The 72,089-nt window shown below is 34.5% G+C and overlaps 3 protein-coding genes and 1 long non-coding RNA gene across 7 annotated transcripts; 1 reads left to right on the forward strand and 3 right to left on the reverse strand.

Annotated features, from left to right (window-relative positions):
- Positions 1-903: 903 nt before the first annotated feature.
- LOC149933866 (uncharacterized) lies at positions 904-22,686 on the reverse strand. Its single transcript, XR_016472380.1, has 3 exons — positions 21,658-22,686; positions 21,072-21,178; positions 904-1,147 (listed from the first exon to the last, which is right to left on the reverse strand). It is a non-coding gene; the product is annotated as an uncharacterized LOC149933866 (long non-coding RNA).
- Positions 22,687-23,239: 553 nt separating this feature from the next.
- On the reverse strand, positions 23,240-42,010 carry LOC149933867 (uncharacterized). 2 transcript variants are annotated; one of them, XM_090154716.1, is made up of 8 exons: positions 41,907-42,010; positions 39,384-39,499; positions 38,186-38,395; positions 35,058-35,240; positions 34,068-34,211; positions 32,388-32,543; positions 31,470-31,673; positions 23,240-23,323 (listed from the first exon to the last, which is right to left on the reverse strand). In XM_090154716.1, the coding sequence occupies exons 2-7, from the start codon at positions 39,484-39,486 to the stop codon at positions 31,471-31,473; spliced, it is 999 nt and encodes a 332-aa protein (XP_090010842.1). In that variant the 5' UTR covers positions 39,487-39,499; positions 41,907-42,010; the 3' UTR covers positions 23,240-23,323; position 31,470. The 2 variants fall into 2 exon arrangements, with proteins under 2 accessions (XP_090010842.1, XP_090010843.1); XM_090154717.1 differs by lacking the exon at positions 41,907-42,010 and adding an exon at positions 41,388-41,404.
- On the reverse strand, positions 25,966-30,104 carry LOC149933868 (uncharacterized). The gene has a single exon (XM_090154718.1). The coding sequence runs from the start codon at positions 29,900-29,902 to the stop codon at positions 29,306-29,308; it is 597 nt and encodes a 198-aa protein (XP_090010844.1). The 5' UTR covers positions 29,903-30,104; the 3' UTR covers positions 25,966-29,305.
- Positions 42,011-44,510: 2,500 nt separating the features above from the next.
- On the forward strand, positions 44,511-56,667 carry LOC149933869 (uncharacterized). 3 transcript variants are annotated; one of them, XR_016472305.1, is made up of 4 exons: positions 44,511-44,636; positions 51,022-51,107; positions 51,191-51,446; positions 51,531-51,654. XR_016472305.1 is itself a non-coding variant. In XM_090154261.1 (3 exons), exons 2-3 carry the CDS (start codon positions 52,492-52,494, stop codon positions 56,642-56,644), a joined length of 339 nt encoding a protein of 112 aa, XP_090010387.1. In that variant the 5' UTR covers positions 44,511-44,636; positions 52,351-52,491; the 3' UTR covers positions 56,645-56,667. The 3 variants fall into 3 exon arrangements, 2 of the variants coding, with proteins under 2 accessions (XP_090010387.1, XP_090010389.1); XM_090154261.1 differs by lacking the exons at positions 51,022-51,107; positions 51,191-51,446; positions 51,531-51,654 and adding exons at positions 52,351-52,625; positions 56,440-56,667; XM_090154263.1 differs by lacking the exons at positions 44,511-44,636; positions 51,022-51,107; positions 51,191-51,446 and adding exons at positions 52,351-52,625; positions 56,440-56,667 and having other exon boundaries at positions 51,654-51,674.
- The last annotated feature ends 15,422 nt before the right edge of the window (positions 56,668-72,089 follow it).

The following is a 72,089-nucleotide window of genomic DNA, read 5'->3' on the forward strand; positions in this document are numbered from 1 at the left end:
TTTTTACCCGGTTTGATTGATAGTTTTCCACACGGTGGCGCTATATTATTACTTACTATCTGCATTGTAACGATGCGACCCGAGTTCAATTCCTGATCAAGAGCAGATTTTACATTAAAATACTAAAATATTTAATTAAATATAAGATTAATACAATTTATAAATATTTAATTAAATATAAGATTAATATAATTTGTAAATATTTAATTAAATATAAGATTAATATAATTTATAAATATTTAATTAAATATAAGATTAATATAATTTATAAATATTTAATTAAATATAAGATTAATATAATTTATAAATATTTAATTAAATATAAGATTAATATAATTTTTAAATATTTAATTAAATATAAGATAAATATAATTTATAAATATTTAATTAAATATAAGATTAATATATTTTATAAATATTTAATTAAATATAAGATTAATATAATTTATAAATATTTAATTAAATATAAGATTAATATAATTTATAAATATTTGATTAAATATAAGATTAATATAATTTAAATATTTAATTAAATATAAGATTAATATAATTTATAAATATTTAATTAAATATAAGATTATTATAATTTATAAATATTTGATTAAATATAAGATTAATACAATTTATAAATATTTAATTATATATCAGATTAATATAATTTATAAATATTTAATTAAATATCAGATTAATATAATTTATAAATATTTAATTAAATATCAGATTAATATAATTTATAAATATTTAATTAAATATCAGATTAATATAATTTATAAATATTTAATTAAATATCAGATTAATATAGTTTATAAATATTTAATTTAATATCAGATTAATATAATTTATAAATATTTAATTAAATATCAGATTAATATAATTTATAAATATTTAAAATGGTGTACCTAACGTTATAACTTCGTAAAGGACATTCGCCACTGCGGTTTTCGAAAAACACAGTATCTTAACAAGCGTCGGTGGCTTTGTGGTTAGAGTAAATCTCTTGCACGCAGCAGACCCGGGTTCGATTCCCGGCCGGCGCCAATAAATCGCAAATTGATACTAAGACGAATACCGTGAACAATTGGTGGAAATCCTGCCATTGGACGTTGAGAGGTCGCATAACACTCAGCACTCGGTCCGTCCAAAAAATCTATAAGAAGAAGTTGAAGAATTAATGCCCGTACAAAGACAACAAACACAACAAACACAACAGATTATTATTTACATGATAATAGCTAACCACGAAGCTTAAGGGTAAAGAAATGTATAAATCTTTGGCGATATCATTAACTAACCGACTTCGCCTTTACCCTTCCAGTCCGGCCCTGAGTGTAAATAAAGTTGTCTTAAATTTTTGCTTTAAATTTTAAACTTTCGATCTCCGAAGCGAGCTCAAATGGGTCTTAGTCGACTTGTATTTCAGTGCACATTTTCTGGCACATCGCTTTAGACAAGAAACATCCATTGTTGAAAGTGAGTGTCCACTCAAATCCAAATCTTCTCAATTGAGGTTAAGCTTTTCAAAACATCATTCAAGCTGTTAAAGTATTTGATCAATAGAGCTGGTTTGTTTTTTTCTTCCGATAGTAATTGTCATTCATCTGCAGCTTTTAAGACGGCACCTTCTTAACTTTCCCTTTTTTCGTTGGTTTAAATTCGGCCACCAAATTCATTTTCTGACAAGTTTCCTTAGATTGTAACTGTAAATTTTCGGTTTCATTTTCTCTAATAAAAGAATTGAATCTTTAAGTCCTATGACTAATTTGGAAGCCATGTTTATTGAAATTGGTAAACTCTGAACCGATACATTAACTCTGTCATTTAAACATGATTATTCGTCCCACTAACCTAATGTACAAATAAACTCGAAGTTAATTATTCTTTTAATAGTTCCAAAGAGTGAACAAGGGATTAATGTTGCTAGTTCGGTTTTAGTTAAGATCCGTGCTTGTACGCCTTTATATGTAGCAGCCAAATTTGAACCATTATCGTAGCACTGTCTGCTACAGTCTTCCAGTTCCAAACCATCCAACAATAATATTTCTTCAATGTAGTTGGCTAGAAGATGCTTCAAATGACATTTTGCTTATAAAATCTCCGAAAAAAGATGTATGGAAGAGGAAATCGACAATTCTTGTTTATTGTGAGCATAATTTTTAACATATTTTTTCAAGGGGCAAACTGGTATATGTCAGATTTTATTTATCTCTTTATCAAGACAAAAACATTGAATACATTTCATTTACCCAATTTTTGGCTCACATACTCTAAATAAAGTTGTAAATGATATTGTTACTAAAAGAAATGTTAAAAATGCCCCCAACTCCTTAGTATTTCTCAACATCAATAAAATGATTATCATTTCACTAAGAACCATATAACTTCCCTCCTATTATATAAATGGTTTATTTCATTACTGTCCCCGAAAGCATTTCATAATTTATCAGTTATAATCAATGCTTTTGGCCATTGTAATTAAACGAATACAAAATTCAAATGAATTGAATGTTATTTATTACAATTTTAAACGTTTTCCAATTTCAGAAAATTTTCTTAAAATATTTAAAAAAGAAAGACAAACATTTTAATTTATTTTCAAAATTGAAACGTCACAATTTGAAGAGCGCAAATCTTTCTAATTGCTTAATTTGTACAGGGTTGGCAAGCGATACTAGCAAGATATTTCGAACAAGCAGATTATTTGAAAATATAAAATATTTATCCTCAGTTTAATAAATATATAAATGGAATCAAAATTTAACGAAATCCAAATAGTAAATATACCTTTTTTTCAGCTTGCAGAAATAAATCCAACGTTAGTGGCTCAAAGTATTTCACGATCAATTTCGACTACCAGCTTCGCAATTACACCATATGCGCTTATTACACGTAGCAGTACAGATTCTGCCAAACAAATACAGCTACCTGACCGTCATGCCCTCAACTGCATCGTTGTTGATTTCCACGCGAAGGTAAAACCGAGAGATGTGACTCAATTTTTGCGTGTATTCCGTTTGCCTTCATTGTTAACGGAAAAAAATTAGTTGATTCGACCGTACAATAGAAGAATATGTTACAGAGTTTAACGAAACTGTTATTAACAATAACATTTAGTCGGATGCCAGTTGCATTGACTTTCAATAACCCAAGTAAGTACAGTCTCTACCCATGAGAAGTATTCGCGTAAGTATATAATAATATTTCAAAAAAGTATGTTATTTTCCAATCTTCTGCCTCTTAAATTTTTACAGCGCGTTGTGTTTAGATCTTTGGCGATTTTCAGAGTTATTCATTAGATCTGATACGCGCGCTTTGACACGTCGTCATGCTGGACACGTGCGGGTGATCGTTCCGAGTTGTAGGACCAATGAGTAAATACATGAATTAAACTAGTTTATTTTTGTAACTAGAACCGTTTACCTTTTATGTAAATTTCACATCCAATCACAAAACTTTTAGTACTGATGAGGATACACTAATGAAATTAAGATATCCTATTATAGAATAACGGTCATAGCTGTTAATAAACGCTCCTTCTATTGATATAATCGCTCTAAAGTCAACCGATATTCTTTGGTGATCAACACCTACATCTTCTATCGGTTTTCCAAATGTATTCACTGTTTCCTCTGAATTTTTACAATTTTTAAAAGGCGTTTCCATTAATTAAAAATATTGAAGATCAATAATGCTTTTCTTGTTACCTAGTATTTATCACTCTTGCTTTAAAAACATAATCCGTTATTTTATAGAAATTTGCATTCTTTTATAACCATAGGTACCCGAATTCAGGATTTTTAGAAAAGGTTTTTCTGAAATAAGTTTTCTCACATGGTTTAGAAAATCGAAAATTCCACGCGAATCTAATGTACGCTCGAAGAAACTTAAATGCTAAATTAAAATATAAAATATAAACTTTTATTCTTTTCCCATATTTAACATCTAAACAGGTTCAAAAACTATGTTATTCTTCACCATAAATAGTATTTTTTTAAGGGGTTGTTTTACACTGTTTGCAATGCTTCTGACCTTTAATTCCTTTATTACACCATTTATGGTATTAAACTATTCCCTTTAGGGTCCTTGACTATTCCTTTAAGGGTGCAAAATGACTCCCTCTAGTTTGTGTTATTACTCTGCCCCATTAAAAGGGTTATTCTACTTCCTTAAGGGTACTTAACTTCTCCATTTGGGTACTAAACCACTTCCTTAAGGGAGCTTAACCATACCCGATGTTAAGATACTCTATTTAATGTGTTATTTAACACCTTTTATAAATATCTTCAAGTTTTATATTTGGGAAAAGAAAAACCCCTTTGGTTGTATATATAAACCATAAAGAGTGTTTTTCCCCGATGATTTTAGACCCTTAATATTGCCTGTGAAAACCTTTTATTTGAAGAGGGTAGCAGTGATTGTTGGTGGTGTTTTTGTAAAATTCCTCTCAAGTTTCTTCTACAAATCTCTGCTAGAGAACATCTATTTATTGAGTATGAAAGGGCAAATGAATTTTAACTATAATCGTTTTCCGGGAAATTAAACATCACAATGTCAAAGGTTTTTTTTTAAATTTTATCTGTATATAGTTGCTTTTTTAAAAAAAAACCTTAGCTCTAGTCATCTTAACTATGTACAAAATAGACCTGCTGACTGACCATTTAGAAAAAAAAACCAATTCGTTGGTTATCTTCTAGCTGTAGCTACGACTCGAAAATAAACTTGCTTCCTCTGAACACCCATGATAGTCACAAATGTAGTTGGTACAAAATGACTTCCACGTAATAAATCTGACGGCTTTTCAACTTCATTTTGCGCGTGGAAATACCTTTTCATGTTATGGTTTAAAAAAGCTGGAAAATACGCCTGCTGACCCAAGACATGTAGCGGTAGTGTAGATCGAAATAAAGTCGTTTCTCATTTGCCCAATTTCCATTTTAAAAACCCACAAATGTTATTATTATTAAAATGTTAAAAATAAAGCGATGTCAATAAGATGATAATTATAAATTTTCATAGATTCGATTCAGGAGTATAAGACATCTATGGACTATTTTGAAGTGCTTCTTAATAGTAAACATCCACAATCCGTCATTAGGGTTAGTCATTCAGCGTCACATTACTCAGAGCCAAGTCATTTTGTTATCGACGTTTCCTTTACTGAAAACTTGTTAAAAAACCATATTATTGCAACGATAGCTAAATTAAGTTTAGGAGCAAGTATTACTGACTGTCAGGATCAAATATCAGTAAGTATTTATAAGATCTCAAACAACAGAAATTATAACGGAATTTAAAACTCTTTTCCTTTTATGGGAGAGAGAAAGTAAAACTTGCTATCATAAACTAATAATTCTATTTTAGTATTGCTCGCTTATATATACACAGTTTTAGTAAAAATGGGATTATATAATATAGGATTTATACGGGCTCATTGTCTCATCACCATTGTGGTCGCGTGTAGTGAACCATGCTGAAACGTAAGATTATTTCTTACACACAAATGAGCTCTAGCTAAGAAAACCTTTATTGTGAAGAGATCGGTTTCAACGGAATGTGTGACTTTCTAAAAGTCCCCGGAACTACTTTCAAAAGATATTTCAGGTTCCCACATTTAAAATTGAAATTTGTGAGTAATGATGAAAATATTGTAATATTTTAATCAGAAGCCAAACTAATTGAAACGGCAACAAAACACGAAATATATAATATTTCAGCAAATACACCAAAAGGTGTGTACATGTCGCAACTGATATATTATAAAGATCGTAAAAGTCCTCACTTATTTAAGAATCATTCTTACACACAAATATGCTCAAATTTAGAAAATCTTAATATCGTTTTTGGCGGAATGTGTGTTTTTTTAAATTCCCGGTGCAACATTTAAAAGGTTATTGAAGTCCCCACTTAAAAATTTTAAATTTGTGAGTATAGATGAAATTATTCTTTTAATTCTAAACCGAATTAAATTAAAACTACATTATTTCGGCAAACATACCAAATTGGTGTGTATGTGTCAGCACTGATCTTTTAAAAAAACTACGTTATAGGCCCCACTTACATAAGATAATTTCTTACACACATATGAGCTCTAGCTAAGAAAACCTTTATTGGAATGAGATCAGTGTTTAATTTGCGCATTTTTCACGCTAGGAGAGGTTATAATTTGTGGTAGGACGTCAATTCTTCGTGACTTCTATCATTGCTATTAGTAGTTATTACTACCAAACTCATGAAACATAATTATAAGTTATGCTTGTTATTTTCGGTGAAAGGGTGCGTAACTATTATGATAATTAAAACTTTCCTAGGTAAACTCAATTGGTATCAATGTCGTGCGTCTATTTTATAAAAGATACCCTTTTACAGGTTATGATATCAATTGGGATATTCCCGTTGAAAAGGCTTAAGTGTTTCGTATTAAACTTAAAATATGTTGAGTTATCATCAGAATCGTAAAATATTTAAATAACTCTTCATGGTTTTGTAAATGCTGCTTAATAAATGTGCTTAACACCTTGAGAAAGCGTCTTCTTGATAACTGTTAATTTTCTAAACAATTTTTATCGTTAAGCCTCCAAATGCTATGGGTTTATTATTTATATTTTTCATTGGTACCAGTGAAGTAATGCTGACAAAAGAAAATTTACCCTAAAAATAATTACTCGTTCAAAAAAAACCTAATCTAAGTCTGAAATAAAACCGTAGGTACTGTATTTAATACTGTGTTCTTACACAAAATTAAGATTGTCGAAATAAAAAAAGCATCGAATTCTTCATCCGAAATACTGAGTGGGTTCGTAGAATCAGCGACATCATTCGCAATTAACAACATTGTGTCAAATATTTCTCTGAATATGAAAGTAGAGTGGTGTTCCGATGACCGGCACAACTACGATATAGCTTTTGCTTTGGCCACGGACTGTCTCGGTAAGTTTATCAATTATAACAATACGATTTACTTGAATTAACGATCAAACTATTCGGTGGAGTGACTTTGTATCAGTAATATCGTACCAATTTTTTTTGGTGGAGGTGATGAGATACATTTAACAGGTGATGCGATTAGGTACTAAATTGTGTTTTAATCCAACGTTAAAGACGTGATCTATAGTTTTTCAGCTCGTCAATTTTGTTGATGCTTATTGATACTATACATCGATCGTAGTTTTTTTTTTAAATTTTGCCGAAGACATGTCGCTTAGCTGGTATTTGCAAATTTAAACTTGCATAAGGATAGCTGCATTTACAAAAAGGCCAAAATATGCCAACTGAACAGTTGAAAAAAATGTCCTCGGGTGTTCCAAAAAAAAAATGAAGTATTGTAAGTAAAACGTTTAACCATGACTTGGAGTATCAACCTTATGCCAAAAATTTATTAAATATGGTCGATGCAACGTTATTCCGAACACTCCAACGGATGTATAACATCTTAGTTAATAAACATGGATAGTTTCAACAGAATAACTTAAAAAAAACCAGAGAACACTAAATTTTGATCGTATCTTACGGGAAGACATGGGGTTTTCTTCAAACCATCACAAACGTTTTTCATATTTTAAGGTAAAATATGGAAATCTTTATTTATGAAGCGTAGATACAAGTAAGCCAAATTGAATTGTGATCAGTCCACCGATAGAAGCAGGACCCATGTGGATTGACTACCGTTTATGTTGTAATGAAGAAAGCATTTTAACAATAGCCATAGAATGAGATTTTACAAAATTAACGAATTTAATCGCCACTTAATAATTGAGAATGGTGGTCAAAGTGATAAGAAATAGCGACACGCAAAGCTAAGAATACAGTTAGAAATATTCATAGACTATGGATAGAATAATAAGCAGAGTAGATATTATTTGGAAAAACATAAGGATCATTTGCCTTTTAAAAAAGTTGCGCTATATTTTAAGAAACCATTTTTAAAACCTCTACGTTTTATTTCAGTAAACCATGCAGTAGCAGCTACTGAATTCAGATGTTGGAAAATAAATTTGTGCATTGATGAAAGTTTAACATGCAATGGATGGGATAACTGCGGGGATTATAGTGATGAAACACCTTGGAAATGTCAAAGTAAGTATTTTAAAGTAGTGTTGGTAAAATTAAAAGATAATGATGAATTTATTTTATTTAGTAGGGACTTTGCATCTAATCATTTAATTTAAATTTCAAGTGATTAAATTATTAATTATAAATTTCCAAGATTAAAATTCGAGGCCTTTTCCAACGGGGCTACTTTTTAGTAACTTATTTTGTGGGAACAGTTTTCTACTCGAGTTATGTAATGTTTTCGGTTAAGCGCTCTAAAGCCAGATGCACACAAAGCTCACAAGTGAGTTATGAGCGCACCACGCATTCATCGTTTGACAGTCCTTTTTAGGAGGTTTATTTTTGTGTTTCGCGTGATCATTTTCGTCTTTTTCTTGTCGCGTGTTTTTATTTACTCGCGTCGTGTGTTTTTATTTTTAAAACATTCCGTTAGTTAGTCTTAACTTGTACCTTCGCCTTGAAGGCCTTTAGGCCGAAGTACCGTGTATCGGTTTAACTTAATAAATAAATATAATTTAGTTTCCCCAGACGTTGTTGGTTTTATTACCCCTTCAATCGTGTTCATCGTTTTTACAACTTGGTTCGCGAAGCATATGGGAAATCAGGATTTTTTATAATTTCCCATCGCATTACGTCTCATGTGTTCGCGAGATTTGGCGGGTTAGCCCACAAAGAAAACCAAGACACTTTGAATTCGTTAAATTTCTGATTTAGACTTTAATTTTTAAGATTTGTAAATTAAAAATTATTTTCGAAAAATATAATATTTAAGTAATGGGAGCTTAGCCTCAGTGAGAAATTGTCCGTTCTTCAAAATCTGGGAAGCTTTTAAACAAGTTGTTAAACTATTTTCTCCATTCAAAAGGATCATATCTTTTTGGGAACCGTGTTGGACAATATTGTTTTACAAACATTATAGTGAATCAGAGGAAGGTGTTTGCTAATGGTGGATAAGTGAATGGTCAAATTGTCGTTCTTATATTATTTACTTGATTCATTTGTCAAAAATTATGGTTTAGAAAATCTACAATGTTTTGTATGAAGTGACGTAAAACTGACGTCTTACCCAAAACTTTATCCTATCTAACGAGTAAAACATTTCATGAGAAATATCACGCGCTCACTGTGACGATGAGATAAAAAAGTACTTCATATTCACTGAATCCGAAGACTCCATTAACGATGGTGCAGTCTATATTTCACACCTATGGGAAATTAGTGTAACCCACGTATATAATTAAACAATGTTATCAAAAAAGTTAACCAATTTTGATAGACATCCTTACTTACAATAACCCAGAATTCTAAAAGAAGCAACGCTTTATTCTACTCAAATGTAAAAATATTTGCTCTAATTTATCGCGTATAAAATATATTCCTTCTCTAATCTGGTTCAGTGGGCTTTTGTTATCATCTTTAACCTTCCTTTCACTACAGTTTGGAAACGAAATGGATTTAGTAAAATGAATCCATTTACATGTCCATCACTCCTTTATCGAACCCCAAACGAAGAAATTCTTAATAAAACAGCTAAAAACACGAATGTTTTCAAAATTCTGTCAACACAAACGTAAGAATGACTTTTGCAATTATTAAATGTTTTGATCATTTTAAATAAGTACATGAAAATTATACATAAAATAACTAGCCAATGCAAAAGTGTTTACACTACATCGTAAGGGGCAAATAAATGCCAATTCTCTTGACAAAAATTTAAACTAAATCTTTCTTACCATGATTCTAATTGTAAACACAGTTTTGCACTTACACTTACCAAAATTACATTGAACGCATTTCATCAACACTAAATCATTTGAAATATTTAATAGAATTTCTAACCGTATTAAAAGTTCATTACTTATTAATTGTTAAAATCTTTTTAACTGCCTTTGAAACGCGTATGCTCAAATTCAATATCTGGCTACCGTCGCAAAGGAACCGCGTCGCGGAAAGGGAACGAAAGACCTTCTTTTTAACAGGAAATGAATTTTAGAAACCTCGATTAGTTCTCACTTTGATAATCTCGGGCATTTTGCAACGTTCTTGGGAAAACTGCCCTAGTTCTGTGTAAAATCACTTATTTAAAAAAGAGCAATGGGGGTAAATTCTATTCGAGACAAGGCTTAACGTTTACTAGGAGCCGAGTCTACTTTGGCGCGTGGCGAGCGAAATACCCGCTATTAACCACACCCATTTTAATGATAATCATTACACTTACCATAATATTACTTAAACATTCCATCGGTTTACTTATAAATTTACCTAGTAATAAAGGTAACGGTAACCAGGAAGCCATACCGCACTAAATACATACAACGCTTTTGCAATCAGTTTGAAATGGTGTCAATAGCTCTTTATATAAAATACGAGAAGTCACGTGATGACGTTAGATTCATCGTGCAGTTTGAGTTAGAGAGCGCGCACATATTTTTGTTTTCGTTGAGCTCGCGCTGAAAAGCACGATACCCTCAACACGGAAATATTAGGAAGCGCGCGCTCCAAAAAATAACAATATTTATACATGTATGCGTATTTATTATTTTATAGAAAGAGCTATTGATAAGGGTCACATTTTCTCTACACAACGCGTGTTAAGAAAACATCGAAATAGGAGTATTCAACTTTGAACTGTGTCTATCGAACACGAGTTACCAAAAAATAGTTAAATAAGATAATATGTAAATTAGAAGGAAGCGAAACAAGGAGAGTCAGGCATGTGATTGCGACAGAATTCATTTGTTTTTACCCTGCTGGTTTTTTGGGATAAATTTAAGATTATAGGAAATAATCATTAATAATTATCATTGACTGTCATGCGTTTTACTGCACTAATTTAGTTGCAACGTTGTAAAGGGTTGTTTTCTCGTTACATGTTAGCTACTAACCGCAATGGCCACAGAATTTTTTAAGGAGTGGCCCGGTTAAAGGGCTGATTTACAAAGAATTAGTGTTTGATTGATACTTTATCAATAAATTTGTGGTGATGTGGTCATTGAAATATACATTTTATATATTTAATATCAAAACTTGTTTGTTTATAATAGTTTTTTCAAATTGTTTTTTTATAGAGTGGATTTTTTTGGGACCAACATTTGCATTGGCATTTATCTTGGCTGTCGGAGTCTGTGTTATTAACTGCAAAATCAATTCGAACCGGAAGAAAACGACAAAACTTTAAAATTTCAGCTAACATAATTTATAAGTATTATCTGTAATACCTTCAAATATAAAACTTTTCAATGATACCTTGTGCTATTGAAAAGGCTTCCATGAAAACAAAGTTTGTTTTTTACCATAGGGTTTGTTAAATTGCTTAACCTTTTTTGCATATCTTATGTATTTGAATGTAATAAGTGGCTGTATTTTCGTCATTCCATTTCGTTATATCTTTTATTACGCGTTTTTCACAGCGGATGTTCCTCATGCGCCCTTAGATAACGTTTATATATATATATATATATATATATATATAAGGAATAGAAAGGCTTTTTGAAGGTATCACAAAACAGTATAAATTTACACCAGCAAGTTATGATACAGTTGCGCGTACATATCCAACAATACAAAGTCCCGGAAAATATATATAGCAAAAAATAAATTCACGGATAAATTAATTTAAATTAAATTAAATTGAGATGTTGAGATTAGGAAGATTGCGGTTTTGTCATAATAATAAACCAAGTCGTTCTTAAACAAACCAAAAAAAAGTAAAGTTAAAATATTTAAAAAACTACAAATATACAGTGATATCCGTACGTACAAGGACAAATTCAAAGCACACCTTGGACTTTATCGAATATTATAGCTTTGTTATTTAGTTTTCGATTAGAAAATAAATCTACTTTGGAACCATAGTCGTTACAATTGTTCATGACACGAGTAAAAATTGTGCTGTTATGTTTTGACGGATAAAAAAGTCTTTGAGTTCTAGTAAATTTAAAATTGTAGTTTATTTATTTATTTATTTAAATATACAAGGACTACAAAGCCACAGTAGGCTTATATGTAATCCGACAGAGGGTAATACATAAGGGAACTAGAAATATTTTAACAATAAAAAAGAAAAAAAATAATAATAATTAAATTTAAATTAAAATTAAAATTAAAACGCTTGACCTGGCACTAAATGACTTTAGGGATTTCATAGAGAGTCGTCAGTAGAGAGCCACAGTGTAACTGCCTTTTGAAAGGCAATTTTGGACGACGATTGTAAAACTTAATTCCAGTCATTTATTACTCGACTTGTTATATGACGAAAACGCACTGAGTGTTTAATTAAGGGTTTAACTAATTTGGCTTGATGACCCCTTGTATGCGTGTTAGTTGATAAAACGAAGAAGTCATAAAATGTGTCATGGCACGGAATCTTTAGGGATTGTTGATACAGCTCGAAAACGTAAACCAAGTCGTTAATACGATGGCGTAATATTGGGTCTACAATTCCGAGGGAACGATTCCGATGAGTTGGTGAAGATTTATCTAGGCCACGAGTGAGCTTCGTGAAACGATTATGTGATTTAGTAAGTGAAGTTTTATCACCCGTTAAATAAGGAGTGCACACAACTGAAGCAAAGTCAATATTCGGTAGAATTAAAGAACAGTAAATAGTGCGCATAAACTTCTTCGAGCGAAAGTAAAAATTGCGACGAGTTAGTCCAGAGATCGAGTTGATACAGTTACTGACAGTTCGAGTATGTGAAGAGTAATGTAATCGGTTATCAGAAATTACTCCAAGGTCACGAACCTCAGTAGAACTTTTGATATTTAAACCATCAAGCGTGTAGGTATGACAAGGATTGTTACTCCCAAGGTGAAGAACTAAACTTTTTAACGGATTGAATTTCATGCCAAGATTTGACGCCCATATATGAAGGCTATCCAGGTCACTTTGCAAAGGAAGACAATCATAGCTGTCAACCAACGGATATCCCAATTTCGTATCATCAGATAACAAATAAGGCGTCGCGTGTGAAACAGCAGAAGGCAGATTGTTTATAATGACAGAAAACAAGAGTGGTCCTAGGACTGTTCCCTGGGGTACTCCGCTCAATGGACAATGGGTATCCGAAGATATTCCATTCCGAACCACCTTTTGAGAACGATTGGTCAGTAATTCCTTAATCCATTTGTGAGCCAACTCAGTTATACCAGCTGTTTGCAAAGCGGCAAGTAAACCTTTGTGAGGTATCGTATCGAAAGCCTTACTTAGGTCTAGGAATACGACGTCAACAGCTTTACCAGACTTCAGCCATTTGGTCCAATCATTGGTAGCAGCGAGAAGATTACTGGAACACGATTTTCCAGGAAGGAATCCATGTTGGCATTTAGAGAAAAACTCAGTGTCATTTAGGAAAGTCTCCAATTGCGGTTTCGCTATTCGTTCTGCGGTACGCGAAACTTGACTAGTTTGAGCAATTCCCCTAAAATTTCCCGGTTCAGTACGGCTACCAGATTTATGTATCGGAGTGAGGTTCGTAACTTTCCATGAGACTGGTATAGTTCCAGTACTGAAACTATGAGAGATGATAGGATGCAAAGGTTCAGTGAGTGAAGCCGCTAAAGATTTCAAAAGGAAAGGATGAAGACCGTCAGGCCCCGCCGCTTGGGTGACATTCAGCTGACAAAGAAGCGTGTATAAAGTAGTACGGTCACATTGTAAGACAGAGAGACGATCATCACTCGTGAAGGTCGCGACAGCAACAGTCGGCTGGTTGGATGAAACCTTGGCAAAATGTGAACCGAGAATTTGCACAATTTCGCTGAGATCAGTGGTTAACGCACCCTTAACTGTCTTCATTTCGCTAATCGTAAATTTCCTTTTTCGTAGTTTATTGACATAACCATAAAAAGCTTTAGGGTTCGAAGAAATTTGTTTAGATAGAGCATATTCTGTTTTCCGTTTCTGTTTTCTCAAAGCATTGGTAAGTCCATTTCTCGCGCGTTTGTAATTTTCATAAGCAGCAGTAACGGTATCAGTAATACCATGTCGTCGCTTAAGACGGACATAGGTAGTCCAATATTTAGATTTATAGGCACTGGATTTAGACAGTCTGATGTCAACACATGGAGCGCGAGGAAAATGTGAACGGCGAAATGGGACAAACAACGAAATTCTTTTATCCATAATAGCCATAAAGTTTGACCATAAGACATCAATATCACTTGACTGCAAAATTTCAGCCCATTGTACATTATTCAAAAAAACACGGAAGTCTTCAAAATCGCTTTTAAAAAAATCTCTACAAATCCGTCGAACAGGGAGATTTGAGCTCAGTGATACAGCAGTTTTGAACAGAATAACATTATGGTCACTTTTTCGGAGAGGTGGAAGGTGAAGAGTGTCGTACGCGAGATTCGGGTCAGTCATTAAAATTAAGTCAAGTATATTTCAAGCAGAATTCGTAGAAATCCGAGATGCAGTCGTTACAATTTGATGCAAATGTAGTGAAGAAAGTGTATCGATAAACGTGCGGGTTGGAGGGGTCGCACCAGGCAAAGGACTTAGTGTCAACCAGTCAATGTGAGGATAGCTTAGGTCACCGAGGATCAGTAAATTAAATCCTTTAGAGTCGCTGTAATTGGTCAGGGTTTTAATCAGCTCAAGAGTTTGAGTATGATTAACGTATGTTGGCGAGCGGTAAATGACGCAGACCAAAAATCGATGTGACGCAGTTGTGCATGATAAAGTAAGGTACTCCTAACCGAGAGTCGCAGACCAGAGATCAGTTACTGTAATGGGAAAAAGATCAAGCTTGTGACATTGAATGCGATTCGACACATAAAGAGCTACACCACCTCTGCGTAACGGTGGGCAACGATCACTGCGGTAAATAGTTGAGTTAAAAAGTGATCATTCGCAGTCCAAAACATCATTAGTTAGCCAGGTTTCAGTTAAAGCTACAAGTTCGATGTCATATTGGGAACAGATATTTTGAAGTTCAGTAAGTTTATAAGTGTTTAGTCCGCAAACATTGGTAAGAAGTGAAGAAATATAAACACGGCGACGAGGAACAAAAATTGGTGCGCAAGGGTTTAACTTTGGAGGAGAGATAATATTTTGTAAAACCAGAGACGATTGACAGATAGGTAAAACGAGATTAGGGGAATGTAGTAGTTTTTTGGGGAAGTATCATCAGTAGGTACGGTAGAAGACGAAGAGATACGGCGCTGTGGAAGTTCAGATCTTGCAAGAACCGTGCCATCACGAATGACCAAGTCTCTCTCGCCTTGAGAATAACGATAGCGAAGCTCCTCAACAGCTTCGGAATGCTTCATTTGTTGAAGTTTAGTGTGGTCAATAGAGCATGTCAAAGATATAGATGAATCTGATGCGCGGAAAGTCTTCATTCCAGATAGCAATTTGTATTTTAAATTCAGAGAGGGGAAAATCAATTTCACGAGGCGAGGAGTAGAGCGTTGGCGTCCTAAACGCGCAACTTGGACGTTAGTTAGCTCAGTGTGTAAAAAACCGAGATCCGATAGTAGTCCGCGAACGTTGGAAATATCAATATCCGGAGTTGAATTAGCCGAATAACGTTCTTCGAGGCGCTTGAGATTAGAGGTGAGCTCAGCAATAGCCTCATCTGTTTTTTTTATAGCAGAATGAACGTTGGAACAACCGGCATGAATTGAAGAAAATTCATTCTGTAGCTCCGTCTTAAGTTCATCAAAGTCCTTTTTAAAATCAAGTAATTCTTGACCTTGGACAGCGACATCAGCCGAAAGAATATCAATAAGGTCTTGATGGTCCGAAATTTGTACAGTATCACTTTCACGTTGGATAATCAAGGTACTGACTTTAGTTTCAAGGGCAACGAGGCGAGCTTCCATATTCTCACAGAGGGCAGCATGAGAACAGTTTAAAATATCACCAGGAAGAGGAGGTAAAATAGAAATGCGTTTTGAAATGTTCAAAGCAGCATCGGTTGATGACAAAATTGAATAGCTATTATTCAGTATCTCTGTCTCACAGTTTGTTGATGAGATCGGAGAATGCACATTAGATTTATCTTTCAACAGCGTTTTCTTCGGAACTGCACCACTTTCTGCATTAGGCCTACTTCTTAAGCGCGAACGTAACGAAGACTTCACAAGAGTTTTCGACATTTTAAAAAGTTCACGTGAGATAATAAAGTTTTCGCACGAGGCCGAAATAAAAAATGTTCAATAATAAAACGGGCCTAAAAATCTAAAAAAAAACGACTTTTAGGAACACAGAAAAACCGTCGGTAAACCAAAAATATGGGTCCAATCCGGAAACCGAAATTGAAAACGGGTAGAGAAAAACTTTAAAAACCGGAATATTACAAAAAATTAGGTTGCAGCTTCATTTATTTAGTTTATATTTTCTAGTATTTCTGGGGAAACAATTCTACCGTTAATTGCGCGATGAATGAATTTAATGACGTTGTTTATCAGACATGAAGTAATTGTATCTAGTTTTAGAACGTTCAAGATCTTATCATTATTAAAATTTTTAAAAGCCGAATTAAGATTTTTATAAAGTAATACAAATTTCTTCTGGGTGCTCTCTAAACTTGCTATACTAGAGGGACTAGCACTGGAGAAAAGAATAGAACCGTATAAAATTGTAGGGAGAACTAGAGATTTATATAAAGTTAAGAAACACAAAGAGGAATTTAATTGTCGGGAAATTCCATAGGCGGCGCCAAGTATTTTAACGGCTTTAATTTTTGATTGTTGTATATGGTTAGTGTATAATAATTTACTGTCAAAATTAAAACCAAGGTCTTTGACATTTTGTGCTCTGGTCAATTTAACTCCATATATATATATATATATATATATATATATATATATATATATATATATAGTAGGAATGAAGTGATGTTACTTGCACCAGTTTTTTACTTTCAATCTACAAATTAAGTGTTCCCCTGTCGACATTTATGATCTTATTGTGGTCAAACTATTTAAATAAATTTTTGAATAAACATTCTTAAGTAACTTTAACAAGTGGAAGCGCTTTTTTTGTTTAGTTACTGCCTCTTCCTTCTTCAAGTTGCCAGTAAAAACATTTCAAGGAATTCAGTCCCTTTCCAAATTCACGGTTAATCACAATAAAAGTTTATAATAAGTTTCTAAAAAAAAATATCCGTATTAGAAAAATTAAAATGACTGAAAACGTAAAATCGGTCGAAAAAGACTGATTATTCATAAATAAATGTGGTCAAGAAAAATAACCATTTAGTCAAATGAGGAAATAGTTTTTTTGCATAACAAAAACGTACCAAAGACTGATCTTTTATTCAAACAATACCAAAAAAATTACACAAACCAATTACAGGTGAGGTTCAATTATTTTTCCGTTTGCTGCAATGCATGTTTCTGCACGATGAAGCATGGCTCGAAACGAACACTATCATATCTAGGGCTCGGCGATCGGGTAACGGATATATACTAGTAAATGTACTCGTAGGTGATTAATGATTAAATACCACATTTTAGTTCAGATATATTTACCAATTTTATCCATGAAAGTGTAATCGGTTAAGAAAATTTCCTTTTTTATTTGCCACTATTGTTGTGTTGGAATTGTTCTTTTTATAAAATACGAGAGGTCACGTCATTACGTTAGATTCATCGTGCAGTGAAAGTTAGAGAGCGCGCGCATGTTTTTGTTTTTGTTTAGCTCGCGCGAAAACGCACGAGACGCTCTACACGGAAATATTAGGAAGCGCACGCTCCAAAAAATAACACCTTTTAAACATGTATGCATGCATATTATTTCATAGAAAGAGCTATTAAACAAATTGGAGAACTTTTACTGTTTCATTATCGGGCAAAACGAACCTCCTTCCTGACAAACCATAATCCGATAATTCGATCGTCTTTAGTCTGATGTTTTATGTAAAATATTAATTTCAATTCTTATTATTTTTTAAACAGATCTCAACAGACATAATCGGCTTGGCTACTTTTTATATATTTTTAAATTAGATAATTCACCGTTGGCGAGCTTGTAAAGTAAACACGTGCGAAGCAAACGTTTTAACCGTAATTATCTATTCGTTCAGACGAAATGTAACGGTTCACCACACTAACATTAAAATATTGTAAAACTAAAACGGTTTAACTATCGGATAAAACAAGCTCGCGGAGCAATGATCACGAAAGCGAAGACTTTTCGAATAGAGTGTACTGTATATGCCATAACTTCGGGTGTATTATGGATGAATTTTTGACAGATCATGAGAACAGCCCCCCCCGGCTCGGTATGCTATTGCCTAGGAGCAATTTAGAGGGGGGGGGCTTACATCGGCCCTTGTTTGGCTGGCGACCGGTGGTAATTTTCCTCGTTCGCCCACTGACAGTTGATATTTGTAGTTTATAAAGCTAAGAGCAACATTAGTAGCAGACGATGGCCCGCGTAGTCTAAGTGATAAAACAAGTTTGCCCAAAACGTCCAAATTTTTGAACTGCGCAATGGTGCCAAAAATAAGCAGTTGGTGGCTGGGGCTCTTTTGGTGTGGTTGGGGTTCGTGGTGCAACCGACCTTCGACTGGTTTTGCTAGACTTTGCTAGCGCGAAGGAGGGCAGAAAGAGGAAGTTCTTTAGTTCTTTAGTTCTTTAATTGCTCAACAAGAGGTCTAAGACCCATCACGTTAAGACAGTGGACAATACAAATTATACATATACAGAGAAAAAATATATACAGTTTGTATGTACAGGAAAACAGTACAATGTGAGGGAGATACAAGGGAAATAAAACAAAATAAAGGAGTTATATTACATTATTACATGTAAACGAGTTAAATATGAAGTTCTAGGAACTCAGTTAGCTCCTTGCGGAACTGTTTGGGGTTGGGAATGGACTTTAGGAAGTCCGGGAGAGAGTTCCAGTCACGGACCGAAGAGGGGAGGAAGGAGTGCCTGCGGACGGAGAGTCGAAAGCCAGGAAGAATGAGAGCCGCGGATTTCATCCCGCGCGGAGCACGACGCCAAGACGAGATGGCGGACGTAAGCGGGGCCAGGTCTCCGTTGGAGCGGTGAATAACACTGTTTACTACTGCGAGGCGTTTGACGCGGCGACGGTCCGAGAGGGAATCCCATTTAAAGTTTTTCAAGACTCGCGTCATGCTTGTACTCCAAGAGAAACCGATGTTGGCAACAAAACGGAGGGCTTTACGTTGGATGGTTTCAATGGCATGCATACCGCTGGCGGTGTTGGGGGACCAGACTGGGGAACAATACTGCAGAATGGGGAGGACATAGGTTTTTATAGCGAGGGTTTTTGTCTGGAAGGAGCAATGTGAGACGTGTCGGCGCACAAAACCTAGGGCACGGGCGGCTTTGGAAGTGACGGTCAAGATATGGGGATTCCAATCAAGGGTACAGGATAGCGTTACCCCGAGGTATTTTTGGGAGGTGACGGACGTAAGTTCGACATCCCCCAAAGTGTAGTGGGGAGAGTGAGCTGGTTGCCCTGAGCGGTGAAGGGAGAGGACTGAGCATTTGGAGGCATTTAGAGGTAGCCTGTTCGAGTCACTCCAAGACAGAATACGATTGAGATCCTCTTGTAGGGTAATAACATCGGAGGGGGCGAAAATGGTTCTTGAGAGCGCAACATCGTTGGCGAAGATATACAGTCGGGAGATAACATGGTCCCCTATGTCGTTTATGAAAATGACGAATAAAAGGGGGCCAAGAACTGAGCCCTGTGGAACACCAGAGGCCGCAGGAAGCCAGTCGGACGCAGCCCCTGGAATAACAACACGGAAACGCCGGTTTTGAAGGTAGGCAGCCAGCCAAAGCAAGGTCTGGCCCCTAATGCCATAGGAGTGGAGCTTGGCTTTTAAGAGTTCGTGAGACACAGAGTCAAATGCTTTACGGAAATCGAGCAAGATAATGTCAACACGTCCAGTGCGTTCCAGCCCGTCGAACCAATCTTCAACGCAGCAAAGTAGTTGGGTTTCCGTACTAAAGCCGCTGCGAAACCCATGTTGGTAAGGCTGCAGAACATCATGGGCTTGAAGGTGGGAGGTTATGTCCGAAGCCACGATATGTTCATCAGCCTTGAGCACCAGGGAAAGTAGTGCAATCGGGCGGTATTAAGACGGATTTGATTTGTCACCGCCCTTTGGAACGGGAGTCACATTAGCTGTACTCCAATCAGCCGGAATACTCCCAGAATCGTACGAGAGTTGGAAAAGCCGCGTTAGGGGAGCAGCCAGGGCCACGGCACAGTTCTTCAAGACAGCAGCTGGAATTCCGTCAGGGCCCGCAGCCTTAAAAGACCTGCCTCTCTGCAGCAGACGTTGTACGCCTTGCTCCGTGAAGATGATCGGAGGCATTACAGGACATCGCGGCGGCAGAAGGGAGACAGTTTCAAATGTGTGAACAGGAAAAGTGCGTTGAAATGTTTCGGCCAGTAGTTTGGCTTTAGACTCTGCGCAGGTGATAGCACCCTCCGGGCCATTAAGATCAGGGATACCAGAGTGCTTGGCTTTTTGGGAAACAAGCTGGTAAAACTGTCGCCTGTTGTTAGTGAGATCTGATGCCACTCGGTCCATGTGATGGGTACGTGCAGCACGAAGAGCGAATTTGACAATGGAGCGGTGATGGGAGAATTTCTGCTGGTTACAAGCGGAAGGGTATTTTCGAGCCCTATTATAGCGACGCTTCGTGATGCGAATGAGTCGGCGGAGAGACTGACCTACCCAAGGCAGGTTATGCCGTGAGGATAGTTTCTTCAAAGGGACGCGAGAGAGTACAGCAGAGTGAAGGGCCGCCTTGATAATGGCCCAAGCGTCATGAACCGAGGTGGCTTGAGTTACAGTCACTTGTGATAAGGTCGCCGAGATGGCAGGGTAGTCGGCCTTGTTCAAGTTGGGAACGCTACGTGGTGGCTTGCGGGGAGGTGGGCTCACTTTCCTGACATTAAACAAAAGGAAGTCGTGATCCGCGATACCGGGGAGATGGTCGACGCGGTCTATGAGATCGGGATCCGATACCAGTACCAGGTATGGATTTAATTATTATTATATTTCATGGATATCTCTTACCTTTTATATTAATGAAAGGATCCAAACTGGTACCACTCCAACAACAATGAATTTATACCAACCACTTTGATTTCAAGTTGCTAAAATCAGTACAACAATACTTAAATCTGAAAACCATATTTAAGGGGTTATTTAAGAACAATTTTATAATTTTACTGTTCTTATTAAGCTGATATAATAGAAATTTCGTAAGGTATAGTTTGGAAAATTTTAGTTAGGTATTGTCTCTTTAAGGGGAAAACAAAAAGTAAACTCTTTACTATATATCATGGCTAATTTTATCAGAGTTAAATAATGTGATCTTTAAAATTTATATCCCTTTATTGGTGGAAAAAAGTTTTATTTTCGGTTTTTTAGATTGTGATTAAAAATAAGTCACAAAAACTTGTTTAAGATCAAAAAGGGATAAAAATAAAATAAAATGGCATTGTAAGTAAATTAATTATTTTTCAGATGTATGATTTTTTTGAGGTAAGACTTTCCGGAGGGTTAGGTCATCCCTTTCGGTTAACGCAAACCAATAGCTCACAAACGCGCGAAGGAAAATAAAGATATCGGTAAGAACGTGGCCGTTAAGCTTACTGACCGGCGCTGTCCCCGTTGTGTTCTCGGAAGACATGTTCCTAAAAAGCAAACACCCATGCGGTGCAGACAACCAAGATTCCCCACACCAAAATCGCAAACTCTTTGTCTGATAGTACCTCAAGTGACCGCGATGAAGTTCGGCATATCTCGGTTAGTTCTTAAGAATTCAGTTTTTGGTTAAGCGAGCTGCCGTTGCCCTCCCTTGGTAGCCATCTACACGACGATTCTTTTCGGATAGAGCTTTCTATAGGTTTTAGAGCCTGCAACTATGTACTTCACAATTGAAATTGTGAAATTGAAAAACAAATCTTCAAAGGCAATGTAATATTTGTTAGTGCGAGAAAAATATTACCAATTCCTCAAACTTAATCTAAATATACAATTAGTTAAACGATCATTTGTGAGCATGTTCAAAAAAGCAAGAGTAAAAACTTTTCGAACATTCACGTATGCTAGTTTTGTAACTATTATAACTTACCTTATAAACAAAAATCAATGATTTTTTATCTTTGCCTACTCTGTTATGGTTTTCAAAGCGTTGAGTTTTAGGATTATAGGTACTTCAGTTTATCGTAACTATATAACTTTCCTTATAAACATAAATTAAGGATGTTTTCACTTTGACTTGTTTGTGATGGTTTTCAAAGCGTTGAGTTTTCGGATTATAGGTACTTTAGTTTATCGTAACTAGTGAAAGATGAGGGTGTTCTTACCTGATCCAGGAATAGGCGGCAGTACCATTCATCGTTAAGCCTTTCCTTTTTGCATTTTAACCCTATTCATATTAATTATTATTCGAATTCAAACAATATTTCGGAAACTAGTGCCAAAAAAGACGGGTCTTTATCACAGATATTCACGAAGATATTTCGAATGTCCCAATCAGAATTTTCAAAAAAAACTCCGTTTAGTGATTTTGGTTTACAGCCCGCGAAATGTGGTGTTTATGTCTATTAATAAAAAATATCAGCTTTTAAAATTGATATTAAGAGTTATTAAGTTGAAGTTTTCTCGTAGGAGATATATTAGTTTAGCAAGTTAACTCATTTGAATAAAATTAGAATATGAAGGTGATGCAATTTTTTATTACGGGGTTATTGAAGCTTTACTTCTTTTAACTAAATTTATCTTAGCAACGCCATTCAAGTATACAGAAAATCTTACACTCATAATTTGAAAAAAAAATGGACCGTATGTGTTCTTCGATGGTAATCGTAATTAGCCCCGAAAAAGCTCAACTTAATATCAAGCATTGAATTTCACTGGGTCAAGGAAACAATTTCAAAGTTGTTTGATTTAGTAACATAATTTAACTTTAAAGGAATTAGCAGTTCTACTACAATACTTACCAAATTTCGTTAAATCTGTTCGAAAATTAATTCAAATAAGAATTTTCTAAGCTAGTTTGTGGTAAAGCCTGTAGCTCTCATTCTTATAAAATGAATAACTTAATTTTATGTAGATGTTAACGGTTTACTTATCTTTAGAAAGTGTTTATTCCCCCGGGCTAGAACCGAAACTATTTAGACTTTTATCTAAGCCTAGTTTTTAAATTTAATTAGCTTTTAAAATAAAACAGTCTATAATGCTAATACTTCATTTATTTATTCTTATTGTATCTTCTTTTTGCAGTCCATCTGCCTTCTCGAGCTGTGTGTAGATAAAACCTTTGAAATGAAAATTAGGATTGAATTAATTGCGTTTTTTGTACGATGCTTTCGAGTCTCTGTAGCAAATGAACTTAGTTTTTGGGGTACCAAAATAGATTTCACGAAACTGTTGACAAATCTTTTTCTTGGCCTAAAATTTATGTAGGAGTTTCCCTCACTTGAAAAGGCTATTTTTAAATTAAAGCAAATGTGGTCCACACTTGGCAAAAAGGTAAGAAATATGGACATAAGCAACAGCGTGTAAATAAGACATTTTGTGGCGGAATTGTTCGGGGCGAATTTAAGTTCATCAGCGCTGCTCACAAATAACGCCCTCACTCGGAAGACAGAGTAACAAATAAAAAGCTAACCAATAAAATTACATTACAATCACTCCTGCCTCCTCATTGACAACAGGGTCATAGATTAATCATTTTTAAATTTCATTCAAAGTTAAAGTGATTTTTTCTTACATCTCGACAACTAATCATAATTTTAAAACCAATAGAAACAGAAGTTCTAAATAACATTAAAATAATTGATAAATTAGATTTCCCTACAGAAAAACGTTATATATATATATATATATATATATATATATATATATATATATATATATATATAGCAACCTCCAAATAACATCAAATGTTGCGTTACAACATATTTCAGATTTAATGGTCCAATTGCGCAGTTCTCATTTGCGAAGTTCCTATAAGTGCACATGCAATTTCGCGGTTATCCATTTGCACCAGTTTCACGTGCGCGGTTTCCCATTTAGGGGGCTCCTCATGACTTAAATAATAGAGATGGCACTAACACTGCCGAAACTAGTCGACTGTTTTTACCTCGCCGAGGGGACAAAGTTTCCACCAATTGTTCACGGTATTCGTCTTAGTATCAATTTGCGATTTCTTGGCGCCGGCCGGCAATCGAACCCGGGTGTGCCTCGTGCAAGAGATTTACTCTAACCACTCAGCCACCAACGCTTGTTAAGTTACGGTGTTTTTCTAAAAAACAGCTTTGGCGAATGTCATTTACAGTTATAACGTTAGGTACTATAATTTATTCTACATCATTTTAAATATTTATAAATTATATTAATCTTATATTTAATGAAATATTTATAAATTATATTAATCTTATATTTAATGAAATATTTATAAATTATATTAATCTTATATTTAATGAAATATTTATAAATTATATTAATCTTATATTTAATGAAATATTAATAAATTATATTAATCTTATAATTAATTAAATATTTATAAATTATATTAATCTTATATTTAATTAAATATTTATAAATTATATTAATATTATATTTAATTAAATATCTGAGCATTTTACTTTATTTGATCGTGTTCAGGAATTGAACACGGGTCGCATCGTTACAATGCCGATAGTTTACCGCCGAGCCATTGACTTCCTTTAGAAATGTAAAAAGTAAAGAAACCATTATGATAAGGCGGGTTTTTTACCTTTTAATAACGCTTAGAAAAAGGATAATTATTCAAAACTCCCGTGGAAACTATATAAAAGTAATAATATAGCGCCACCGTATGGAGAACTATCAATCAAACCGGGTAAAAATATAATCTCTTAAATTTTTCGAACTTTAGTCAAATCTTGACGGGTCTAAAAAACATCAAATAATCGTATATAAAGCCGTTGCCGTGAATATGGAAGATTAGTCTTTCTTAGTTCTTGGCGGTCAGACGAACTACAACAGGACGGGGTCCTGGTGTGGGTCAAAAGTTATGAGGTAACTTTGCGGTTTTAATTAGTATGTTCGGTCTTTGGTCATTGAAAGAGTAAAATTGTGTTTCGCGTTTGAACGTGAGAGGATGGACTTAAGTGTATGAACAGTGCGTGTTTAAGACTGAAAGTGTTAAAGTAATTGTGAACTAACTCAAGTCAGCTGTAAGATAAAATTGATTGTTTTTTTGAATTGGAATAACCTAATTATACCCTTGAAATTATCAACTCAACCTGTGAGGCTATTTAAGTAGATTGGAAGATATTAGTAGCGAACAGCTCTCAGCTGTTAATTAAGAAAAGAGTTTATAGTAAGGTAGTTTGAATTTAGTTAAAATTACTCGGTATAATTTATGATATTTACGTAAGTGTGTTTTGGTTTATTTTTCAATCACGATGAACTAAGACAAATCTAGCATTGGACACTTGAGTACCAGTTCTGCACAATTACGTAGGAGGGATATATATTGTTGGGTTATTGATGAAAGTTGAATCTAGAACGTTACATAGACTGTTCTGAATAAAAATAAACATTTATAATTTTGCATAATTCTGGTTGACATTTTATTTCTAATCACTCGCCCACAACATTACAGTTCTGGCAATCCCAAATCAACTAAATTTGCGATATAACGGCGACGGGAAATTATTCTCGTAAATTTATCGCGCGACCTTAGGGAATATTATTTTAACAAAATTTCGATAAACTACCGTTTAATTAAAATCGGCCCGATTCCGTTAAAATATATACCAAAAAGCGAATGGTCGTTATAATACCCTCTGTAGCTATTTCTTTCATTAAAATTTGCTTTGTATTATATTCCACTGAAAAACTTGTACTGGAAAAAGGGTTTCATTCAATTGTGCATTGTTATAGAACGTCTAACTCACTGCTGTAACTACTTAACTTATGATATTCTGAATAAATTAAAATTGGTCGTTTCGTCTCAATTATTTTAATTATAATTAAATTTTATACCGGGCGGGATAGAACTGGGATAACATTTTTAACAAATAACTCTAAATTGCGGAGATATATCTTTGAGGGTTATCTCGTGAAAATAATAACACTTGGGACAATTCTTCCGAGGAGAGGTATATATTGGCTTGCCAACTTGTTATAATAATAATAATAATAATAATAATTCTTTATTTGTTCTCCGTGCGAGGTATACAGTTCTTCATATCCACGGCCAAGTCACAGATGACTTTTAGGCCACAACCACAGACAGGCGGATGTTTAATATATTTTACATATCATAGATAAATAAGTAAAAATATGAGTAATTGTAAAAAGAAAAAAAAAACAAAAAAAAAACAATGACAATAAAAACATATACAGTACTGATCATTATGGCAATGTATATTTGCACTAATTGTTATGGGATACCATACGTTTGATTATTTACTCGTTCTTTTGCCAGTTTCTTAAATTTAGTTACTGTTTTAGTCTCCATAGTTATACATTCATTGAATAGTTTTACTCCTTTATAAAAAATTGAATTTAGTTTTTTGGAAGTTTTTACTTGTGGTACTGTTAATAAATTTTTGCGTCTAACATACGTTTTGTTAACATTATTTAAAGGAAAATTGTTATGATTATAAATTGTTATCGATTTGAATATGTGTAAATTTTAAATTAGAAAATAGCGGTTTTGATGGCGTTATATAATCTTTACGAGCTATTGTTCTTACAATTCTTTTTTGTAATAAAAAAATACGCTTTAAATTAGTTTGAGTTGTGTTACCCCATATGGTGATACAATAGGCAATACGCGAATAGATAAGAGCATAATACAGTTGTTTACAAATATTGTCCGTTAATATGGTACGATTTTTTGCTATTGTATATATACTGTGGGAGATTTCATTGGCTAATTTAGCAACATGGTTATTCCAATTTAATTGACTATCAAAGTGTAGACCTAAATATTTATAGTTAGTTACTTTTTCTAGGTTTATATTATTTATCGTTAAATTAACGTTATTTTGTATATTCTTATTTTTATTTACAAATATCATGTACACTGTTTTATCTATATTTAGTTCTAAGTCATTATTTGAGAGCCATATATAGATGTCTTTTAATTTTAAGTTTAAGGAGCTAATTATTGCGTCTAAGTTCGGTCCACCCATTAACCCCAGTGTATCGTCTGCGTATAAGTAAAAGTCTTCTTCCATAGATTCAGTCTACATATCATTAATATACAAGTTAAAAAGGATTGGTGATAATACTGAGCCTTGCGGGACTCCACATTTAATTTGAGTTTCACTGGATAGTTCGTTATTAGCTTTTGTTTGAGTTTTACGTTCAGTTAAGTAGGACGCGATCCAATTGTGACTGGAGCCCCGAATTCCCAGTAAATATAATTTATGCAGTAGTCTTTTGTGGTTCACATAATCAAAGGCTTTTTTTAGGTCCAAAAAAACTCCTACAACGTAGTTACTTTGATCTAGGTTGTTTATGATTTTTTATACACAGTATTTAATGCCAATTCTGTGTTACTGTTTGCTCTAAAACCGTATTGTTTGTCTGTTAGGATTTTATATTTATTACAAAAGTTAATTAGTCGAGTATAAAAGAGGATGTCAAAAATTTTCGCAAGAATTGAAAGTAAGGAAATTGGCCTATAGTTGTTTGGTAACTTCCTATCTCCACGTTTATATATAGGGACTATTATGGTTTTTTTTAAAGCTTTGGGATAAATACCTGTAGTGAAGGACCGATTGATTAGATACAGTAAAGGTTGTTTGATATATTGAACTGATAAGTTTACAATTTTTGGTGAAATTTCATCTAAACCGGGAGAGGAGTCGGTTTTTAAGTTTAAAATTACTTCTTCTAATTCTTTATCAGTTACTTCTGATAGGTAAAACGAGTTTTTTAACCTTTTTACATTAGCGAAAGTTTTATCGTTGTTTTGTATGTTTTGATTGTTTGGTGGACGGGAGTTAAAAAAGTTATTAAGATTTTCGGGGCTAACAGCAATATTGCTTTGGACTTTTTTTGTTTTACCTATTAAATTATTTACAGTTTTCCAAATGGTTTTTAAATTATTTTTCACTGGATTTAATTTATTTCTATAGTAGTTATTTCTTGCGTTTCTTATACAGTTATTACAGTAGTTTCGAGCCGATCTATAGTTGTTAAGATTGTCTTCGTTAGGGTAGATGCTGTATTTTTTCTTTAATTTATTTTTGGTTTTTATTAAATTTATTAAATCGGGAGTGATCCACTGGCAGGAGATTTTATATTTTTTTATTTTGCGGTATGGAAAATTCTCATTATATATTTTTAAGAAATTATCAAGAAATAGATCAAACGCAAGATTTATTTCGCTGGTTTGATATATTTTTCCCATTTTAATAATTGAATTTTTTCTAAAAAATTGTTTATATTTTTATTACTAAAATCTCTACCCTCTTTCGTAGGTTTTTCTATAATTATATTGTTGATTTTGATAGTAATCGGGTAATGATCAGCGATAGCCCATTCTTTTTGAATAACAATATTTAAGTTTAGGTTCGTATAGCAATGATCTATTAGAGTTTGCGACTCTGAAGTTACTCGCGTTGGACTTTTTACAAGTTGAGATAATCCTAAACTAGAGTGTAAGTCTAATAGAAGGTCTGTATTACAATTTTTATTTAAAAGGTTAATGTTATAATCACCAATTATAATTTTTTCCGGTTTACGTGCCCTAAATTATGTAAGATATTGCTATATTCTTCAAAGAATGGCCTAAAGCTAGGGCCTGTTCTATAGATTATGCATATAGAAATATTTCCGATATTTATACCATATGATTCGATATGTTCATTATTTACACTAACGTTTTCTATTACTTCGAAATTTAAATGTCTTTTGACATAAAAACCAACTCCTCCCCCACGTCCAACATCTCGTCCCCTACCGGTATAAACATAGTTCTCAAGATAATCACCATATTCATGATTATACCAAGTTTCATTTAGCGCGAATATATCAATTTCTTCTGGGATATGTATTTGACAGTTACCAACTAGTTTTAGAAAATTAGCGGAGGCACTTTTGACGTTACAATAAACTATATTTAACATAAAGCTTTTTAAATTCACTATATTACATTGTTATTATTTTTCTTTTACAACCTTTTCCTGTTGAAAGTCATACTTGAATATCTCGTTCCCTATTATAATTTTTGTAGCACCCAATATTTTAGTTTTTTCTGGCAGTTTCGATTTGGCAAATAACCTTAGGTGTTATCTAGCTGTTTCTTGTTCCGGTGTATAATCATGGGTTAAATATATATTACTTCCCTTGAGTTTAGAACTTTTTGAGAGTAGTTTTAATTTAAAATCATAACTTTCCGCTTTGTATACCACCGATCTAGTTTTATTTTGGTTAAAGGGGCCTTTCCTATATACTTGACTTTGCACTATGGTTGATTCAATCTCCAATTTACTATAGAGAAGGTTACCTATTTTTTCTACTAGGTCTGCTCTAGTTTCGGTCTCGTTATCTTGTAAGCCTTTTATTATAAGGTTATTACGCCTTAGTGTAACATCTATGTTTTCTAATCTTAATCTTTGTTTTTCGAGTTTTTCTTCATTATAAGTAAGTCTAGTGCTGGTTCTGGCTTCTAGAAGACCCATATCATATTTAACAGTCTTTATGTCTTCTATTATGTCATCAAATTTGTTTTCAATGTTATTTAGTTTTGCGGCTGTGTTATCTATTCTAGTATTTATTTCACTTAGCGTTTTAGCTTGGTCTTTTTGCGATTCTTGCACTTTCTTTATTTCTGCTATTATTGTATCAAGACCCGTCGTCGACTGCTGACGAGTTTCCGTAGGCATGTTTACTTAATAGTTATTATAAGCCCAGGCAGAGTTACATTAAAGAACGTATCAAAATATAAGGTAGTAAAAAAAAAAGTATCTCACCTATAAAAAACAGATATTAGAGAGAGTAACGTGACGGTTGCCTCATGCTCTGCCTGGGTTATGAAGTTCATTCGCCGGTTACAGATGATTTTATAGTCTCGGTTGGTTTTTTACTTCTAATAGTATTGTATGAATATCTTAGTTACGCAATATTTCGTATCTCTTTTTAATAATCTTATAATCTGTTATCGTAAGGATAGGTTAAGTTAGAAAAGACCACCTATGGACCGTGAGAAGGATGATAAAATACGCGAAAAAGTAGATAAGTCCATAATTAAAAGGGATAATTTAACTAAATCCTAAACAAATTTGAAGAAATTAAAAAACTCACTAGTAACTCGTACCGATAGGTCTTCGAGCGAATCTCGGATCTAATAGATCCGAGATTCGCTCGAAGACCTATTGGTACGAGTTATTAGTAAGTTTTTTTAATTTCTTCAAATTTGTTTATTATTTAGTTATATTATCTACTTTTTCGCGTATTTTATCATCTAGCGTAAGGATAGAACAAGTAAAACTGTTTGAAATATATAAATCCTTTTTTTCCTCGGAAAAAGGTATTTCGTGGCGTTTTTTTGGCAAAACGTTGTATAGCATCCAGCTGGACTGCTTTTGTATGTTTTATGTTCGGTCGTACTGTAATGGTTTTCTACGGCAAAATATTGCTCTAGGGTATATATGTTTATTTGAACAGCAACTTGTAATTTCTTGGCCGTCTGGAACCAATACTTAGCGTACGATACCTTTTTGATGAGGTTAGTTTAGGTTAGTTAGCTGGCGCGAGCTTAGGCTTGGTAAGGTAAGATGACTGCTGCAGGCCTATAAGCTAGGCAGATAACATTTTTTCATTTTAGCCGAACGGCCGAGAAACTACGATTCGCTCTTACACTAGAAATATATTACCAAGATAGTAATTTGAACAGAGAAAATCATGGAAATCATTGCTATTTACAGGACCTTAATCCTACGCTACCAGTGCAGGTGGATGCTAAACGAGGTTATTGAAAAATAACAAACAAATAACCCAATTTTCAAGAAACATTTGCTTAATAAACAATATTTAGGTCATGAGAAGCCGCGCAAATTAAATCCTGCCATAATGGGAAAAAATTGAACTAATGGTTATCTGCGGAAACGGAGAACTGCGCAAATGTTAAACTGCGCTATTGAGGAAATTCTCTGCCGTGCAAATGGCCACTGCGCAAATAGGAAAAGCCCCAATGAGAAAATGCGCCAATGGGAAACTCGGAAATGATAACTACGCATACGGAACCAAATAATTTCAGAAACCGCTGTCATCAACCCAGGAACATTTAACGTGTTTTATAGTTAACCACTTTTAAGCGCTCGAGACTGCCCCTATCAACTTTCACTTTTCATTTGCGTGCTCTGAGCTTGCTCAAATTAATACCAATCTGCCGATTTCGACCGATCAACAGATCGAAAGCGCTTACAAAGCAGCGTTTTGCCTGAAACTTACCCTAACGTTGAAGGCATATGGGAAATTTTTTGCCATATTCCCATTTATTTTTTCCTGTGCACATGCGTTTGGATCCATAATAATTTTTTTCGATGTATTCGTCGTCATTACAATGGTAACGGCATACTATGTCATTTCCCCTTAGTGGAACAAAGCATGTTCTATACGGGTCACGTTTATACAACTCAGCGCATGGCATTGGCTCTGCAAAAGTGAAATCATTGAGTAAACATTTTAAAATCCGGAGCACATTTTGTCTTAAACTCAATGTTAATAACAGAATCGTGTTTCGACGAAGAAGATGGAAAAAGTTTTTCCCCGCTCCAGAAAACGATTCAGGGACCTTCTGTCGATAAACAATCTACCATTGTCAAGCACAGATAAAAATATAATAGTAGAAATCGTAAACGGGCTTTACAAACAAGTGCCAAGCCCTAAATCGGTTTGTTTTCAATGGAAGTTTGGACTACTGACAGAAAAAAAACATAAGTATGGCCCTGAACGTTTTATTTTAATGATATGTAACGAACATTTCTAAAAGTGGTGAGCGTTATTATATGATTGCTAAATCACCTAATAAAATCTGATGACAAAGATTTATCTGGTATCGCTACATAGCATTCCAAAGACCGAGGTATGGATGTTCGATCCTATCATTTAAACCGAAGCCCGTGCAGAGAATAGGATGCTTTATTTAAGGTATTAACTTCTGAAAAATAAATTTAACAATCTAAGTTTACTAACTAATGTTGTTGACGTTAAGGTTCCTATGGCCAATTAACCAGAAGAAAAACGAAACTGTGTCGAGACCGAGTGAGAAATCACGCCGACGGGATGACCACACGAAACAAAACTCAAAACTCTTTCCAGTTGGCAGACAAACAGACAACCACAGGCAACACATGAAAATATACATACTTATTTCCTTGCATGTACAAGAAACGCCTCTAGAAGTTCTTATACAAGTTCTGGTCTCGTGGTACCGGCCTTTGCCGTTTTCGTCTCCTGGGAAACAATCTGGTTTTTGTTCTCTGCACTGCAATTTTTCCACGACGCTGCAGTTTCCCTTTGTCTCTGTGCAATGTAAAAAATAAGCAGATTTTTTTAAATAACAATTACCATATCACGTAATTGTTGATGTGGAATAAAAATCAATTTTTAGCACTGTTTTAAAAAATAGTGTGAACATTAAAATGAAAAGGATTAAATACATTATTAAGGATGACCTGATTCCAGTTCAGAGGCGCACCCAGGGGACCCACCCCAGGTAGAAGAAGAAAATAAGTATGAACGAAGCCTTAATAAAAATAATTTGCCTATAATTCCAAACTAAAGCAGTCGAAAATATAGTGGTTAAGCCAGCTCTGAAAAAGGGTAGGAAAAACTTGTATAACGTGTAGACGACCCTTTTTGTATACAGTTAGTACGTGCTTCAATCCTACACGCTCTCTAAACATATCTAATAACATATTCTGGTTAATACATGTTTAGTCTGTTCTTATATCTCCAATGCATTATGAGTTCTATTAATCAACATGTTTCAGAAAGCCTCTATTCCGGGGAACTTGATTAATTGCTAGACATCTATTTACACCCGCTCTAATGAGAGGTTAGCACACGATTGTCGTCGAGGTTGAGCGATCCCTAACCAATTTTTAAAACTAAATTTCGTGCTTTATAATTAAAAAATATGGCAAAAAACATTCGCAAAGTAATTTAAACTCTTTCACAAGAAAACAGAAAATTGACAGAATTGCAACTACCGAAGATATCAGAGTCGACGATGCAGATTTAGACTCAGTTTCTACAGGTGAAGGTGGAACTGAAACATAGTTATCGAATATTCCAGACGAAAGTGCAGGTGAAACAAGACCATCAGATCTGTCAATCCTTAGTTATTAACAAATCTCGTGACATCGCAAATTTAAAAGAATAAATATTAAATTATTTTGATAAAATCTAGATTGTAAAAACCATATGGAAACCAGATTACAATTTAAAATTTCCCGTTACTATTTCTGCGGTCATAAACCGAGTTTCCAGTATATATGGTTAGGAAACTTTGCATGGCTTGTGAACTCTCAAATTGGAAACAAAGCAAACTGAAAATATTGTGTTTTAACACCTGATTATGCGGGAAAAAGGAAATCAGAAGATCCCGGACAATTAGTAACACAAAGCTATAATAACTGGAAAGAAGCCATTGGGAATTCAATATTTACGAAAACACAAAATATAACACTTCCGCTGATCTATCTTACGGAAATCTCCGCAATATTAGAAATGGAAAACGTACTTCAATAGATATGCAAATTGATACTGTGTCAGTAGACCATAAGCTCCACTTAATAGAAAACGAATAGAGCTGATTACTAAAAATAGTTCTATGTGGGGGTAGAAATATACCTTTAACTAGACATCGCGATTATGGAGAATTTTCATTGGAACAAGAACCAATCAACAATAAAAGCAATTTGCTCTTTTACGAATGCGATTGAGCATCTTGGCAAGAAATCTCTCGATTATGTCGCGATGGTCGTCCTTGTCCTTTCTTACCTGAAAAAATATATTGGACCTCAAGGAAGAATTTCTACGAACCTATATTTTTGCAGACGCACTTGGGTGTCCCCGGGTTGCGTGGAATATAACAACCAGGAGCCTCGGTCTCTTTCTCACATTTCATCTCGGAATTCCAACATCGTCTTTCGTCCTCAACCGTACAAGTTTCCGTTCGGTGTGTTACTGTTAAATAATTTGTTTGTTATCTATTCTTTTTGTTTTTTATTCGGGTTTTTTAAGCCACTTAATAAATAGTTATAACCATGCAATAAATGTAAAGCCTTTATAATATTGTATAAAAGAATTATTAATAATTAAATTAAATTATTTCTTCAACGTAACGTCAACGACATAACTTGTTTAAACGTTGCTCAATAAAAATATTTCAGATACTAAGAAAAATAGAATCGTATCGAGTATATCTAGCGACTTCAAGAAATTTATTAACGACGCTCACTTTTAAAAATATTTTATTTAAGCCTTATCAATTTTAACGCGTGTCTGTCTCACGGTTAATTTTTTTTGACGCGCTTTAAGATCCTTTCAAAAAGGTTTGTGAGATGTCATGGAAGCGATCGCCATTGATTTATATCGCAAAATCGTTTTTCGTTGCTGCTTGCTATAATTGCGTCGATTAATCCATCTCAATAAATTTAATTTAAAGGGCTGCCATACGTTTTGTTGCGCCAATTTAGTTTCCTTATTTCCGGAAAGTTAGAGCCGTGGAAACGGGGCGCTTTCATTTTGTGTGTTAAAAAAAATCATTCGTGCTCATGGGTTCGAACTTGGCTACACTGTCCTAGTTTGATGAACAATTATTTTTATGAGAATGAAATTTCAACGACGAATAGCGTTATTTTGTTGTACTGCAATTTATCATTGCGTTGTTTAGCTTGCTTCTTCTACGAAGTAAGTTAGTTAATAATGGCCCTTACGAATAACGGTTAGCTATCAAAGGTAAGGTTACGTGCTACTTTCGTACAACAGTTCTTTCAAAGAATTCTTTACAAAAAACCGACGACCACTTACGTTTGCATTGAGGCCAAGGTGCGTCCATTTGAAAGTGGCCTGTGAATTTTTTACACAACACGGGAGTTTTACCGAACAAAGTATAGCCCGGGTAGCATTTGGTAAAACAACCTTGTACAGTGCAAACTGTAGCTCCATTTGCTGGTTTATCTAACGCGTAACAGGCTGTCGGGCTCTGCAATTCTGTACACAAATAAAGCGATATAAAAATTGTATTTATTAATGTGCTGTTAGTTTTACAACTGTATATTAGGAAAATTATTATTTTGAGGTATAAGAAAGTCAATCGTTTTGATTTGAGAATGAGAAGGCAAATAACATTCAGTACTTACGTCTACACACGTTAAAATTTTTTACAAAAATGCACTTTACTTAAAATAATATAAAATTAAAATGAAAATTAACTTCTAAGACAAATCTAGAATGGGAACTCTACCTTTGGTCAGGAATTTTTAACAAAAACCAAGGTGAGGCAATTTTAACCTCAGTTCAAGATATATTTCAGCGCAATCCGTGAAGCACCGGATAAAATGACTGCAGCTAGAACAAGTCGGCCCAGGCCGTAATATTAGTTCCATTATGTGGTCGAAGGTGGTGCCTTGGGTATTAGCTCTATTTTAAAAAAATATCAGTGTATTCGAGTGGGCAAACCCTTAGTAGACACCAGTAGGCAAACTAATACAAAAGCTGTTGAGGCTACGTTATTTCTTATCGTTTGATATAAAAATTGCCATTCATAGTTAGAGAGTGAATGAACATATTTCTTTTAAATTATTGAAATTACTGGAAATATGATTTAAAGAAATTCTAAAACTGGGATTAAAATGGGTTTCTTTTAGGAAATTTATATTAAACATTTGGGTAGTTTAGGCACCAAAAGTCATGTAAATTCGCAAATTCATAAAAAATTCCCATGAATTTATTAACTTGTTTTTTGGATCACTCTCCCTTTAAGAGGGGTCGGAGGGGTGGATATTAACGGCACTACGTGCGCGTCAAAGAGTTCTATCGAATGAGACCAACTGTTTTTTTTTCGGTCACTCTCCCTTTAAGGGGGTTAGTCGTAGGGGGCGGAAATTAACGGCACTCCGTGCGTGTCAAAGAGTTCTATCAAATGAGACCAACGGTTTTTTTGGTCACTCTCCCTTTAAAGGGGTTAGTCGGAGGGGGCGGAAATTAACGGCACTGCCTGCGCGTCAAAAGGTTCTATCGAATGAGACCAACTTGTTTTTTTGGTCAATCTCCCTTTTAGGGGGTTGGTCTGAGGGGGTGGAAATTAACGGAACTGCGTGCGCGTCAAAGAGTTCAATCGAATGAGACCAACTGTTTTTTTCGGTCACTCTCCCTTTAACGGGGTTGGTCGGAGGGGGCGGAAATTAACGGCACTCCGTGCGCGTCAAAGAGTTCTATCAAATTAGACCAACTGTTTTTTTTCGGTCACTCTCCCTTTAAGGTGGTTAGTCGGAGGGGGCGGAAATTAACGGCACTGCGCGTTCTATCGTTTGATATAAAAAGTACCATCCTAAGTTAAAGAGTTGACTTTAACGTATTTTTATTTAGGGGTGGTCGAAATTGTGCCCCTGTTTACCTGACAGACCTGAAAAAGTAAACGTTGTGTAGCCCCACACTGTAATTCAAACTTCCCGCCACGCCCGTGTCACCCTTCGTGAAAATCCACTGGGTTGGGGGAGGTGAAGTTTCAGGTTCACTTGACCTTAAACGCTGTAAATAACGGGAAAAAAGGTACGACAATTGCGACAACTTAACTAGCCAAATACAAACTATTCAAGTGTTCAAGGCTAAAAGTTCAAACATGAATTCCGAAACGACGGCGTATGTCGCTTGGTAAAGGCGTTGGTTTTGGATTTTACGCGGCCGGAAATCTGGGTTCGAATATATATATATATATATATATATATATATATATATATCGATGTGGAACTAAAAACTGACGAAATTATTACTTAATAAATTATTAAATTTATTTCACGAGCTTTTTGAGCAAAATATTTCGATTTATTTTACATAAATACGCCCAAAGAAAATGGTTTTGAAATTAAATCTAACCGCATTTTAACAGCGTATATTTTTTCAAACCACTTTTGATTATGGTAAGATTGTATACTCCAAATGAATTATATTATCCAAAAAAAACTAGAAAACGTTTACTATTTTATTTCCAAATACCTTATTTCGTAAGCATAATGTAATAGAAATTTCAATTTCATGGCTGGAGGATTCTCAACTCTTTAGGTTTTCTTTTGTTTAGAAATTAACTCCTTGAATTTTTACTTAACCTTCAATTTATCGGTTTCTAATTGACCATATAAGATTTGGTGAAACGCATTGGTATTGAAAAACCTTTCCTAGTTGGAACATTGGGTAACACAAAATTTCTTAACAAACATTATTTAACACTCGGAATTTTAATGGTGCAATACAATTAAAATTTATTAGATAACACTTAAATTTAAGTGTAATTCATGGTTTTGTATAAAAGGTTTCCAAAATTTCCACTTTGAAGTCGAAATCATCATTTACTAGGTTGAAATGTTAGTTTTTCAGATATCAATGAGATTGGAATTTGCCAACGTAAGAATATTTACTTATAGCATTACGATATAATGCAACATATTTCATTGACCCCGGCTCTTCCGCCTGAATTATAAAACACGCTTAAAGCAACCCACTCTTTCTTCTTAATGCTTTTCGAAATTCACGAATGGCCCCTTCCTAACAGCTAATTTAAAAATTAATGTTATCGTCAAAGTCATCCAAGTTTTCATTTTCTAAAAACTGCTGATCTGAAAAATTGTATTCCGTAACAAGAACAATTTTAAATGATTAGCCTCTAACCCACATTCAGTATGTTATTTAATTTGCCACAAAGTATCTAAATTACGAAATTTCTTGAAACATCAATACAAAGCTTTGTTCACCTCAAAAGAATATTATACGCCGTAGAAGCTGTCTGTCTATAATAAGTCCTTTTTTTAAATAAATTAGGGCCCGTTGCAAAAGTCTGATTTGCTAGAATCGCACATGTTTAGTTCTATGGGCTAGCAATTTGGCTAGGGCTTTTGCAACAGGCCCTTACTCTGTACAGAAAAGAAGTAAATGCGACATACTTATGCATCGCGGAAACGGAAACCTCCATCTTCCATCTGGTAAACATTCATTGAACTGACGTCCCAACAAGTGGTAATACGCTGATGCTCTTCTCATGTCACAGGATATTTCGCAAATGGTCGGGTCATTTTGATTGCAACAATGAATAGTTCCGTTTTGAACAGTTTGGTGTTTCACATAAGGGCAGTTCATCTTAATTTGAGGCTTGCCTGTATAAATAATTTAAAACTTTCATTATTGTTTACAATTGTATTTTACTCGTTGATCACCCTCTAATTTCGTCAGTAATATTATATCCTCCCCAAAAATTGTTTTGAACAATGTTAAAATACATTTCATATGCATCGACTAATACCTCTTAATTATTTATTATAATAAACTGAAACATTTAAAGTAGCTGTGATCATGCTGATACCGATTTGATTTGTAGACCACAAGGTTAGATATTTCGTTCTTATATTTAAATATAGTATTTTAGAAATTGGGGATCACACTGTTATTTCAAATCAATACTTCACACTTAGTTAAATGTGCACACTGATATTTTTAGCTTAGGAGCTTTCCCCAAGTCAACGCGTTGATTTTACTAAAAAAAATCCGGGTGGTTTCGCCGAATTGGAGTTAACTGTCTACTTTGGCTAAATCAACTAGTGACTTAAAAGCCAATTAGCGTTCTGTAAGTCAATTAAAAGCTGGAGATCGGGGTCAAAACAACAAATAACAGATAATACCCACCCCCACCAAGGGTGGCTAAGGATGAGTAGAGAAATGAAGACTAATAATTTCGGGTTTTTAAACAATGTTTTCCAGAAGTGTAGTGTATTAACGCTGAAATTGTATAACACCTTTAACACCCTCAGGAAATTTATGGTAACCGCTATATTAAATGACCTAATTGATGGAATTAGAATCGTTGGGTGGACTCAAGTACTTAAATTACATAATTTATAGGTGCTTAAACAAATAAAATAACACAAAACAATGTACTAATTACAATTTATTCAAATTTCCCCAAGGCAAAATTGACTTTTGTGATCAAACCGCTAGTACCTAAGTTGCTGTGTTCATTTCAAGGTTGAATAAAAATTCTTCTTCACATAAAAAAAACATTTTATAACGTACTTCCTCATTCAAACAGAACTATTTGTTCCAAGTGTTTCTCTGAATATTAATTGCAATTGTAAATGGTTTTTTTACCTTTACAAAGCCGCATATGGTACAATTGCTCAGCGCCAGAAAACTCCAGAACTAAACAAAGAACAGTTGCAAATGAAAGAACTCCATTTAATTTGGAAGCCATTTGGATTAATTATCTACAACGGTGGGAACAAGAAAATTTTTAAATACTTCTCGAAATGTATTATAAAAATGTAATTATTCGAAAATATTATTTTAATCAGAAATGAAAATAAAGAATTTACTAAAATTATTAATTGTAAGGTATGTTAATAAGTTACGTTTGCACTTTAGCGACGTAGTATGACGCCGAAAAAGAATCTTTTACGTCACGTTGAAATGATAAACCACGAGTGGTTTATGAATTTAATAATAATCGAATTATTGTTAAATTGCTTCGGAGTAAACACCTTAACCATTGCAACGGCGTAAAACTATACCTTGCGCGATGGACCATGAAAGTTGTTTTACTCGATTGGCAGCTCACTCCAATGATTATTAGGACACCCCTCGTATGATTAAATCATGATTAGATTAGATTAAAATTAAATCTGTAGCTTTGGCTGTACAAAGATTAAAAATGATTAAATCATGACTAACTTTTTAATCATGATTATTAGGACACCTTGTAACAAAGTGATCTGCCCCTCGGTTTTACTCGATCAGGAACGTTTGCGTTTGTAACAAAATAGTTTAAAAATTTCGTTAGATTTGTGGCATTGACAAGTAGTAGGTTGGGGTGGCCAATGCTGCTCTGAAAGTGCTGTTTCCTGAATATTGTATTTGGAAAGTTTTCGATTTCTAAGCAAGTAGTTTTCGGTCTTCCGCTTTACATAATGAGGCAAAAGTGTTACCAAAGTTAAACTATCTTGCCTTACAAATACCCTTCGATTGACGGTTCATAAATGTAATGCGTTTCCAAACTCCTTTTTAATGATCCTTCTCAAAAGGAATTTAGTTAAAATTGAAACTTTATTGTTTGGCACTCCTTTTTTTCCATAAATGACAAATGAAGTCGGTTAGATTTTGACACCTGACCCTCATCAGAGGACTAGATAAAGTACGGTGTTTTATTTTATTTTTTTTAATGAGAGAGACGGTGAGGGAATTAATCCAAATATTAAAGATATGGCTGTTCACAATGGATTCGATGGTAAGTCTTATAACAAAAATTGGTCATCAGTGAAAAAGTATGTTACGTAACACGACTCTTAAATTTTTTTACGATTGTTAATATAACGCCGTTAGTATTATATCTAGAAGGAACTAACGTTCATGTAAAGATAGATAAATGCATCAGCTCTCTTTCCTTTATTTTAAAAAAAGTTATTGGAAATAGATTTAAATATTTTACGAAAAACCTGTTTTGAAAATTACGCAAAATCATATTTCTACTATACCGCTAGATGGCACCACATAGAATTTACCAATAAAATAAATGGTATAGGATACACAATTGTGTTTCATTTGAGGTATCGGATATGATATTCCATAAAGCTGTGGCGACGATATACGCCATTTAAGTAACATCTTCGCCGCCATTTTGATTAGCTGTACGATAAAGCCCCACACCACAATTTTTACCTTATCTGAAGTACCTATGTTTATTAAAATAAAATTGGCGTTAAGTCCCCGAGTTGGTAGTCGAAAAGTGGTCTGTCTCATGGACTTGGATATAGAGTAATTTTGAGACCCTATTTCTATAAAATGCCTCTAAATGTGCAAACGTATTTTCGCACGGTTTAAAGTTTAATTATACTTAAACAACTAAATTAAATGAAGATAAATTTAATTTCGTAGATTATTTAAACCTATTTACTAACATAACTTCTAAATCAAGTTTTCCCGAGTTATTTAACCATCAGATTTGCATTATGTTAACACTGTTTTTTGAAGAACAATTTCACAAGAACAAAATTAGTAAATTAAATGTTTCTTGTGCCCTGTAGCCTTTATTAAGATATATTAAAATAATTCAAAATCTATGGATTTATTCGGATAGAGCACAAAAATTTGGGTATTTACTTAAATATCGTTGAGATAGTCGTTTTAATCAATGGCCAATTCATCTGGAGGGAACGGAATAACCAAGATATTTAGTTTTGTTGGCAAAAAGATAGCTTAATTTAGTCTTTTAGAAAAGTTAAGCCGGTTAAATAGAATTGATGGTTCGTAAAGTGAATCTTTGAAAAGTCTTTTTGTAGGCCAAAATTTGCAAAGGCTCTAGTCTGTTTGGGCTCTGAGAAAGATGTTGAATCTTTGGATAGGTAAAACTATGGGTGTAGGCCTGGTTACTAGAATTTCGGACAACTCAGAATTGGGAATTAATCGGGACTGAAGCTGGCTTATTAATCTGTCCTCCTTTACTTAAAGCTTCTGAATTCGGGTCTCTCGGATTTTAATAAAAATATCTAAAACTGTGTAAATTTACACGCAATGAGAGCTTATTTTCACGAATATGAAACAGGTTTTACTGAATTAATTAAGAAAACTATCATATTATCCATCCACAAAACCGATATATTAAAAATTAATCAGACTTACTTTGCCGGCTCTAACTGTAATTCCGGATCTACAGCAATCGCTGATACTAGGTATGTAGCTTAATAAGAGGTTCCTAAAGTAGTTAATTCCTAAGACATTAATGTCAACTTAAATAATTTTCATTTAAACACGCACACAAAAACCATAATTTAAAATTAATTTTCCTTTCTTCCAAAATTGAATATGTAAAGTTGTAAATTAATAAGCTTCTAAAAACGGCCATTTCCTTTGGTACACGTCAGTAATTGGCAGATGTTTATTGAGATCACGCACAAAGATAAGTTAATTTTTAGTTTTCAATGTGTTAATAAAGGGAATTTCCATAGATAGTCAATATTAAGGCAAAAAAGGTCGTAAGTTTTACTGACGCCTCGGGACAAAGAACATAGTTCGACTGTTTAATATTTATGTTCGTAACTGTCAGATTCGTTTATATATTTTTTAATATTAACAGTTAACTTAAAACAATATGAACATAAATTTGTGATGATTTTATTTATATAAAATTTATTGTACGTAGTTTTTTCTTAACGGAATAAAATTTGCCAATACAAAATTCAGCAATCGAAAAAGGCTTTCCCCGTATTTTGTGAAAACTTATCTTATTTAAGTCAAACCTTAATTTGTTTTATTGGCTTCAATTCAAATCTTCAAAATTTAGAATGAAATTTAAACTCTTTGGTGATAAATATTATTTAAGTATATTTTACGTAGAGATTGTATAATTTTATAATTCATTGATTTAAACGCCATTGGAAGGAAATTTTTAGGTCCACTTCACGGATATCAAATAAAGCTCAAAGTTGATTGTATAAATATTGTTTAGAAATCTATAGCAAATAGCTGATTTATAAAAGTATTTTAAATTACAAAACAGATCAGTCAGTTGAACTTTTTTGATCAGATACGATGATCTGGTTTGTTCATAAACATTTATTTGAAATGTGTCCACCCCTTTTAATTTTAGTGGCCATAAAGAAAAATATATTAAGAAAAAACGGTTCGAGTATTTGAACGAAATTAAGACGTCTTGGACATTTTGATATATAATTTATTAGTAATTTTTCTGTAAATTGGGCTCATGGTTAACCTTAAATTATTTGTAAATAGGCTTATAGTCTTCTGATTGTTCGGTTTTCTCTGACACATTTAAATTTTTCTAATTTTATGTATGAAAAAGTTCGAATTGATTTAAAATTCCTATACTTAATTTATTTTTTAAGCAAATTTTCAATGAAATTTTGAAGCAAGCCAAATGACTTAGCTATACAAGTTGCTGACCGAATGCGGTGATTTATCATTTAGGTAGTTTACCCCCCTGATTTTCACTCACGTTTCCTTCCTTTTGGGTCGCTATTGCTTCATTATAGTAAACTTCTGTGGAGTTGGCTCTTTTACGCTAACATTTTGATATTTTTCGTGGTATTTTACAACTCTGAATTTTTTTTATGTAACTCCAAGTAAGTTTTAAGCTTAAATACGAGGCTAATTTATATTTCATAAACCTTAAACTTCTTCTAAACTTGTCATTCATTTATCTTTGGTGGAATATCCTCAACCTTTGCTTTTTCGTTATAAATGACAGCTTTTTTTCCAACCTTAGATTAATAATAGGACTATTATTAATTAGGAGTAAAAACGCGAACAAGTAAAGAGACCAAGAAGTCGGGGAGAAAACTAAGCTTTATTGGGGAAAAATAAGCGGTACTTCGGCCGATAGGCCTTCAAGGCGAAAAACTTTATTAGGACTAACAGACAATTTGAAAATGTTTAAAAATATTAAAGACGCGAGGCGCGAGACGATAACAAGCGACAACAAAAGGAGAATACAAACACGCGACAAAAAGAGGGGGGGGGGACTAGAAAAGCTGAAAAAGCTAAAAAGGACTGTCATAAAAGGGGAATGTTCGCAATAAGTTTGATGAACAATTAAAGGGGGGAAAAACGACGAAAGAAAAACGAGAGGCGAGGAAACCAAACATCAAATGCTTGCGAACAAACCCCTACCCGACAACCAAAAAACCGTCCTCGTTCGAAAAAGAGAACAATCGAGAACACGAAGCAGTGGCGGCCTGCGGGAGGGGGCGGTCCGCCCCAGGTACCAGGGCAGCAGGGGGTGCCATCGGTGAAGCTCGAGGGGGGGGTGCAAATCAGAACGATTAAACTTGAAGAAGACGGACCCGCGAAAACTTCTGCACGGTCCTGGGGGGTGTCACAACACATGCCGCCGCCCCGGGAACCCAGCCTTCTTAAGCCGCCACTGACACGAAGTCGGGATGACCGCAAAAAACACAACAATACCCCCTAAAAAAACGAACCAACCTAGCTAAAAACTAATTAAATGTCTAACCCAGACGGAAACTCTGTGGCTAAATTAAAAATGAGGCGGTTTTCTTCAGTGTGGCGGCCTTTCGTGTTAAGATTACACACTCTTAAAAATGATGGGTTGAATGTTTTGGGTTATATGGTTTTTAACCAATTTTTGGGTTAAAAATAACCCATAAGAGGTAGAAAACATAATTTGGGTCCTTTTTAGAGGGTTGAAATAAGTCCAGATAAAAACACAACTCATTTTGGGTTATTTCGAAATATTTTACCCTTTAATGGGTTATTTGAATCGTATAAAATTTACGCGCATGCTGGCAACCATGAAAAGACCTGCTTTCAACATGACTTGCAAATTAGTTCCTCACCTTTCTCACCGGCATCGTCATTAGGAGGATACCAAAGGTAAATATCAAAAATTATTTGTATTATAATATTAAGTCTATTAATCTATTTATAAAGTTGCACGAAATAAGTGATTGTTAGATCACGGTAGTGTTTCTATTAGCCGTTATTTTTAAATTTAGTTAGGACTTGCACCTCAGCCTAATGAGGCTATGCCTATTTGCCCATTGTGCCCAAAACCTTTCTGGTTTTCATTTTGTTATAAACATAAGGGCGAAAGACTTTCTTATATAACTATAGATATTTTATAACTGTGGCGCTACCAAATCTTTTCCTGTATAAATGGATAGTTTTGTGAAATAGAAATTGACTGTATGGTCTTTACTTGCATTTCAAGAAAACTTCATATGTAAGTGTTTCGTATAATTTTTTGCTTTAATTTAGCGAAGGGATAGATATTTATCAATAGTAAAAATAGCTTAATACTGTACAGTAGTAGTCAAATTACAAAGTATGTATGCAAATGTAGGCCATTTTTACTGGGTTTATTCTTTTAAAGTTTAGTCTGCATTGCCAGATTTTTAACTTTTACTGCGTGAAGCGTAGTCTACCGAGATTGAGTTTGTTACCCCCTGTGGCGCCATATGGCGAGAAGTTTTTTTTTAACCTTTAATTTTTTTAAATGCCCTCAATCCAGGAAGAAAAGTTGTTAATGTTGTTTATTTTTTTTTGTCAATTAATCTTTTTTTTTTCTCTCTAATACCAAATAAAAACTGAAACCCCGCATAACGGGATAAAAATGAAACAAATCGATCTCTCCTAGTAATAATAAACGTAAATAACCATAAGTAAGCCAACAAGAAAATTCAAATTAAAGTTAGTTGCCAATAAGCCCCTATAAACATATTTAACCCCTAGTTAAAATAAAACCTATAAAATCATAATCATAAATATTAAATTATCTCGTTTTTTTTTAAATGTTAAGTCTATATTTTTCGTTATGTATCCCCTGGACAACATTAATAGAAATGAGGCTGTTTTCATTTTGTGTGTACCTCATTATGAGGTACACACTTAAAACCAGTTGGTCATCAAGTAAATAATGCTAAACAGGCTACAGGAAAGTTATTATGAATCGATCATAACATATGTTCTGTTCATAAATATTCTATTTATTCAAATTATTGAGAACCATAATGGATATAAAAAAATTCCAATTAGAAAAGTGTTCTTCGCCACATTTTATGCTAAATGCAATTTGATATGATTCAATTTGTAAAAAAGAAAGCCAAATAATCGAAAATTTATTTTCTTTACAGTTCGTCGATTCAACTTAAACTATGCTAAGTCAATGGGAGAATTTATTTTATTTTATTTTTTTATTTATAATTTTTTTATTGTAAACAGTTTAGCATTGTTTACTTGATGACTAACTTGTTTTTCGGCTTTCAATTGATCAAATGAATTCAGGTCCAAATTATTCAGACATAAAATATGATGAAGAACAACTTTCTAATTGTCCCCCAACATGTGTTAAGTGTCACAAAAATTTGAAATTAGTACGGGAAACGGTTTTTGAGATATTAATTTTGACCAGGTTTGGGCTCAGTTTGCCCCACTGTTAGCTGGCTGAAAGGGGTTTCCCCCGAGCTCTTCGGTTTGCCCTTCCATAAAAACTTCTCGAGGCTAAAGGTAATAATAATGTGTAGGGAGCTGTTGGCTCTCGTGGCATGAAGGGCTTGCCCGCCACCCTCCTACGCATTGTAACCCGGCCACCTGAATAAATGGCTAGAAAAATCGCTTGATGACTTAGGCCTAGCTGATTATTATTGTTATAAAAGGTTTAAAATAAATAATTTTTTACAATAATTTCAATAAAAATCTATTCGTTTATAAAATAATTATCAGCTAGGCTAATACCCAAGGCACCATCTTAGGCCTAAGTTATTTGGCGACTTTGAGTGCCTTTATCGTAGGCGGGCGTGTTAAAATGTGTTGGAGGGTGGTGGCAAGCCCTTCGTGCCACGCTAGGAAAAGGGAAACCAAAGAACTCGAGTGAAAACCCCAGTGGGGAGATAACTAGCAAACTCAACGCTGAATGAGTAGTTGGGAATTTTCACTCCGTGCCATTTAAATATCCATCGTCTCGCTCCCTAAAATAATTGCTAATTTATTGATTTCCATGTATACAATTGTCATTTGCTTTAAGTGCTTACTTACCATATTTTGAATTTTGCACCTGGTTACTATTATATAAGAGTATTGTACCGATGTACTAATAGAAGCCAACTTGCGGCTTATATAGCGGTGTATATCCATTAAATAAAAAATATTTACATCATTAATTTTGCTATTATGTTATATCAGAGAGTGTAAAGATTATGAGAGGCGTCTCTCTTTCAAAAAAGCGTACTAACTTTTTTTTCCCAATAATGTCCACTACTACCGTAAGAGCGATGGCGCCACTAGTGGCGCCGTTCTCACAGCGCGTGCGTTTCGATGTTAGGTTTAAAAGAGACGCAAAAACTTTCCAGATTTTTAATGCTAGTTTTACAAGGTTTTTAAATAATTTAGTATTTCTGGGGTATATTGTTCCGTTTTAAATTGTAAAATATCGAAAACAAGAAATCCTTGTTTATATTTTTTTTAAGTTTCCAAAGGAAAAAGACTGGTAAATTCGCATTTTCATTAGATAGGCTTATTGGCATATTAACTTAATATAAATTTTAGTTCTATTTTGTGGCTGAAAAATGTAAATAATGATGGGCTTACAAATAAAACTACGGAATATTTACACGTTAACCATAGAATTTGCGCAAATCATTTCATTGATGCCAGTTTCATGAATATTAGAACTAAAAATAGGCTCACACCATCCGCTGTGCCAACAATTTTCAGTTTTAAGGACTCTTCACCATTGGAAATTTCAGAAAATGGTAATTTCAATTCAAGCCTTGCTACTCCTCTGGGAAGATCTAAAGGATAATTTTGGTTTTAAGTTTTTATTAACGGACAGGATTAGCCAAGCTTTTGTAGATAATTTTCTTGGATCTACAAGACAGAAAGGAGGCAACCGTGATCATCCGAATCCACAACAATTTCGAGCTGCATACCGGGCTACCTCTGTGAATAATCTCTTGAAACCACCGGATTCTAATTGCATTGATGATTTTAAACATTGACACTTTTAAAACTGCAGCTCCAGGACCGGATGAAGATTTCTCCAATTTTGAAAATCTTGTGGTCTCGCAAAGCCAGGGGCAATGTTCCGATGAAGACTTAGAATTTTGTAATTCTATTGAAATTCCAAACCTGCTAAAACAAAATGTTCTTAGTTACATTTCAGGATATCTAATTCACCGCTGCTACTCAAACCTTCAATGCTCTTCTTGCATAAGTCAACTCAAAAAAGACAATCCAATTGTTGACCCAACAAATCTGCTCTTTTACTTTAAAGCTTTCAAAACAGCAAAGAATTCTTCTTTCGGCAGCCTCATCGTACCAACTGATAGTTTCTTCAAATTTGTAATGGAGACAAATGAAGTATTTGACACCAGTTTTAAGCTTTTATCGCACATGACAAATATTAAAGGACGTTTGGAGAGATTCATCATTCAAAGAATTGACAAGAAATATTTTAAAGCTAATGAAGATTCTCCATGTGCAACTGCATACCAAAACATGAAAAATACTTTCCGGATCATCACCGGATGTTTACAAAATTAAAAAAAAATCCAGTAGCGACATCGTGTGTCGGATAGTATCCTAACCTCTCCTATGGGCGCGCGCTCTCAAAATCTTGTACGAAATTTTAACGTTACGGGAATAGGAAGAGACGCCTCTCATAATCTTTACACTATCTGGTTATATGAGTAATAATTTATGTACTGTATGTTTTGGCCTTTCACAAGCAAGTTTTCAACACTTGACACGAGAGAGCAACATACTCCGCACATGTTCAACAATATTTGTCTATTTAAGAGAATAAATCGCAACTTCAAATTATTATTGAAAATAACTTTTTGCAGATTCAACAACTGTCTCCGAAATTTTCCCAAATTTAGTATTGACTTCTAAAAACTCAATGTAAATAAGTTGCTTTGAATTTACTTTAACACCCATTTTATTATTCAGTTAAATATTAATTAAAGATTATACAACCAAATTTTCTCATGACCTCTAAAAAATGCCACTAGCTTTGAAGAGCAAAAGCCCAAGAATATAATTTTCTTTTATGATGAGTTTTGTTGAGAAATAATAATAAATTCTTGGAAAGAAATTCTTTGACAGTGTGGAAAAACACATTTGTAAACCTACTAAATGAAATATCCAATTAAAAAGAACGTTTCCAAAAAAAACATGACGTAGTGTGATTTGGAAAGGGAATTCAAGTGATCCAAATTACGATTTGGATTTGGGTTAGAGAATACGGTTTTTGGCGCGCAATCCAAATGAAGCCGATCCAAATCATTTAGATTGGGAATTGTCTAAACGATTTGGATTGTTTACAGAATAGTTTCCCAGGTGATTAGTGCCATTTGTGACTAATATAATCGATTCCTTCAGGAATTATTTTTCGCCTATAATAAACAGTTCTCAAGTTTTCCAGCTTCAGTTCCCTTCGTTTCTTGTATAAGTATCGCGCATTTTTGAAAAAATTCAAATTATCTAGCGCTTTCCAAAAAAAGTACACCATTAGAGCGCAAAGTTATGCACGGATTTTGATCGCAATGAGGGCAAACTATAAATAAAATAATAAACCCTATTTATACATGTTTATAAAAAAAACATTTTTATTACCGTTGGATATTTCATTCCCACTTGTGCCACTTCCATTAGACATTTTTGTTAGCTAGACCAAAAATGTCTAGCTACTGCTTTCGCTCACACTTTCAACAAACTAAGAATGAAAACCGAATTACTGTTGTTTCACTTTCCAGTGATTGGAATGTTCGAGTAGTTTTACCGATGGACATTGCACTTTACACAACCCCGTATAAACGGAAGAGCTAGAAGGGGGAAACCCTTGTATGCCCGTAGGGTCTTCCAATGACTATTAGGCGCCTATTGAGTCGGACGTGGTCTCTTTCTCTCAGAACTTGTGACGTTGGAAAGCTCTTTCTTACCATTGCTCGGATTTTATCTAGTTCATTTTTTAATCCTAGATGAAGTATAAATATTTACGGTCTAGTCGATCTTAGCAAATTTTACAAATACGTTAGCTTAATCCGTTTTGGCACTAAATTTTTTATTTTGTGAAATATTAAAATGCGAGAGGCGTTTAGTGAAGTGGTAAATGTCTGGAGAAATAAAATCGCATAAATTTCAAAGAGCACCGAGAAAAAATCTAACAGTGTGGTTAAGATCATCAAATGAAAACTGGCGTTTGAAGAGCAATTGAATCAGCCGAAATCCTGGAAGAATGATATCTCAAGTAGTTATTTAATATTAGACTCACTTGATATATTAGTCAGAAATATCTCTCAAAACAGTTCGAATGTTCAGTCGGTTCGTGATAATATTGACCTCGGAACAATGACTTCGTGTAAATTAGTTATAACCCTAACCATCAAAAACGAAAATGATAAATTAAAATTTAATGAGTGGTACGATAAGGCTAAAAATATTTTGGAACCTATCATTTCAGTTGGCAGAATGATTCGGTTACGATTTTTTTTGGCTAAAACAGTATTATTGAATCAAGTATCAACGACTTATCCGAGGTCCTAATCGGGTAGGAAAACTACAGAGCCAATGAACAAATAAAATACATACATTTCGGTTTTGATGATGAAAACAATAAGCCTTTCTATAAAGTCATTACGCTTGCCGAACTTGTTTTAATGTATCGCTTTCGTCACGAGATACGTGGGAGTTCAGTTCAGTTTTGAAGGCTAGATCTTTATAAAAAGGGCGACTCGTCGAATTTTAATTCATGTCTTGTTCAACTTGTTAAAATGTTCCACGCGCTCTTTCTTATTTTAGCGTCAATGGTTCGCGCATTTTATTTTATTTATTGGAGCACGCGCGAAATCGCTCGAGCCCGTTTACGCTAAAATTCCAAGACGCACGTGGAACTTTTTAACAAGTTGAATAAGACATAAATAGAGTTTATGCTAGCGTCTATTGGCTATGATAGTTGAACGTGTCTTCAACGTCACGAGTGACGCGATCGATACATCTAAACAAGAAGGCCAATGTTACTTTATAGAAAGTCCTGTTCAAACGACACCATTATTTACTACGACTCAAGTAATTGAAACATTGCTGATGACACAATTATTTACTACGACTCTAGTGATTATAACAAAATCAGTTCTTCGAACTGAAAAAACAGTTTAGAGCTCGTTAAATGTGCAGACTTAAAGAGACATATATTATTTTTATTATTGATTAATATGTCAAATTCATTTAAAGTATTAAAAAATATTTCTGTGAACAACAGAATGACGTCATTCCGCCTTTCAAAAAACAGTCCACTGCTCCTCCAATTTTTAACACAAAATCTTTGATCTAATTTTGCTCACAAAGGTATCCATATTTATATTTATTTACTTCCCTACCGATTTAACATTAAAATTTTAAAATTAATAAATAATCCGGTCCTATTTCAGATATGAATTCCTATTCGTGTTCTGTAGACTAATTTCCCGTAAAGGCGTACCACATGTTGTATACACAGGCAAGGGAAGGGCGTTTATTCATGCCGACAGAGACGTCCAATTAATAAGAAAAATATTGACAATTCCGAAATCTGCAAATCTCTTGGCGTTTCATCGCCGACAGAGCTGCCTGGTTGGGAGGAATGTGGGGGAAAATCATATGGTCAGACCGATCAAGACCATTCTCCAAAAAACCCTTGCCTACCCGGTAAAAAAAACAATTTTGTTTGAAACTGAAGCGATCATTAGCTCGAGACACTAAATCTACCTATCGCATTTGCTTCTCCAACAGCGAATCACAAAGATGCCTCCCTCAAAGAATTAGAGAGCAAAATATGCCTAATTCGAGAAAATAACTATACGCGAGTCACAAGGAACGGTGGAGGGCCGAATATCTGATCTAGATCCTTACTGCCCATCATGCCAGAATTTATAAGTATAATGGAAGTCGGCAGTTACATGTTGGTGCCCGACAAGAATTAACCCAAAGCATATTTGGAGAATGGTGAAATCAACGAAATGCAAAGGATCGTTATAAATTTTGCCGATCAGAATGCCCAATAGCGATGTCATTACTATGTGTTTTTAAGATTATAAAGGAGTTAATGTCGCCCAATAATAGTTTTGTAAAAATAATTTTCATAATATATGTGGGGAGTATAGAATATGGCTTAAAACATTTGCTTCGCGACATCTTGTTTATTATAGTGTTATTTGTTTACTGTTGCGGTGGCACCATATAGCGCAAATTGTTTAACGTCCGATGTTATTTTGCTAATCTCTTTGTAGAATAGTTATAATATCTAAATTTAAACCTACCTAAAATTACCCTTTTTTGTTATCCGTTGTCAATTTCTGTCAAGGTCTTTGGGGTCCTATTATGTAGCACTTTCTAGAAATTAATTTCCGGAGGGCACAGGGTAGGGTTCCAGGCTCAACTGTTTATGAGTGAGAAACAACGGTAATGCGCTTAAACTAAACCCTCCCGGTCCTTCTTAGCCAAATCCTACTTCAAAATCTTAATCCATACGCCCACTTCATTTCTATAACTTTGGTAACATATAATTGTTTATTTTTTTTAAGTAATAAATTAGGTTTACGGTTTTCAACAGAAAAGTGGTTTTCCGGACGAAAAGGCTATTGCAAATCTAGCTAACAATCTCAAATCAGTAAAACTGAACTTTGTGGAAGTTTATAAACATCTTGATACAAAAGTGTACGATGGAGCAGGGGTTATTTTGTTGGATCGATTCATGTCTGCACTGAAGATCATGAAGAGCTCGAAGAAAAACTTCTATTTAAGCCAACTCCCTTATAGAACTTCCTGTACAATGATATTGTTTAGAAAAACGTTAGACAGCGCATTGAAAGATCGAGTTAATAAAAGGTATGTATGTTTTGCTGATTTAAAAATAGCCACGTTAAAATTCAACTGTGGAATATGAACATTTTATGTTCGTTGTTATTTTGTGAATCAACTCACGGAGCCACGAACCGTCATCACCACTATTGTTAAAATCGAGAACAGTTTGAAGGATGATGCTGTTAGTCAGATTACTATTAGTATAGCGAATTCTGAACATATTTGTCGACCGGAGTTAATTTTGAAATATTCAAAACTATTCCAGCATGAGAACAAGCTCGTTACGTACAAGCATGCTAAAATTAAATAATGAAGTCAAATTAGTGCAAATATAAAATGTCTGTATTGAAATCTGTGTTTCTATTATGTAGTTTTTACACAAATTATTTTAAATTTTACAGTTTCGTCCTGCATTGAAAACCGGTATTTTTACTGTTTTCACTTGAGAGCAAAACTTCGGTAGAAATAAATAAAATATTCTGGCTGCACATCATGGCCGAAAATTTAAAAAGTTTGCAGAAAAGGCTCTGTAAATTTTACTCTCTGTTTGAGTGTTGCAACCATTGTTGTCTAAGGCTTTGAGCCTCCACCGTAAAATGCTGCTACCAAAAGTTACATTTTACTGTTTTCCATGGATTTATATTTTTTTACAGAAAGACCTGTAGCATTCGTTGTTTCATCTGTGTTGGCATTCATTGATACCCAAGTAAAAATTTCATCCACAGGTTCCAACATTAAATAAGTTGCGCCATTTTGGGGTTAATCTAGTACTATGTAGGAATTCTTGCTAACCTAGGAAACTACAGATATCCGTAAATTAATGTGCCCTATAAGTGAGTGTACCATTGAAAGGACATCGCACTTCTTCTCTATGAGATTTGGGTTTCAACAGATTTTTTTTCAAATTGAAACATGTTGTTAAGCTTGATCAAAGGAGCAAAATTGTCCATTGCCATTTTCCCATAGCTCCTATAGTTTGTCCAGTATCAGCGGTCAAAAGTGGACGAAACTTACGTCGTTAGTATAGTCTATTTGTTAAAAGATGGTACGGCCCATCGGTTAGCGCTCTAGACTACGCGTTACGTTCGCGTGTCGCTAGTCCGGGCTCACTATCAATAGTTTTCTTGCCAAGATTTTTACAACTTTACTTAATTATTCATTATTTCTTGTCTCGCAACTTATTATTCGATGAATTTTCGTACGTGGAATTATTTATTATTCAATATTGTCTTAAGCAATAATAAAATAAAACACAAAAGAACTACTTAAGAAATCAGAATATATATGATTAACCGTCTCTGTGAATCCCTCATTCAACACTCGCTGATATGAAATAAACTGTCACACCTCAACCGATTAAACACTGATTTATCGATTTTAGTAACACAGTCGGCTAAAGCCAACTTTGATCACGCGCTGTTCGCGCTACAGCGGCCAACACATTCGTCGAAATTCCGCGATCAAAGATTTTTCCCCTATAAACTGTACTATAACGTGTAGGAGTTCAGCGCCACGCTCGGTTTTTATATTGTCTTCAATGTAGAATCTATTCTAAAAATAATAATCCTGTTAGGACATCTAGGGTGCATGAATCAGAATGCTGATACTTAAGCAGACGATAGTGAGCTAAAGGTGATATGCAGTGCAATCTGGTGGCAAATTGAAAACAGCTCATTTTGGAACTCATCAGATTATTCTCTTGGTACTGAAGGTACCTGGTAGATAGATAGAACTATGCTCCCCAGTGATTTGATTATCTAATTATAGTAACATGTATATACTGTAAATAATAATAGCCTATTTTATTAAATTAATAAACCTTGACGATTTAACAGCACCTTGGGCGTTTTTATTGTAATGTGTTTAACCAATCCGCTAGGGGCGCTCACGTCATACACATCTTTTGCTCATAGGTTAACACAGAAACGTCATCGAATGAGATGGCCGCGGTAGCGCGAGAGATCAAAGTTGGCCGTGGTTAAAGTCACACTCAATATTTCACTATTTGATTACCGAGTTCGTTCATCGTGCGATCAGAACGAAACCAAATCCGACGCTCTGTTTTGGGAAGCACCACGAATCTTGGAAAGTAAACTCTATATTCGATAGTGAGCCCGGACTAGCGACGCGCGAACTTAGTACTCTAACCGATGGGCCTTGACTCCTTAGACTATACTACGTTCTGTCCACTTTTCATCGCTGATAGTGTACAAACTATTGGAGCTAAGGGAAAATGGCAATGGACAATTTTGCTCCTTTGATCAAGCTTAACAACATGTTTCAATTTGAAAACAAATCTGTCGAAAGCCAAATCCCATAGAAAAATTGCGATGTTTTTTTGTAGTGAAATTTTTAGCAATTATAACAAGGCGTTTTGAAATAAATCGAACAACGTTTATACTTTGGCATCCGTCCAAATCCGATGTTTGGATAAAGGTCCCAGTAAGAAAATTTTCAAGGGACCACAAAATATATAAGGCAACATGGTTGTATTTTTGTTCTTCTGATCCCGGCAGTTTCCGAATGCATATAGGCAGAGTTCCTACAAAGCAATGATGAGCCCCAAAAGGGCGAAACCGGTCTAAACGATGCCTTGAAATTTGTCTTACCTTGTTAGTGTATATACAGGGTCTTTTTTTCAATTTGGAAAGTCAATTTACTATACCAGGGGACATTAGTTTGATAAATTTCAGCGATTTGGTAATGTTTTTCACCAATTTTAAAATATTTATGTTTCACCACTAGGTGCGAGATAAATAAATTATATTATTAAGTTGTAGTCCGTCATCGAAAACTATTAAAAATTGTTGACTTGGCGAAAAAAAGACTTATTTTTCATTGAAAATTCAAATTTGAAAAATTTACAAGTTGGTCAAGATAAATTACAATTGTTTGAAACGATAATTAAAAGCGAACAATTCTAATACAGTCGTATTAGTTTTTACACCTGAAAAAATGTACACGGTTAGTTTTAAAATGCAGATATTTTAATTAGATAAATTTTCACTAAACATGTTCAATAATTTCGCTGCAACGCAGGTTTGCGCGCGGTCAATTAAGTTCCCAAACGCTTTCTCTGTCGTTTCTGGTGTGACGTCTCGGCAAGCACTGATTATTCTTCTGATGAAATCCTCCCTTGTTTCAATCGGCGTCGCGTATACATTTACTTTAAATATTCCCCAGAGAAAAAAATCCTTCGGTGTTACGTCAGGTGACCTTGATGGCCAATGCACTGGACGATTTCTTCATATCCACCTTCAGGAAACTCGTTGTCAAGGGCAAAATGGGGAGAGGCGCCATCTTGTTGAAACCGCAACCGACGTCTTTCAGCCAATGGAAGGCCGTCGATTGCGTCACTCAGTTTGTTCTGTAAAAAATGTAAATATCTTTGGCCGTTGAGGTTCGGCGGTAGGAAAAAATGACCAAACAAACGGTTTCTAAGAAGTCCAACCCAAACACTGACACGTTCAAATTGGTTACTTTTCCGAGCAAAAAAAGGACCCTGTATAACCACGAAGTATCCGTCATTGTATTAATAAGTTTGAGCCTGATAAAATATTAGTACACCTTAATTATTTAAAAGAGGGCCTAATACCCTATTTTCAATGAGCTTTAATTAATTTGGGTCTATACGAGCGGAATTTGTTTGCCAAATATTTAAGAATTGTGAATCAATGAAATAATTGAACCTATTAATTCATTTACAATTGAATGATAATTTCCTCAACATTTCAATATGGGTACCAGGGAACTTGCGCTCATAGTTCAGAACATAGATCGTGGAAATTTCGGTTAATGTGGTTTGTATAAATTGAATTCTTGATATTATATGTTTAAGGATTTTAAATTTCCTTCCAACTGGAATCATCAAACTTCAAAAACCCTGGGTAATTGCAAAGTGCAGCTCTTCCTTGACAGTGGACAAAGTGGTGATTGTGGCTCAACCTTTGACCTGCGTTCATCAAGAACCGGCTCTTATCCTTCTTTTGTGCGGTTTTGTATTTGAATTTCTCACATTTTCTCTAGAAATAACTATACGCTAACAATGTTAATCTTGTTCTCTTTATGTGTGTGATTTTTCATTTGACGTTTTCCTTAAATTTTTTACGGCTCTACTTCGTCTTATTATTTCATTGGACAAAATTTGGTAATTGTAAACATTAAAATAAAGATAGATTAATATGCTTCTAAAAGATAAAAGCAAGCAAGTGCTAAGCCTTTTTTAGAAATATAACATCAAACGGTCTACAAGTGTTTTATCTGTTATTATATTTTACAAGTATAAGTTGCCATCAGTTACCACCATTTCCCGTTTTGGCAGGAGCACCTTTGGAATCTTAGCGTAGGGCGAAAAACCTTTTTAGTCGTGTGGAGCAAGCTTAGAACTATTAGTATCCGTAGCCCTCAATCTATTTCCTGAAATACGTACTTTATTCTAGGCTGAAAGAATAAATTTACACTGGTAATTAACCGACGAGGGTCGAATTTAGGGAGATATGCCTTGCGTTTTGGCAACTTCTTACTTTTTCCGAGTCACTTGGCGATATTTTTCAAAGATTTATCTTGAAGAACGATGATTCCCAAATTTCAGTTTGCTAATTTACCAAATTAAAGTATTTTAAGGAGACATCTTCTCACCTGCTTGTATGTTACGAGTCAGAAGATATCCAACATATATTTGCAATTGAAGTAAAATGCTGTTAAAAAGCGCGTTAGGGTTTCACGGAGAGAGTTAATTCTTGGACTCTGGAAAAGTGAAAAGAACGCTTTGTGCCGACTGACACTTACAATTGTTAGTTGCCGACTGACACTTAGTTGCTTTATGCGGAATACCGCTTCTAATATTATTTTATTTGGAATTTTTCACTTTGTGTAAGCGTTTTTAAATGATTATCATTATTGCATAATTAAAGTTGGTACTTTAAATTTAGTGGTCTTCATTTTAATAGGAAAACTTACGAATAAAAGCTCTTCTGTAAAATTTCAAACACAAATGACTTAATACAGAATCAATTTTATCGAAGTTATCTTTTCTGCTCGGAGGGTTAATAAAGTAAAGGTTATGGTACAATCCCTTCCAAATTTTTTATTATCAACATGCGACATTTTTCACTAAATATGGTAAATTACGGGGTCTTTCAGACAATTAAGTATTTACCTCATTTAACTTAAAAATGGTCCCGTAGAAGTGAGTGGCGAAGGTATCGTATTTAAGCAGGTAATTATACTTTAGGGTATCCCTACTATTAAAATTTATATGCTCATTTCATTATTTCAATCTTGATTGAATCGTTTTATCTAGATTAAATCTTTTCAATCTAGAATTAATTGTTTATTCTATATTTAATCGTTTCAATCTGGTTTATTATTTCTAGGTTTTCTTATAACTATGATATTGTTTTGCGTCTCATATTTAAGGAACTGAGACCTTGTCCTAAAGTCCTTTTTTCCATTGTCATTTCATTGAATTGTAGTGTATTATGCGTTAATTTAATCTCTATCCTTTCAGCTCTACCCTTAAAGTTGATAATAAAACTGCCATTTTATTGGTGGGATCGATATCAGAACAAAAGGTTACGAATAGCAAATTTAATTTTGTTAACCGCCACAAAACCTTCTAGAGAAAGTGAAAAATCTGTTGGGTTTATTCTTGCACGTTCTAAAGCTACGGTTGAAAGGTTAAGCAAAACAATTTCACGCTTTAAGAGATTTAATTTCTTTGACCCGAAACAAATGTAAACCGGATAATAAGACTTGATATCGCTTAAGAAATTGTAAACGCAGAGCGGTCAGAGGCCATAAAATGCTGCCCGAAATTGGTACATTTCAAAGGCAGCTCCAGAAAGGCAAAATGTTCTTTTAGTTGCGCTTTGACCACTACCGAGCTTTGGGCAAAAAGCTTTCTTTTTTGGAGGTGTGTGATAATACTTATACCGTCAGTGGACGCGATATAATTAATACACTTTAGGGCAGTCTGTCAAGCTACATTGTACTTCTACAATATTGATACATACAACAATCGCTTTTATTGCAAATATAATTGGAATTCAAGATTTAAGCATATTCTGTGTCTTCGAGGCAGTGCATCTCATTTCAATTGGAAATGGCATTGAAAGTACTATATATGCATGAGGTATGTGAAATTTAAATCAACTTGATCAAAAGTTGGCGGTACGATTCCCACTGGTCACTTCTGCTGTGAATAATAAAATAATTTTCAAAATAATCAAAATACTTTTGGGGTTGTTTGTTGGTTTAACAGCTTTATATTGATTTCCTGGCAACCTCAGGAAGTTTTATGAAGGACCTTAATTAATATATCAGAACATTTAAACGCCATGCTTTATGAAGCTTCCGAAAACCTGTACCTGCTCACACTCCAAATCTTAAATCATTGTTTTAAAAAACACTCTCTTTAAAACATTATAATTTGAATTCCGGGTCGCGCGTATTTAAAACTATACAATATATTTAATTTAAAAAAATCCCTGAGCTTAAGTTGTATTTGTACATATTTTGTAAATGACTTTTTAAAGACTGGTTAGAAGAAAAGCATTAAATTGATAATTTGAGATCAAATAATATTCCAAGATATGCAAACCTATTTTTACATCCATTCATTTTGTTCATTCAACAGAGCAGAGCCCCGTTTTATGTTTTCAATGAGACCACGAAAAAATTCCAAGAATCATCCATGACAAATCCGTGTATCTTTGGAGATCTCTTTAATTACGCAATTTTTTACAATTTATCACAAAGGTAAATTTCAATCTTGATTTAATTTCATCAATTTTATTATTTCTTCATCCAAATCAAATCAAATATTTTTTATTTTAAATACAACCAACCAAAATTAATTTTGATCAGTTGAATAATCTTTCTGAGATCAACCTCTGCTATCATCTTTATGCCTCTACGTTGCCTTTCATAAATACCTCAACGAGTATTATGCAAACAGTTCAACTTGCAGTTTGTCACCAAACGCTAGTAGATAACATATCTTTTAGGAACATGAAGGACTTCTAATAACACCGAGAAATTAGCCTTAGTCTAGCTATGTACGAAAAGCTAATAAAATCAATGAGGAAACAAGGCTTAAAACATTCGTAGGATTTTTTTCTTTCAATTTTCATTTAAAAAGTATGGAAACAAATAATAACAATAAGTTGGGCCGAACATAAATAGGTCTATGAAATATCCAAATGATACTATAGTTACATACTATGATGACCTTAGGATGTCCAAATACGCAGGTTTGATGTAAATTATATAATCACAAGATATCCAGATATCATGGTTTTGGAAATTCAGTAGATATTGAATAACGAGGGAGGTTCTATGAACATTCTAGGATTTGAGAAATATCCCCTATCAGATCTTCTATTGAAATCGAAACCAATGGAAATCGATGGGATTTTCGTGGGAGTTTTTTAATATTCCTTATTAACCTGCTGGTTAAGCCTGGTCGCTATAGGAAACATGTAGACGGAACTTGTAGGATTTGACGATTGAAAACAAAAATTCCATTTAAATTTATTACCATAAATCAATCTATAGTTCCGCATCGATCATCACTTAGGTAAATTTCTAAAGATAACACTAAAATTTTAATTAGAAAAACGATATTGGCATATTTGATATTCAATGAAAATTTTAAAGATAAAATATTATACATCAACGAAATTTCTTCTCATAACACGCATAATTGAAAAAATATATACACATTTAAATTTTAAAAAGCTCTTTTATTTATAACTTAATTTTCAGTAATTAACGTTCTTAAATTTATAACACTCATGTGCGAGTTAAAGTTCTTGCCATTTATATTATGTGCAAAACGTTTGATTAAACGTAGTAACATTGATTATGAAATTCTCGAGGTTTCTTATATTTTTAAAACCGTGAATTCTACATTTTTTTCACAAATCAGACAGTTAAGGCGCTTTGAAACCTTTTCCAAAGCCTAACTATACTTCTCTCTTGTTGGTTTTATTTCCCAGCCTGACAGAGAGCAGATGAAATTAAAGTTAATTAGTTCAGTGTAAATCATTTTCGAGTTCATACCTGCTTTTTAAGCTTTTAACGACAGCCGTTTGCTTGTAACCAATGTCCATTCAAGTTCAATTAGTACCATGAATTTATTCATAAACACCCATGAATATAGAACAAGCTATGGTTCTATCGGAATCACTTCTCAAAATTCCAAAAGAAAAGGGTCCTCCCCGAGAGAATATATCCTGATAATTTCACATTCCTCGCAACTATAGTTTTTGGGAAAAACACTTAGGCCGATCAAATTCAGACACCCTGTATACAGGCATTTTTATCAAAAACTGTTTAATATAAAGATTTGAAATTTGTAGGATTTGCGTAATACGTTAGGAATACTTTTATTTGTACATTTAAAAAAAATGTATCGTGGTTTTAAACAAGTTTCTTGTTCACCTGTAGGTGTTAGACAAAATGTTGCAATGAGAAAGTTGTAGAGCGTACTCGTAAACGTAAAAATAAAGTGGGTTCTGTACGAAATTCGCAATTTTCACCATGGAATGAGTTCATGAAAAATAACAAGTTGGTACTGTGATGCAATAGGTCTTTCTATATCATATATGTAAGAATTCAAAAAGCATGTATCTTCTGCAATATTTTTAATGGCATAAATTAAACCTTTAATGCAGTGAGCTGTAATGGTGCAATTATTGTAGCTAATGATAATGCTACTAGAGTTGGTCAGTTGTTTAGTGTTAGGTATCTTAACAGAAATCCAAGTCATAATGCCGTTATCTTAGTTGTTCTTAACTTCAACAACACAGAAAAAGTCCATCTTAGTTTACGTGGAGTAGATCGTCATAACATCGATATGGAGTTCAAAGTCTTAGCCTACTTCGTGGCCAATTTTCGATCAAGCATTAGACGCAAAAGCGACGACATAAGATTGTCAAGGGACTACGTTTGGAGAACTTTTGACCGCCATTGTTCTCATTAGTTTCGAGCTACCCTACAACCAGGACATCATGATGGCGGTTTGGAACGACGATTTGAATTCTGTTACTGGCTTCATATTATGACCGATGAAAACGCGGATTTCCTCAATCTCCTCTTGATGTCCGATGAGTGCTATTTTTCCAGAGATGGACCTTTCAATCGTCAAAACGAACACATGCAGAGTGGCATAAATCCTCACTGTCTTCTAAAGTCGTGAGCACAAGTTTGTTCACCTTTTAAAACTTGATAACACTCGTCGCAAGAAAAGTATCTGCCTAGACTAGGGTTGTAAAGTTCATGATCGGCCCGTAAATCGGACATTACCCATAGTAGATCTTAGTATAACGGTTGTAAGCTTAAAAGTTTGCACAAGAACCAAAACTATTCAGGGATAAACAAAACAAATTAAGTAAAATATGAACGAGTGACCAACCATCAATTACGAATACCTAACCAAATAATTCCATGCCAAATACAATTAAACAAATACAAAAGTCATTAAGTAACGCTAACCACGTACCTATTAAATATACGTTAACCACGTATTACGAAAAATAAAATATAACATTACAGTTCTATTGGCATGAAAATCATTCTAGCTACTGCGTTTTGACGATAAAACGTATTTTCCTTCAAAGGAATCCTAGGTCTATTTTATTAAAATTGTATATTTCTTTACATTAACTACATAATCTACACGTGGGGTTTATATTCAAATTAATTACAATGTCCTTTAGAATCCCGGACCGGCCCCCAAAATGCGACACTTTAAAAATTAAATTAGATATTACCTTAATGCGAGGGGGAATTAATTAGTTCTTGTCTAGGGGAAGTTCAATTAAAGTAAAATGTCAGCCTTGAATCTAAGCAATCAATATATGACTTACGTTATTACTTTTATTGAGTTGTCATTACGATAACAATAATAATAAACTTAAACATTAATTTGACAACGGCGAAGTTTGGCTCTCTGGTTCCGATTTACTTAAAGTACCGTAGATTTCGATGCAGGCGTAGTTCAAAATTGGCACAGATCACTCTCCAAGTAAAGAAGATAAGAGGGCGCACAACATAACTAGGCCCGGTAACTTAAAGCGTTTTGTAAAGAACTTTCTCGAAGAGGAATCCGCACGGCTTCTCTGCTTACTGGAAGAGAGAGAGAGAGACGTGTCCGTCTATTTATATGCGCTCGTCAGTGGACAGTATTTCGTTACCGTTCGAAAACCTTCATTGTCCTTCCTCTCGGAATCCCGAAAAGGGTGACTATTGTGGGGTTTTACCCATCATTTCGAAATTTAGCGAAATGCTTCCTCTCAGCTTCCCAAAACGCTGATACATGTTAGGTTTTAACGGAAGAGGTATTTCTTATGGGGGAACCAGGAAAAAATAAAGCCGTTGAAGTTTAAAATAAGGGAACATTCATAAAGTTCGTGAACTTTAATTCTAAGATATGTGAATAAGTGAACGGTTATCACGAAGTTCTTGTAATTTATGATAAATATAAGAAAGAGTCAATAAAATCTCACGAAAGAGCTCAACGCGTGGGAATGACATCTCCAAAGCCACTTATTTTGACAAAGGACACGGTATTTCCCTAGAAAAATGATTATGAAAAGTGATGACAACAAACCTCGGTTAATTACATCCATCTGTAATTCTAACACCGAAACTAAAGTTTGCCTTATTGGAGAGGAACAATGTTTATTCCAACACGAAGAAGCCGATGTCACAATTTAAAGCTCTCTCCTTAAACTCAACAACGAAGAAAGAACTCATTTTTAAGTTAAATCGAACGCTACCGATATTTTGCTTTTCTTAATTTATTTTGTTTGGGAATACAAAATAAGCTCCACAGTGTCGATGAAGATGTTTGACGAACGAATAATTGATATAAAGAAGACTGTTTCCAAATTGGGAGATATAAGCGGCTATATTTTGCCCTTCCACGCTTTGACCGGGTGCGATTCCGTTTCTTATCCGTTTGGGAAAGGGAAGGTTGGTGCCTTAGAATACTTTTTGAAATTGAAACTAAATATTTCCCCAATGTGCGACGAAATGGCTTCAGAAGAAAATTACACCAAGGCAGGTACAGCTTTAATGGTAAATTTGTACGGTGGAAGCCAAGGGACTGAGATGACCACGTTACGGTACCAAATTTTTAGCCACCGAAGATTATCTCTTCCACCAACGAATGAAGCTACAGTTCACCACATAAAACGGGCTCGCCTACAAGTTTTGGCTTGGTGTGCTGCGGATAAACTTGAACCCCCTACATTAGAAATGATAAATTTTGGGTGGCACTTGGATAAGGATGTCCCGGTAACAAATTTTGGTACAGCAGCTGTATCCCGGCCCACGAGGGGTCGGAGTGTGCAATAACTGGTGGCTTTAGCGGGGAGTCGGGGTCCGGCTCTTGTAACCCAGCACGGGCGGTGGCGCACTGGGAGATGTTAGCTCCGTCCAAATGGTCCTATCGGATTGAGTTGCCTGCTGTGGGGCTGCGGGCCTCCGTATGAGGGCACGGCGGACCCATCTCCCGGCCTTTTGGGCTCCACCGGGATCTCCGGTGCCAGCTGTGCCGGGTTATGCGGGCTGCTGTGTGCCCGCCGTTCCCCTTTAGGCGCTCCTTCCAAAGGGCTTGGCTCTCTACCTTTCTAGGTAGGGTGCCGGCTGGCGTTGCCAGAGCATCCACTCTTATTCCCACTGCTGTGTGCGAAGTTGGGGCTGGTCGACCCATTGCCGCACCTTCTGCTGGGTTGAGTGGCTTGCGTCAAGGGAGCGACCATCAGTAGTGGGGTTCTGCTACCCATGCGGGGTTCTGCTACCCATGCTGGTTTTGCCACCTGTCCGGGTCTGTGGACGCTGGCGTAGGGCATAATGATGACAGACCTCCGGTGGTGTGGTTTAAATCTTACCGGGTACACCGGGCTATAAATCTGACACATGTCCAGCAGCTGTATCCCCTGAAGGTTTACTGAAAGCTGTTGCCAATCTAAAAACATGTGCGAAGGAAAACGATGTAACTACAATTCTTCTGGTCTATCGTGTACGTCTTATTGCAAATGTGAAGGGGGCGATAATTGTAAAAATAAATACTTGGTTAATCCAGCTGTAGAATTTGATGATGATAAGGACGAAAACTGATATGTAATTTTAATAAATATTTTTATACATAAGTAATTTGTTTAATTTCAACCTATAACAGCTCCCCCTAGTGGAATATATAAATAAATTAGGGGTTTTAATTTAGTATGGTGCCGACCAAGGGATCACGAAAATCTTTAAAATAAGATATTACAAGCCTACATATTAGGGCTCAAAATTATCACAGTGCCCCCTAGTGGCAGTTATGAATAAATAATAAATTTAACAGCATCGGAATAACTTAGGTGTCGTAAAATGCTTTTATATGAGATATTACAAGCCTATATTATTTGCAAGAAACAACATTAAGGGCCTAAAAAATTATCACACTGCCCCCTGGTTATAGATATTGGCGATTCATTACGACTATGATATGAAGAAGTCCAATATATATCAAATGACACTTTAAAAGTAATATTCGAACAAGGCGTTCTGGAGATAAGCGCCGTTTACTGTTGTGGTACCTGCAGCCATCTTGATGACGTCATATCTTAAGATTATCAACTTTCTCGCTCTCGCACTTTGTCAAATTCGTGATCAGCGCCCTCAAAAATACCTGAATCATTCAACAAACCTTTGCCGGACCGAATCCATCGGTTCACCCCTCTGTCTCCTGGACTATTAATTTTAACCAATATTTTAAATGCAGCAAGGGTGACTTTAAAAAGTGAACCTCATAGAATTATTCTTTCTGTATATCAAAATAAATTATAAGTTTTCTGAATAGAAAATCCTCTATAAAAATTATTTTTATATATCGTATTAAATTAGACATTTCAGGGCTGAATGGAATGTTGATGGCACGTGAAATGTCCAAACTTTCATCACTCGGAATGTAAATAAAAACTTGTTGAGGTTAACGGTAATAGTTAATGTAGGCAAGAAGGGCTGGCCACCACCCTCCTACGAATTTTAACCCGGCCACCTGAATTAATGGCTTTAAAAGTCGCTTGATGACTTAGGCCTAAGGTGGTGCCTTCGGTATTAGCCTAGCTGATTATTATTTAGGTTATTTTCACTTATAGCGTCCAATATTGTCGGATAAGAGCTAGCCCGATATTTTAAAGATCATTGAACACAAAGTTCCTCACAAAAAAAACCCCTTCAATAATTCCTTTTGTAATTTTATATTCTTCGAAAATGAATAAACTTAGTCCCTTCTTGCGTGGTTTTTGTGATTCTAAAAAATGTTTGAACAATTATTTCGTTTATTCGAATATCGAGTAAAATGCTACTCGGCATGATGCAAACAAATGGTTTTAATTGATTTTCTAGGAATTCCAGTTCGTAAGGTAAGTAAAGTTTCTTCATACCTTTTAGGCACTCTCAAATCAGCATTTTTAATTAGAGATTTAAGATGGCAATCATCAGGAATATAGTTAAAAGAACACGCGTCCATCGCGCCAAGCTTATATCCGATATTTGGTTTCTTAAGCAGAGATAAAAGCAAACAACTAAAGAAATCCAGTTCCAGGGGCTATACATATTTATTAATATCTGGTAAACGACAAATATTATTTTGGGATTTCAACATTTTCGTATGAATTACAGCCAATACGCTAAAGGCCCGTTTTTATGAGAGCGATAAAACAGTCGAGTGAAATCAATAGCGAAATTTCGGTGCCCGCGAATTGCTGTCACTAAAGAAATCGCGCCAGGGTGGTTTTTCATTTTCGCGGTTTTTGAAGCTACAATTGACGATTGGCAAGCGCTTTTTAGGTCTCTTAAAATGGCGGTCTTTAACCGAAGGAGGCTTTTATACTGCTATTCCTGCAAATCATTTTCTTGTTAAATTCTATAAAGAGAAGAAAATACAAACCAAAACCATGGTGGAAGAATGTATTAGGGAAAATACAAACCAAAACTATGGTGGAAGAATGTATTAGGGAAAATACAAACCAAAACCATGGTGGAAGAATGTATTAGGGAAAATACAAACCAAAACCATGGTGGAAGAATGTATTAGGGAAAATACAAACCAAAACTATCTTGGAAGAATGTATTCTGGAAAATAGGGCTACGGAAGGTGATTACGAAACACTGGTTCTCATCGTATATATTATTATTATTATTAAGCAGGTTTAAATAAAAACCTTTTCTTATAACTAGAATTTGCTGCATAATAATATAGTAATTACATTTTAATTACATGTTTCATCCATTTTTTAAAATATTTTATCTCAAGCCCTCTATTTCGATAATTGTCAAACCTTTGGTCCCATATTTCCGAGAGTTTTTTACCATTTCAATTAATTTGGCCTTTTTTCAATTTCTGCTCGTTTTCCTTCAGCTTTTGTGTTTTTTTAAACAGTTCTTACTTGTTAATGGTTTGGTTGCTCTAATATATGCCGTACTTTCCATATTAAAGAAAACATGATCCTCAAAAACCGAGAGCAAAACTGCGGAATTTAAAATAAATACAACGCAAATAATATATTGTTTGTACAACGCGACGCAAAACCTTGATATTTATGTTGGTGAACTTTCATTGGCTGGAGCCTATCACGTTATAAATCACGTGAAAAACGTTTCGCCAAAATCACCTAGCGAGACGCGAAAAAGTCTACTCTGGTTCCTAAAATCGCCGTCGCTCAGAGTTTTCACTTTACCCGCTTCAAAATATCGCGATCATAAAACCACGAAGAACTTTTATCACGTGAAATTTGAACATATCTCTCGCAAATCGCCCTCATGAAAACGGGCCGTTAGTTCCGGATATGGGAAATGGAAAATTGTATAATTCTTTTTTTGCGATCAGCGTTGCCAGGTTACAATGTTAGATTGGCAGTGCTGTTCGTACTCAATTTAGAAACCTAAGCTGAGACATACATGTATGAATGTTCTTAAGCTGAGATGTTCAGCTTTTATATCAAGATAATTTTGAATGAACAGAAAACTTTGACACATTGGATTTAAAAGGCAGTCGGTAGTCGAAGATAATTCTGACCAAAGTCTAAACTACGCACGAAGCCTATAGTAAAGCCTAGTTTTAAGTAGGCAGTTCTAGCTTTTAGAACTACATAAATACGGCAGATTTACAAACTAAAAAGGCAAAGAGATTTGTTACTAAAATAGCGATAAATTGTATTTAAATAGATATTTCCATAAAATAATTAAACATATAATATGTTGCTCTTTCGACACAGCCTTATTAGTATGTTCTTCATACGTGCGATTTGCATGCGCGGTAGAAAACGTATATTCCTCTGGTCTGAAATCGGATGTGAAATAGGAGAAACCGTCTATCAGTTGATTCAAAACTGGATGCTTTAACCTACATAATGGAAACCTCTAATATTACTCGTTCAAATATAATAGGCCTGTAGGTAGTAGTAAACTGCTAAGACTTTTAGTGCATCTGAAGGGGGTTCTTTATCAAATAGTTTAGCATATTGAATGATCAAGCGCTCACAGCATACCATCTTGCTATAATTTGAAGAAACTTTAAAATGTGGTTTAAACTGTAGAAAATAATTTTACGAACCTCCATTATCTTCGAGGGTCTAAAGCTCAATTTCGTCCATGAATCCCTTTCTATGCAGCTCTTTTGAAAATCTTCAACTTGTTTAGGCAACCCAGTTTTCTGTATTTCGACTTCCCTCTCATAATGATGCTCCAAAACGTCCCACCCACATAGAATACCACTCGGTGTTTCAAATTAATTTTTCCAATTTGGCTCTTTTGAAAATGTAATTCATTGAGCGGAGCGAATGAGTGGAGGTCTCACTGTGGTAACTTCAATGGGAAAGTTGGCTGTGTGTGTGTATGTGGGTGGGTATGTGTGTGTGTCGCACTTGGGGGAGAAGAGAAAGGGACCCTGAACGAGACGGAGAAGAGAGAGGGAAATTCGCGGTAATGTTCGGAAGAGAGGGAGACCTTCGCCGCGAGAGAGGGGGGACAAGAAAAGAGAGGGGGGACAAGGCACTGCCGTTCAGGATATAATGTAAGCGAAAAATAAAGAGTGGACTATTTGTACTAATCAACTGTTTGTAGCTTAATAAAATTCGTTTAGTTTTATTTTGGTATTAATGTTCAATTAACATAAATACGTCACTACTAAAGTTTTACAACTCTTCGACAACTCCGTAATTCACGATTATCGTAGCGCCCTCGCTCCGCTCAAGTCTGTGTCGAGAATGCCGGCTCCGGGTTTTGAGACGTCCTAGTGTATGTCGTTCTTCAGCTGAAAAGAAATTACGTGATAGAGTACCGAAGGTTTCATATGAAAGTTTAAGTAATATTTACCCACCTGGTGAGTGGGACAAATAATTCAATGTATTATACTCTGAGGTCTGAAAGGGTTTTTGAACGAAGGATGAATGACGTGAGAGTTGTTGAGCATGCCAAAGGCTTTTTATGGAATGCCCATTCAAAACTCTACCACACTGCAATTGGTGCACAAATTAATGCACGTGCATAGAAGTAGTAAAATGCAAATAGTCTAATAGTACTCATAATACAGCTGTTGAGCTGCTTGCAAATTGCAAATCCAGTAATTTACATTACTTTCCCAATTAAGCGCACCTTATAATTACATCTTTGCCAAAAGGAACTTTTCCAACTTTATAAAAACCGTTACCAATTTGATTGGTTTATTACAAATTTTAAAAATTGGTTTCTTCAACTTCCAATTGGAAAGAGGCTTTCCTCGCGCCAAAAAAAGACGAGCACATCTAAGTATGGGGATATACGGCCGTTCTTTATTCTGAGGTGTATATCAATAAATTCGAATTGGTACTTTTTAGCTTTCTCTGGGAAAGTATTCTCTTTTCAGAAAATGTATTCATTAGACTTAAGAATGAACACTTTTGATTTTTAACCGGCTGCAAATTTCATTTTCGTATCACTTATATCAGATTTCATTTCTCGTATTTTATTCATTTTATGGGTTTTAAAACAGAATCAGCTTTAAATAACAAAAGTTTTACAAAAAAAGCAATCCCTAACGAAAATGATTACATTTTCATTTGTTGATGAACTCAACCGGTCTAGATTTTTTATGGACAAGTTTAACATATCCCGTTGTGGACGGTACGTAGCATTTCGAAAACCAATATATTTTAACAGGTCTTCGATATCCTGTTTCTAAAGCTCATACTTTATTAGAGGAATTTACAATTAGAAGGATTTATATTTGCTAAAGAAATACAGATTTTAAGGCACTTTAAAACATTTTACAAAAATGTATTTTTTTTTAAATATTTGATAAAATTATGTTTTACATATTTTTTTTCGAAACATTGCATCCCTCTCAATTAAAATTTAATGTCTTTTGTCATTCAAGAATTGAACTTACGCCATTTAAATTTGGAGAAAGTGCAACATTTGACCGTCTATGTGCCAATGAGGTAAGGATGTGATTTTTAAACAGGCTTTTATTTTTATGTGCACTGAGATGGGGCTCAAGAAAAACGAGAATAATAAATGTTATTTATCATATGGACTAATACTCAAAGCGCCAACATATGCCTAGTTTGGCAACGTGAAAATATTAGTAGCTGTCGATTCCAAATACAGAGGGTTTGTAAATTGGAAGCGCAAAATATCTGTTGGAAACAGATCAACATGGAAATTAAAAACTCTTCCCGAGGAAGCCCCTTTTAAGCCTTTTAACCCGCTTCTAGAGAAATAAAACATTTTGCGACTTTGCCATTTTTCCAGTTGGTCGGGTTGTATTAAGAAAAAGAGCTCTTTATTACCTTTAGGCCCCTCAGCCAACAGGTCATACACTAAATTAAAGTTAACCTCAAGTGTTTAGGGAAACCGAAAAACCCGTTTAACTATTTGGTAGAGAACTGGAAATTCAAGCCTTGCTGGTCCCATAAATTTTCGGACCTGGATTTTTGCGTGTAAGGTTCTCATTTTAAATATTTTTCTTTAACTAGTTGTATGTTTTATTTTAGAAACTGGACGTCGTTTCTATTGGATTTCCAATGACCATGTTAAATACCAGTTGTTGGACGCCAAGTAACACGTTATCAGAGACGGAATTAATCATTGTATCTGGGAAGCCTTTAGCCTACACGATGGATCCGTGGAGATTTTTCACACTTATCAATTACAAAGTACACTCTGTTTGAAAAGTCTTCGACAGCTGAAATTTTTGCCCTCTTTTTAATTCTGCTAGAAAACTATAATAGATAGTTCGATGAAACCAATTGCAACTTTTATTTATTTTCCAATATCTTTCGTTATTTATTGGTTTCGTCCGCCAAAAATTAATAGTTTGGCGGGAACCGTCGAAACTCATTTTTGACAACTTTTTAAATATTGGTTCTACGGCACTGACTCGCGCGTTTTTGAATTCACAATGGTCGATTCATATTTTGAAAGTGGAAAAATTATCCCTCTACAACCAACGGTTGAGAAGTTATAGCGTTTCCAAACTTTCCTCGAAACTAGGAAACACCTAAAATGCATCAAACGATTATAAATAACGCAACTTCGACGACAATTTGGAAACGCGATAACTTCTCAACCGTTGGTTATAGAGGGATAATTTTTCCACTTTCTGAATATGAACCGACCATTGTATATTTAAAAAGTTGTCAAAAATTAGTTTCGACGGTTCCCGCCAAACTATTAATTTTTGGCGGACGAAACCAATAAATAACAAAAGATATTGGAAAATAAATAAAAGTTGCAATTGGTTTCATCGAACTATCTATTATAGTTTTCTAGCAGAATTAAAAAGAGGGCAAAAATTTCAGCTGTCGAAGACTTTTCAAACAGAGTGTACAGTTACGCATTATTTTTGACTTTATGGAGAGGTAGAGGGAACAGATAAAAAAACAAATGAAAGCAAAATCACTTATTTAAACCCCGAGCTCTAATTTTATATTGAGTATTTTAAATTTATTAGTCAGAGAAAAGATAAGTTAGAATAATTTCATATTATTTAGGTTCATATATATTTTTGGGACTTCAAGGAGTATGCAATTAAAATAAAGAAATTTGCTTCCTGCAAACTAGACAGGGTTTATGTTTTTAAGCTTTGTTAAATTACTTCTGGCCATTAAGGTATTACTTGCCCAAATCTAGTACATTTACAAGATTATTATTTTGCAACCCTGTTACGTCTGAGAAAACGTCACACCAGTTGATTCAAAGCGCACACCATGATACTTTGGTAAATTACATTTGTGACGTATTAAATCCTAAAGCGAAAACCAAGGAAAAAAATTAGGTACCTTTGATCTCAAATGACACTTTAATAAAATTGACACAACAAATTGCTTAGGAGACTCATTTCGCAGAGCCTGGACGTGTTACTCTTCGCTACTTTGGCTTAAAGCGATTAAAAAAATCAGATCTGCAATTACCCAGCGGTGACGAATCATAACGCTTTTGTAGAGCGTA

Source organism: Leiobunum rupestre, chromosome 7 (genome assembly GCF_980474605.1).
Source record: "Leiobunum rupestre chromosome 7, qqLeiRupe1.1.hap1, whole genome shotgun sequence".
NCBI classification, from domain to species: domain Eukaryota; kingdom Metazoa; phylum Arthropoda; class Arachnida; order Opiliones; family Sclerosomatidae; genus Leiobunum; species Leiobunum rupestre.

Excerpts from the sequence above, each read along its gene's own strand:
- LOC149933868 (XM_090154718.1), bottom strand. The coding sequence starts at position 29,902 with ATGCCTACGGAAACTCGTCAGCAGTCGACGACGGGTCTTGATACAATA.
- LOC149933867 (XM_090154716.1), bottom strand. The coding sequence starts at position 39,486 with ATGGCTTCCAAATTAAATGGAGTTCTTTCATTTGCAACTGTTCTTTGT. Across the intron at positions 34,212-35,057 it reads ACCTTGGCCTCAATGCAAAC|TAACACACCGAACGGAAACT; the intron begins GTAAGTGGTCGT and ends ATTATTTAACAG. Across the intron at positions 32,544-34,067 it reads GTGCGTCTGCAAAAATATAG|AGACAAAGGGAAACTGCAGC; the intron begins GTTCGTAGAAAT and ends TACATTGCACAG.
- LOC149933869 (XM_090154261.1), top strand. The coding sequence starts at position 52,492 with ATGTCTGCACTGAAGATCATGAAGAGCTCGAAGAAAAACTTCTATTTA. Across the intron at positions 52,626-56,439 it reads AAAGATCGAGTTAATAAAAG|GATTTTAAATTTCCTTCCAA; the intron begins GTATGTATGTTT and ends TATATGTTTAAG.